At 33.7% G+C, this 72,089-nt stretch overlaps 3 protein-coding genes across 3 annotated transcripts; all 3 read right to left on the bottom strand.

The window, feature by feature from the left end:
* Positions 1-3,258: 3,258 nt before the first annotated feature.
* LOC129966501 (astacin-like metalloprotease toxin 5) lies at positions 3,259-27,663 on the bottom strand. The gene is made up of 6 exons (XM_056080934.1): positions 27,506-27,663; positions 25,324-25,379; positions 12,435-12,510; positions 11,249-11,363; positions 8,623-8,798; positions 3,259-3,538 (listed from the first exon to the last, which is right to left on the bottom strand). Exons 1-6 carry the CDS (start codon positions 27,573-27,575, stop codon positions 3,285-3,287), a joined length of 747 nt encoding a protein of 248 aa, XP_055936909.1. The 5' UTR covers positions 27,576-27,663; the 3' UTR covers positions 3,259-3,284.
* An 11,517-nt stretch (positions 27,664-39,180) lies between these two features.
* LOC129975907 (astacin-like metalloprotease toxin 5) lies at positions 39,181-53,375 on the bottom strand. Its single transcript, XM_056089194.1, has 6 exons — positions 53,278-53,375; positions 51,440-51,495; positions 45,108-45,183; positions 43,906-44,020; positions 42,883-43,058; positions 39,181-39,782 (listed from the first exon to the last, which is right to left on the bottom strand). The coding sequence occupies exons 1-6, from the start codon at positions 53,342-53,344 to the stop codon at positions 39,529-39,531; spliced, it is 744 nt and encodes a 247-aa protein (XP_055945169.1). The 5' UTR covers positions 53,345-53,375; the 3' UTR covers positions 39,181-39,528.
* Positions 53,376-60,791: 7,416 nt separating this feature from the next.
* Positions 60,792-70,818, bottom strand: LOC129987773 (astacin-like metalloprotease toxin 5). The gene is made up of 6 exons (XM_056095732.1): positions 70,662-70,818; positions 68,093-68,163; positions 67,079-67,154; positions 63,103-63,217; positions 62,034-62,209; positions 60,792-61,127 (listed from the first exon to the last, which is right to left on the bottom strand). Exons 1-6 carry the CDS (start codon positions 70,720-70,722, stop codon positions 60,907-60,909), a joined length of 720 nt encoding a protein of 239 aa, XP_055951707.1. The 5' UTR covers positions 70,723-70,818; the 3' UTR covers positions 60,792-60,906.
* Between the last annotated feature and the right edge of the window lie 1,271 nt (positions 70,819-72,089).

The following is a 72,089-nucleotide window of genomic DNA, read 5'->3' as shown; positions in this document are numbered from 1 at the left end:
CAATTCAATGTCATTTCGTTAGTTAGAAGTAGCTGTATAGTTTCTTTAATGAAAATAACGAAATATTATAGGACTAGTCATACTTTATGTTTTCTTGAGCATACTTCTTCTCCATGACGTTGTGGAAAGTTTCTATTTCAAATTCTAAATTTGGAATATAAGGTCCTTGTTTATTTTAAATTTTAATAAATGAGATCAACATTAATATTTCTGTAGAATACAAAACTATCGAAGATCTAAATTTGAGACTCCACCGATAGCTCTGAGACGGATGGCAGTGTTGAGGTAGTGGTGTGCATTTTTAAAAATAATAAACTCATAAGAACACGTTGTTTCGAATGAGCGTCCCATCATTCCGTTTTCCAGGTTGAACTGGCTGTCATTCATTTTGAACCTGGCTGGATGTTGTGTTTAAATGAACGGTTTTACAGAGAGCCTTAGGTCCATTGACTTTTAAAGAAAAAGAAGCCCGATTCGAAATGTGTTAATGATATTAAATCAAATATGCTTAAGGCGGATGTGTTGGGTGTCTTTTCTTGGACATGCTGATATCCCAGGTAACGAGCTGGCCGACCCATATGGCAAATCTGCCATAACTGAGGGAGAATTCATTCCTATTCCAACCAATTCTTCTCACTTAAAAACAAAAATGAAATATTTTTTTTATCAGTGGCAGCGATATTAGATAGCTCAGACAAAGGCGTAAGAATCTGAGGATGATTTAAACCTATGAAAGAAAATAAATATTTATTATTTTTGCACCTGGACAGGGTCTTTTTCCGTTTCATTTACACAGGTTTTATATTATAAATAATTCGGCTTCTTATCAGTTCTTATAGCCTCTTGCGAATCCAAACCTTTCCATTTCCGTAGCGAGGAGATTTCGTTGAGGAAAAATTTATGAATCCTCCAGAGATATTTGCGATGGAATTCAGAAATCTGTCATTTTTGGTTTTTCTTTGCTTGCTGTTTTATTTGTCTTAGTCCCGAATCCTGGTGGCATGTTTGTTAAAATCGTTTGCATATTTCTGCACATTCTTCATTTACTTTTCCAGCAGTTTTTTTCCCCTTCCTATTTGAAATCTAAAATGAATTGTCCATTTTCTTTCTGTTCACTTTGGATGAATGGATTATATTTTAAATACTAATTCATTATTGTTTGATATGGCTGCACAGCATGCCGTATCTTTCCTCCTTTGGATATAGTGATTTAATTTTTATGTATTTTTACTACCCTTTTATCATGTTATACCTCTTGATTGCAGAGGAGGTATGTTAATTAATAAGTTAAATATTTCCTATGGGTCAAATAAATTATAATGCATCCTCTTAATATTCTAGTGATGATTGTAAGCCTTTCGATACCTAATGAACGGCCTGATGGTCTCACGCCCATTCGGGTGGGCTGTTCATAGGAAGACGAAATCGCGCTTGCTTTCAGTCGTGAGAGGAGAAAACGATTTCCAGAATGAATTTGGCCAGAAAACAACATGCTGAACAGTGAGAGTAGAAACCGCGTATATGGATGCTGATCGAATCTAAAGTTTTTTAAATAATTTTTTTCAGGTGATACGAGTTCAACATATGGATCACGCGATAGTATCTTTGAGTACTGGATGAATGGGAATTATTATGTAAAAGGGCAGCTAAAAATGAACTAACCAAGTATGCTTTCTAATTTTTATCTTGGCAATTTTATTCACTGTAAATATGGCACCAAATTGAAAAATCGGGAAATCGATGACCGTGAAATTTTGTTCGTGTCAATTGTCTATCGAGCCTTACTTATATATCTATATATTTAAAATAATAAGGAAGGAAAAAAAACCCCGAATAACTTGTCTCACAACCCTAATCACCGGTCTGATTTCCCCCTCATCTTCATTCTGTAAGTATCGAGAGATATTTCAAAAGATTGACCAAATCCCCCAACTTCTACAAATGAACAAGTTTTCATCAATCCCTCGCGCCAGTTTGAAGTACAATGAATCAGAATGCTGCATCATTATTGAGAAAGTGCAATTTAAAATAATACTTTCATTTATTTTCCTAGTAAAATGTGTGTGTCTTTTTAATCTTATTAACACCCGCCATCTTCGACGATAATATTATTGTCATTAGCATTGCCAAATCGATAAACTTTGATGAAATATGTCTTATCAAAACAAAAGTAACTATTTTAAACTCTCACTGTGGAATAATGATAGAATTTTCTGATTTGCTTGTTATTGAAACTAATTGGCGATATCGGCCTAGTTATTGAGGTGAAGGCTCCACCTTTTATTTTGCAATAACTTAGAAATCGGAGGCAGGGAGAAGGCATTTGATAAAATATCTAGATTTCATGAGTTTACATAAGGAGAAAAATGGCGAAACGGATGGAATAGTTTTCATGGTACTCGAAAATAGTTCCTGTAAAGCTTATCTGTATATCTTAGTTTAAGAGATGCTTAACAACCCTGACGAAATGTCCTAATTTTCCCAACTTTTTGAGAAATTCGTCACTTTCTAATCATAGAAACGTAGCTTAAAAAGGAATTGATATTGAGCTCAAACTTCATAAAATTTATTCTAGTTTAGATTAGTGACCAATTTTTCATGCAATATTTTTAAAACTATAAAGCATTTTGATGTCTTTTCAATACTTGAAACGCCTGTTCGCCAAGGTTAGATTTTAAAATATAAGTCCAACACTAACAAGTTATCAAAAAGTAAAAACTCTCTGAGCTTTTGCAAAGCTTTTTCTTTCTGATGGTTTTTCTATTACAAATTTAATGAGGAACTATTTTAATCAGAAAAAGTGAATATCATTAAGTTCAAATTTCATTTATTCACATCTTTTAACAGTCAAAATTATAATAAAAAAAGTCTGATAACGAATTATTTGAAACCTAGCAATTTCAAATTAAATAAATTGAATATTTGATTTAAAAAAAATTCCTATAAATTTAACTCCCAATGTAAGAAGAAGAAAATATGATATACATTTTGCCGTTATTTCATGATAGCATCTTGAATGTCAACATTAATTTTGTTGATGAAGTTTAAGCGTTTTAAACCACTTTTTGTTTATAAATTTATTATTGTATAAGTAAGTAAGCTTCCTTTTTTTTGGAAAATAAAGGAATTAAAAATAATATTTGAACTTTCGAGAGAGAGTTCAAATATCCTTTGTTTTTAGAAAACATAACTATATATTTGGTAAGTAAAAATTAATTTCTAAGATTAAAAATAAATTTTTCAAAAGGAAACAAAAAATCGGGGAACATGATACATTTTATTTTCTAGTTTTCCTTTTGCTTCTTCATCCACTCCTCGTCGCACCAGTACATCTTCCTCACTCTCTTGACGTCGCTGGCGCTGAGGCCGGGCTTGTCGTACGTCTCGTAAAGGCGGACACCGGTCTTTGCCACCATCGTGTTCGACTTATTGTCTTTGGAGAAGGCCGTGTTGCCGTACAACATCACAGAATTGTAATCGAAAGTGTCCAATAGAATGTTTCTATGAGGTTCGAGTTTCGCGAACTGATCCTCCAAACCTGTATAAAACAAAAAGGAACAAAAAGGGTTATAAAAAACGCTTTGTTAGCCTAATAAAAACTTAATAAAAAAGGAAAGCAAAATCATTCAAACAGTAGCAACTATTATAATATTCTGAGAAATTGAAATATCAGTTACATTTATTTTTTAATGAATATTCAAGAATTTTCATTTAAAATATATTCAACACGGCTTGCTATCTCTATAGTCCTGCTTTTGGCACTTCTCCGTATTTTAACAAAAACAACAGCTTTTAATTTCTTTATTACACTAATGAAAGCGCGTTTTAAAAGCCATTAAGAGCGTATTATGACTGGCGTCTCGTCATTTCAGAAATAAACCCAACTGGGAAAACAACAACAACAACAGAAAAAAAAAACACACCTCACAACAGAATGCAAAAACTATTTCAAGATTTAATTTTGAAGCTAGTTTCTGCATTTCAAAAATATTAAATAATTATTTTCTCTGTCTCTGTCTCTCTCTCTCTCTTTCACACACACATATATATATAACAGAAAAAACTTACGTGACACGATAATGGTTTTTTTCCTTATTATCAAATGGCAACAATTAAACGTAAACAAATCGCTATACGAAAGTTTCGGACTCCATTGAAAGTTTTTGCAGCTGCATTGAATCTAGCACTTTGAGTAGAGTTGTAAAATATGATTAAAAATGTTTTAAAGAAGGTTCGTCGTATCACTGAAAAGTCTATTCAGTCTGGGGGGGGGAATCAAGAAAGAGGCTTCAAATAGCAGATTTAATCTGGCGCAAAACGTCACCAGATGAGTAATCATCATAATTTGTCTATGAAAAGTGATGCTCCTATTCTTCAAAGCAATTATCTTGTGAAAATGGCCTTTATATAATCTGAAGTTTCAAAAATTGCTTTCCTAATGATACCAATTCCATTTCATGCAGTTTTTCTGTTAATTCAAATAATAATTTTACTTTTGCTTGGTACACTATCTATAACGATGTTTTAAAGTATTTTGGTGGGACTCAAACGCATCCATTAAAACCTTTAGTCGCGTGCTTTTGTAAATCATCAATTCTGTAATAGGATTTTCACTTATTTCATAACCTGCGCAATTTAATAAACAAATTCTGTTGAATTTAGATTTTCTTAGTCGTATTAAATAACAAGATAAATTTAAACAAGTAATATATTTCAAAAAAAAATTAAGTCGATTCCTACTTAGATCAACAAAAAAAAAAAAAAAACTTATATTACTAACTTTTTATTAAATAATTACAATTAATATAAATATGTATATGCATATGACAGAATTACAATATTAAGTGGCAAAATAGAAATTGAATTGAAAAAACTGTATTAACATCAAGTGTCATTCACTACAAATTTTATGTATTATTTTTATATTACTTTTTGAAATTTTTAGCTTGACGACAAACTTGGCGATCATTTGGCGACGGATTTGATAACCAAATAGAAATTACTAGACAAATTTAATTAATTAATTAATGTTTGAAAAAAAACTGTGTTAACATCAAGTGACATCCACTACAAGTTTAAAAAAAATGTATTTGAGCTTGAGTGGATGAATAAAAAGTATTTTATTAACGATTGAAAATTTCAACAAGATACATATATACACAGGGTGTTGCCGAATTCGACTGACAAATTCAGAGGGGTGATAGTAGGCATCAAGAGGATAAAGGATCACCATACAACATGGGGTCCAACGACGTTTAGGGGCTGAAAATTGCAAAAATATAGGGAGTCGGAGAACTGTTGGAAACTGTAAAAAATTACAAATGGTGTTTTAACTATGAATTTTTTTTAATGAAAGCACTTTCTTAAAGGCTATTTTTTATGGAAGTAACATGCCGATTTGATAAACCAGGAGGTCGTAAATTATTGAAAACGAAAAATTAGTTTAGAACTCTTATCTGCAAAAATATTAAAACTTTAAGAAACATAAGTTTGAAAATATAAGGCATTTTATACTCTTTAATTTGATATAAGTTTGTACTGTGAAAACTAAGCAGGTTTTAAGATATTCAAGAAAAACTAAAATGTTTGCCTGGAAATTCTACCAAAAAATTCTGAGGAGTATAGTAGGCATTAAGGCGATACGAATTTCCAAAGAAATATAAAGTCGCAAACGATGGTGAAAATTTATTTGGTGGAATACAGATATAGCATACATTTACAGCACAAACATTTTAACATAAGAAAGGAGACATTGAGAAACTTTTATAAAAATTGCTCAATGTTGCGGCAGTGAAAGTCATTACACAACCGACACCGACGTTTAAAGGACCGCCGGATGCACTCAAACATACCAGGTGTACTTGCGATTTCTCCAGCAGCAACGACGATCCGTGCTACGAGATCATCCACTGTATCCAAAGATGCCTGATAAACACGAGATTTCATGTGGGCCCAGAAGAAGAAATCCAAGGGATTGAGGTCCAGGGAATGTGGAGACCAATCAACAGGTCCGCCGTGTCCAATCCACCTCCTAGGATATGTTTCATCTAGGTAGTTACGCACAGATTTCGAAAAATGCGCTGGTGCACCATCATGCATTAACTACATGTTCTGGCGTGCAATGGCCGGTATTTCCTGCAGTAAATCCGGATGTACGTGCTGCACGAAAACAAGGTACTTTGCTCCACTGAGGCGTTCGGGCATAAGCGACGGTCCCAACAGATGATCTCCGAGAATTCCTGCCCAGATGTTAATACTAAATTTGTGTCTTGGATATTGCTCTTGGCATATTTTTTGTGCTAGACATCCATTACCATCCGGTCGGCCGTAAATTAAATGCGTATCCGCATATTGGTCATTCGTGAAATCTGACATGTTGTTTGCGAATGAAACTTATCGACTATCAATTCCGCACTGCTCTATAATGAATACAAGCTGCTTTTATACTCCACGAACGCATGGAAAATTTACATACGAGAAAGCTTCTTCTTCTTGACTAAAATCTTGTTCTAAATCCTCGCATTTATAGGGCCATTCTCTTCGCCAGGCTAATTGTCTCTTCGATGTTTGTTTTTGCGATTTTCACAGAATAAACGTCTCCTGCGACCCTATGTTCCATATAATTTTTCATCTCTTTAATGCCTACTATCACTTCTCTAAATTTACCTTTCGAATTTTTCAATGCCTTCTGTAAACATCGGTGCCAATGTTGCTGCGATGTTTCCCGGCAAACATTTTAGTTTTTCTTGAATATCTTAAAACCTCCTCAGTTTTCACACTACACACATATCAAATTAAAGAGTATAAAATTCCTTATATTTTCAGGTTTTTATTTTTATTAAAGTTTTAATATTTTTGCATACAAGAGTTCTAAACTACTTTTTCGTTTTGAATAATTTACGAACCCCCTGGTTCATCATATCTGCATGTTACTTGCATGAAAAATAGCCTTTAAGAATGTGCTTTGACTTAAAAAAAATCATAGTTTAAACACCATTTGTTTTTTTTAAATTAATTTTTTACAGTTTCCAACAGTTCGCCGATTCCCTATATTTTAGCGCTTTTCACCCCCTAAACATCGTTTGGGATCCCATGTTGTATGGTGATTCTTGATGCCTACTATCATCCCTCTCAATTTGTCGGGATCCCATGTTGTATGGTGATTCTTGATGCCTACTATCATCCCTCTCAATTTGTCGGGATCCCATGTTGTATGGTGATTCTTGATGCCTACTATCATCTCTCTCAATTTGTCTGTCAAATTCGGCAACACCCTGTATATATAGGGAGAGTGTGAACTAATGGTAGGGAATGAAAAATATGCGGCCAAAATCAATATTTTAACAGCCTTCAATACTCTGAAGAAACAAACTGGTGGTCTAAGGATAATATAAATTCTTTATAATTTTTTCGATAAGAAATTATGTGAATATTGAAGCTCAGCTCACTTAAATAGATTCCTCTTTGATCACTTCCTTTGTCGGCCGGTCAGCTTCGTTTAAAAAGGAATGTCAAATAAAATGAATTTTACAAATAGCAATATTCATTGTTCTCTGCATGCAATAACTAATAATATTTGATCTCGCCTTATAATTTTTTAAAAAATTGAGTGACAGCTCAGAAAATTGTCTAGGCCCTTTATTTTCGAAAAATAACGTCTAACATAAGAAAATGAATATAAAATAAAACAGATGTGTTTCTGTTATTATACTTATAAGCGGAACCGAAATCTACATACAATAAAAAAAGAAAGTAAGGAAGTAAGTAAACAAAAGTAAGAGAAAGCACCCTCTTAGATGGAATTGATATTTTTATAATATTTCGAATTCGCGATATTTTTATAATATTTCGAATTAAATCTTCTTTTAAAAACATTCGGTGTTTAGGAATTTTCAAATATATTTCAATAAAAATACAAATTGTATTGGTTTAACTGATTCCGACCATCGCATTCCGTAATATTCATTCCATTATTCATAAATTGTAGTTAATTAAAACTTATTTTGGGGCTCTAAACAATTTATTTTATAGGAATACCAAGTTATAATAAATAGCATTTTTGTCCCTTTAAAGTGCAGTTTCAGAGAAGTAGCGAATAGTGTTATTTGACTTCATTGAAAAGCAAAATATTTTAAAGAAAGTCATCACATGATAGTTGGGTTGCCGAATGATATGGATGGGAGCCATCCATTCAATCCATGTCAATCATATTGGGCCACTCTTAAACACCGAATCTCTATATTTGAATTAAAATTACTATTTAAGCAAGAAAATTTCATTTCTTTTCAGAAATGTACCGTATAGCATAGTGCAAAAAGAAATAAAGGCACTTGATAAGCAGAACAAAAATGATATTGTTAACTTTTGACATCTGCCAATATAATGTAAAATTTCAGTAGCAATCAAATGCATATTACCTATGGGTCCCTATTGGTAATTTCTTTCTTTTTTTATGACACTTTCAGTTCTTTTAGTATTGAAGGATAACAGGTCAGTACCATTCTTTCAACTTCAAATGATACACATTCACACAAAGTGTGAAAAGCCAATTCATAAGACTTTCTCCCCAGAGGATTTGGACAAATGAAGTTCGACGTGAAGCATGCAATGAATAAAATTTACCTGGTCTGATGTTCTCCCAGTAGATGGTGAGGTAGTCGTCTCTATCCGATCTGTTCTGCTCATGGTAAAATCCTAAAGCATGGGCCAACTCGTGGACGATGGTTCCTTTGAAGATGCAGCCAGGTCCCAAGGAAACGAGCTGCTGACCACCCACCATGCCAACGTGAGAGTAACACCTTATCCAAAATATTAATCGAATCAATAATGGTTATATATTTCACAATAAATACATCTAATATATAAAATTCTCGTGTCACAGTTTTCGTTGCCATACTCCTCCGAAACGGCTTGATCGATTTTGATGAAATTTTTTGTGCATATCCGGTATCTATGAGAATCGGCCAACATCTATTTTTCATCCCCCTAAATGTTAGGGGTAGTCAATTATTAATTAAAAACTAACTTTCCCGCCAAAAAAATCTTCCATTTTTCCCAACGCCAACTTTTCCGCCAAAAAAATCTTCCATTTTCCCCATCGCCAAATAAGTAAGGCATCAGTTGTTTTTTTCTCCCAACAGTAATTAGGCTAGGGTTAACATTTTTCGACGGATTATTTCAAACGATTCTGTTTATTTTCTTAATGTTTTATGCATTTAAAATTAAACATTGTTAATTAATCCATGTTTCACATTCATTCTGAAGTACTTTTGAATTAAAATAACACAGAATAAAGGAAATTAAAAATGTCTAATCTGCATAGCGTTACCCCAACTGGCGTAGAAAAATTTACGCATTTGCGTTGACGTAACTGGCGAAAAAAATCCACGCATGCGCATTGTTCTGATTGTTGGCATGACAACCAACGGACGATTTAAATTATTTTTAGGTTAGTTGCATGCTTTTGTAAGTAAAATGTATTTATGTTAGTTATATATTTTTTGTATATGCTTATAGTTTTAAGTACATCGTTTTTTAAGTAGATTTTTTTAAACCTGTTTTCGACCGATTATTTTAAACGATTCATTTTATTTTCTTAGTGTTTGATGCATTTAAAATTAAACATTGTTAATGAATCGATCTGTTCATGATGAATCTGAGAAATTTTTGTTGACAAATTCTTGAGATATTACATAAATTAAGAAAGATATTCTTTAGTGACCATAAAGTTTAAACGCTCAGTGACTCTATTATCAGTAATCATATTATTAAAAAAAATGCTTTGTTTCAGTAAAAAATATTATATTAATTGCAGATTAATCATTTACACTGTAATTTAAAGCATAATTTCTACGAAGGGTAACAGAAAATTAGAGAGATATATATCACGCTATAACTGAAGGCCTTTATAATATTATGAGTGAATTATATGACTATCAAAATTTGAAGTTTTAAAATATTTTGCTGAAGAATCTATTAAAGTTGGAATTGCGTAAAATGTTTAATGGTACGACCGGAGTTTTATCCCCTGCTTGGCGAAATTTTTAAAAATCGCAAACAACGGCCTTGCGAAATGTTCAAAAGCAAAGAAGCAGATGTTCAATTATAGTGCATAATAAAGATTGCCAGCTTTGGTGCGTTATCGCAACTTGGCGAAGAAGGGGGTTAAACTCCGGTTAAACCTATTTAATTATTAAAATTTAAACGAACATTAAGATTGGCGAACCGGCTGGTCGCCAAAGGCGGCTAGTAATATATAAAATTATACGTATTTTCTTAAATTATCATACACTTTTTTTGGTTAGAGAAATAAGATTTAGAATTTTATTGCCTAAATTACTTCATCTTTTACCGAACCAACTCTCCATGACCTGGTGAAAGAGTCTAAACATTGTGTTGGGAGAATCATTAGTTCGACACTACCAAAAATCACGAGAGCATATGTCACCAGGCTCATAAAGACTTGCCGCTGTAAGATAAAAGTATTGATGTTTGTGCAGCATCTGATTAGGGATTTGGCAGACTTCGTGCATTTTCGAAACGGGGAAGTATTCTGATAAATTAATCTAATTTTTTTAAATTTTTTTTTCTTAAATCTTTAAAAGTACATGTTGATAATAATGGCTTCATCACACTGTTTGATGTGGCGATGAAGTGATCAGGTCTCGGAGCCTCATGGTTCTCGGTTCGAAACCAGATTTCACTTACGATCTGCTAAGATTCGTGCTATCTTAGTGCAGGGCATGTCTAATGTCGTGGGTCAATTGGCAAAATGAGCGAGTCAGGGGCTCGTCCAAAGTAGCCTTAGCATTGTTTCCAAATGAGGCCATAATTAAAAAAAAAATCTAAAGCTGTTTTATATGAGAAGAGAGTAAACAAAAATTAAAATAAAATTTTCATTGCAAATAATTTTTGTGCATAATACTAAAATAATTGTAACTAGAATTTTTTAAAACTAATCTGGTAAGAATCTAATAAGTGTTTGAAATTTAAAGAGCATCAGCAGAAAAGGATATCAATCATTATAATGAAATAACATCTGTTTTCATTCAAATTTGAAGAAAAAAATGGATGATTAGAATTAAGGAACGAAATTTATAAACTATAGTCAAATTCTAATAAATGAAAACTTGGTGAACTTTCTATTAATAATCATTGTCGGCTACTTTGATAGAAGTTACACTTTTTTTTTATTTTGCAAGAATTATAAAACAATTTAAAGTTAGAAGCTTCGAAAAGAATATATCACCCTTGTCCAGAAAACAATCGAATGTAATCTCTCTCGTAGGTTCTTTTTTTAAAAGTGACGCATGTCTTCTCTGCATAATGTTGCATGGCTTCCAAGATTTTCGCTTCATGCTTTTCTGAAAAAAATGAGAAAGATGAAAGGGCAGAAATACAACTATCCGATTGTTTATGCGGAATAAAATCAATTGTTTAGTTATCAATACAAGCAAATGCCTTTTTTAATATATATATATATATATATATATATATATATATATATATATATATATATATATATACATAATCTTTGATTTGTTTCGTACCTGCATCAAGAATTTTTCGTTGAATAATAAAATGCATTTTGGACCAGACATTTTTTATAGTTTTAAATTGAGTTGTTTAAAGAAAAAAATGAAGTCAAAATGGAAATCAAAAATTTGCTTCAGAAACGCCACATATTGAGAATATTTGTTTTTTCTTTATGGCCTCCACTGATCATCAGATTCTAACCACCGCAATTATTTATTAAGTGCCAAGTTTGTTTCAACGTCCTTTTCGTCTAGCTAGGACGTTGTGGATCGCAGTAAGATTGCATGCACGAAGGTGCATTATTTTGTGACCTTCATATTAAAATGTGTATGCTCACGTCATTCATACGGCAAGGCGGTGCGACGAAACCGGGATTTACCCTTAAAAAACCAAATGGAAGGACATACGCCCTCAACAGACCAAACTTAACTATTCATTATATCTGCGTTAATGAAACTCTAATACGTTTTCTTGTTTTATTCGAGCTATTCTAAACTTGAAAACATGTCGCAGTCGACAATTTACTTATTTCTTATTTTGTATCAACTGCTAACTATAACTGTCGCAATCGCAAAAACTTCAGCAACATTTATCATTTTAAATTGAATATAGAAACATTTGTCAGTTATGAGATGCGAAGTATCCTCACAAATTGAAATCAAGAGAGGGTTTTGAAGCAATTTCTGAAATAACAGAAAAAAAAATGTATTACACCGCAGAAACTGAGGCTACATTTTTAGTAAAAGAAAAATTCCGAAATTTGATTCTGTGTGCACCCGTATTTCATGAAAAAAAAGAGATTAGCATAGTTCCTCCAATGTCTGCACTGTTTTTAATTGCGTTCTCTCTATTTAAACGTAACCATGCTGTGATGAAGAATAAAAACAACATTCTCTTACCTAAGGAAGCGTCGATGTCGTATGGCACGACCGCTCCCGGCCATCGAAGCTGGTGCCCCGGAATGGCGTTTTTGTCCTGTGAATAAAGAGACAACAGTTCATGAATCTTTCTTTCGATGGAAAATGCGCCTTCCGAGCAGACGCCTTTTTATTCACGATCCATAAGATAAACTCTGTGAAGCATAGCCACAGATACTGATGTGCATTCGGTCCCAAGATGTATATAACTATTACTTTTTGCCCTCATTTTATTATGTTTCAGCAGTGGGAAGTTTATGTTTCGCATATTGTGCTTCAGCTAGTGGCAAAATTTCATTTAGGTAGACGAGGCAACTGCCTAGAAGCTGAGATAGATTAAGAAAATGCTGTTAAACTAGTTAGCAAATAAATTAATCTGTAAAAAATGCTAATTCTCTAATTTGCTGCTCAAATTTGATAGAAATCTGCAAATTAGGTACAAAAATCATATTGCCGCATTGAAGACAGGCAGTCGACTCTCCATGGTCGAATGGTCATAGCACTGATCTCATAATCAAGAAATCGTAAGTTCGAATCCCGCTAGAGATTTTGTGATTCACAGTTTGTGTAAATATTGAATTCCGTGATTTTATGTTTTCCTTTATTTCATGTTCCAGAAGATTTTGGACCTTTCTTTAGTTTACCATATAAGTGTTCTGGAACTTTCCTTGCAGAAGACCTGTCAGTCGCTGTGTTCTGAGTTGAGTTAATAATGGTTTAGCTCTACTTCTTGTGTGTGTGTGTGTGTGTGTGTGTGTGTGTGTGTGTGTGTGTGTGTGTGTGTCATTGAGTTCCACACTAGAGTACCTACATGACATTCTTTGGTGGAGGCAACGGGTACGATTCCAGTCAGCGTGGAAACGGATTTACGAAGAAGCCATCGCCTTAAAGGCTTTGACCCAGAATTTGGACTTTATAATCCACCACCAGAGAGATAAGAAAAATGGCTGTAGAACCAGAAACTACACCGCTCATCCTGACTCTGTAACATCCACAATACGGGAATCTATCTGTATTTAAAGGAGACTTGGGATAAGACCAAAGCAAATGACTGAAGGAATATGACAGAGTATCAAAATTCAACAGATGGGATGACATGACTTGTCTCGCAAATGCGTTCTTCTTCCTGGACGGTACAAAGCAATGGTTCGAAAATAATGAAGATAAATTGACTTTCTGGGATGTTTTTAAATCAAAGTTAAAAGTGGCATTTGGGGAAACACAGCACAATGTAAAGAAGGCAGAAGATGAGCTAAAGTATAGAGCTAAAAAATGTGGCGAAAGCACGCAGTCATACATCCAAAGCGTGTTGGGATTATGTCATCAAGTCAAACCCGATATGTCAGAAGAAGAGAAAGTGTCTCATTTGATGAAAGGAGTAAAGGAAAGATGTTTACCAGGCACTACTGACAAAAGAAATAACCACTACAGAAGACTTCATTAAATGGTGTAGAAAAATCGAAGTGATGCAGAAAAAGAGGATACTGGGTAGGAAATTTGAAAGGCTCCCATGTGTCATACCAATGGCTGCAATTGACCAACAACTGGATCTGGTATCACTAGTACATCAAATAGTGCATGAAGAGGTCCAGCGCCTCATATTTCCGGTAGTCGATCCCGAGTTCCAAGACCAAGGCATTGAAGCCATTGTTCGAGAGGAAGTGGAAAATGCTTTGGCTCCTTTGTGGACAACACCAGAGTGGACAAAGGTCAAACAAGACGCCAACCTTCCTATGACGCCGTTACTAGACGACTTACGTTCGTAGCATAACAACCACAGAGGAAGACAGATGTCTGGCACACCCCTGATAGAAGACCCGCCTCTTTCCATTGTGGCCGCCCTGGCCATGTAGTTCGATGCTGCCGAGATCGCAAAGCTATTTTTGAGGCATAGCGGGCTAATAGGAGAGATTCCAGCCATCCGCCGTCGAATGAGGGACGCTATGCCGACGAATGCAGCCGAACAGCAGCCTGAAGTTAGTCGCCCAGCCCATCACGAGGACGATCGCCGACACGCCGCTTTAGATCTCCGTCGCCATATAGGAGATCCTATCAATCTCCTAGCCGAAGAAATGAGGAAAACTAGGTGGTGCGACCTTTATTGGGGGTGAGGCCGCTAGTGACAAAAATCCTCCGATTGCCGCAAAGATGTCCAGAAACAACATTGAAGTAATCGTCGACAATGAGCCATTACCTGCCTTTGTGGACCCTGGAGCCTCATTTTCTGTTATCTCGGAGCTTTTAAAAGTCGCCGATGGAAATTACGTGAGACCAGTGGGAAAATATACGCTTCGTCTCGAAATTAATGGCCGACCTCAAGCTTTTGAATTTATTTTTTTGCGGCAATGCAGTCACGATATCATCCTTGGTTGAGACTTTTTGGACGTTTCTCAAGCTGTTATAGATTGTGGCCGTTTGGAGCTCTTGTTTCAAGACATCACTCGAGAATCCCAAACTCCAGACTCCAGCCGTTTATTCACGTTGGAAGACTATACAGTACCTGCTTGTTCTATAAGAAAGATTACTGTCTTAGGCCGTAAGAACCATCGAAATATCGACATAATAGTAGAGGGAAATAGGATGCTCCTTATAAACAAGAACGTTGCCATTCCGTCTACTATAGTTACGCTCCTTAATGATGAAGCCGAACTATGGGCTGCCAACGGACAAGGAGAACCTCAGATCATCCCTAAAGGCATGTGCATCGGGTATGCCGAACTCTTACGCGAAGAATGCGTAAATACCATAGACGAAGGATCGCTTTATTCCACGACCACTTGAAAGGCAAAGTTGGGTGTCATCGACTATACCACGATTATAGCTCTGGATCTGAGGATCGACGAAAAAGAAAGAATGTTCCATCTATTTCAGAAGTTTTCAGAAATTTTCGATCAAGAAAGGGTGTATCAAGAAAGGAAGTCTACTTAATGTTAAACACCGAATAAATACAGACGACCACTTACCTAACAGTCAGAGAGCTTACAGAGTGTCTCCATCTGAACGCCGCATTATCAGTGAGGAGGTAACCAAAATGTTAGAAAGAGACATCATTCAACCATTAGAAAGTCCATGGTCATCTCCAGTCGTCTTGGTCAGGAAAAAAGATGGAAGCTGGCGTTTTTGCGTTGATTATCGCCGACTCAACAAAATTACCAAAAAAGACTTGCATCTATTGCCGCGTATTTGCGACACCTTGCATTGCCTGAAGGGGGCAAAATATTTTTCGTCTATGGATCTCTACTCTGGTTACTGGCAAATAGAAGTTGATGAAGCCGATCGTGAGAAAACAGCTTTTATAACACCTGAGGGATTATACGAGTTTAAAGTGATGCCATTCGGCTTATGCAACGCTCCTGCAACTTTTGAAAGGATGATGGATAATCTTCTGCGACATTTAAAATGGACAATGTGCCTTTGCTATTTAGATGACATTGTGGTGTTCTCAGAAACATTCGATGAACATCTTCAGAGGTTGAATACCGTCCTTCAGTGTATACAGAACGCAGGCCTTATCCTTAATTCTAAAAAATGTCGCTTTGTAGCACAAGAGATAAAGATCTTGGAACACCTAATATCCAGTGATGGCGTACGACCGGACCCAGAAAAAGTAAAGGCCGTGAGTGACTTTCTCATGCCTAGGAATATCCATGACATAAGAAGCTTTCTGGGACTTTGCTCTTACTATCGCCGATTTATAAAGAACTTTTGCCATAAAGCCGAACCTCTACTGTTGTTTCTGACGGGGGGCACAAACTTCTGTTGGGGACCTGAACAATTGGAAGCTTTTAGTAACTTAAAGAAAGATCTTACCTCCGATCCTGTCTTAGGCCTTTATGACGAAAATGCACCAACGGAACTTCACACTGACGCGAGTGGATACGGAATCGGCGCAGTATTAGTTCAAAATCCAAGATGGGAAGGAAAAAGTAATTGTTTATGTCTCGCGTATTCTGACGAAGGCTGAGAGAAACTATTCCAGAACTGAAAGAGAATGCCTTGCGGCCATATGGGCTATAACTAAGTTTCGGCCATTTCTCTTTTGAAAGACTTTCAAGATCGTCACTGACCATCATTCCCTGTGTTGGCTGACAGGACTGAAGGATCCCTCTGGAAGACTCGCTAGATGGGCGCTGCGACTCCAAGAATGCGACGTATCAGTGGTGTACAAAAGTGGAAGAAAACACATAGATGGTGATAGTCTATCCGGAAACCCATTAAAAGTCAATGCTTCATGGTCTGGGCCTCCATAGGTGCCACTTTATTCACTAATCTCTCAGAAGAACAGATGAAAGATCCGGAATTGGCAAAAATAATAAGAGACCAACAAAGTACCGAATCAAGCAGGCTGGGAAACTTTGAAATAGCCGAAGGAGTCCTCTACAAGAAGAATTTTGATCCGTCCGGAACGAAATTTCTATCAGTGTTCCCGAAGCATTTACGGCTCAGTATTCTAGAATCTATCTATGAGACCCTACATCCGAACATCTAGAATTACCAAGACGTATGATAGAATAAGAAAGCGATTTCAGAAATGTCCGAAGATATGTGATGCACTGCCGAGAATGTCAAAGGAAAAAATCTATTCCTCAGAAGCCACCAGGTCACCTCGTGCCTGTTCCACCAGCTGCCGCTTCTTTCCATCATATCTGAATCGACCTGCTAGGACGATTTGCAAAATCTGACGACGGCAACAAATGGATTGTAGAATGCACCGATTATTTGACGCGGTACGTTGTCACCAGAGCTTTGCCGACGGCGGAAGCTACACAAATCGCCAAATTCCTACTAGAGTACATAATCCTGAAGCAGAGCTCCACGAGTTATCATTACAGACCGTGGGCAAGTTTTCCAGTCCAAGCTGGTGTCCGATATTAATCGACTGTGCAATATCACGCATCGAATGACAACAGCCTATCATCCGCAAACAAATGGCCTTACAGAACGATTCAACAAAACGTTAGCAGATATGCTTTCTATGTATGTTCATGTCAAACAGAAGAACTGGGACCATATACTGCCGTTTGTCACATTCGTCTACAACACTGCCAAGCACAACACGACAGGTTTTACGCCCTTCTACCAACTGCAGGGGCGAGAGGCTGAAACACCGTTGAATACGATGTTTCCTTTCTGCCCCCAACGAGTTCAGCTAAGAAGACGATTACGTTAGTCACATGATCAATAAGGGGCAATTAGCTCGTGCAAGAACTCTTGAGGCTCAGCAGAAAGATCTCCGGCGTTATGACTCCAAACATCGGATTGTGGCATACGAACTAGGGGATTTGGTGTGAATTTTTATTCTAGTTCGTAAAATAGGGCTTTCCGAGAAGCTCCTGAAGAGGTACTTTGGCCCTTATCAAGTTTTGAGGCGGTTGTCCGACGTCAGCTATGAAGTAGCCGATTTTATCCTAGTTCTAGAAGGCGGAAACCGAAGGAAGTTGTCCACATCTTACGCATGAAGCCATACCATGACCCAGAAGAACAAGACGGCCAACATTCTTATGAAAGTATGGAGGTTCCGGAAAGAGACATTTCACAAGAGACTACTCCCCGTGAAGACGCGATGACTTATACTGGCCCTGTGACTCGATCAAGAACTAGAGACACAAAATTAAATGTCATAACAGCGAGACGCTGTTCTTCTAAGAAGGGAGCAATGCCGCATTGAAAAAGTGCAGACGACTCTCCATGACCGAATGGTCATAGCACTGATCTCGTAATCAAGAGATCGTAACTTCGAATCCCGATAGAGACAATGCGATTCACAGTTTGTGTAAATATTTAATTCATTGATTTTATGTTTTCCTTTATTTCATGTTCCAGAAGATTTTGGACCTTTCTTTAGTTTACCAGATAAGTGTTCTGGAACTTTCCCTGCTAGTATAAAAGCAGAAGATCTGTCAGTCACTGTGTTCTGAGTTCAGAGTTGAGTTAAATTGGTGTAGCTCTACTTCTTGTGTGTGTCATTGAGTTCCCCACTGGAGTACATACGTGACAATATGCCAAATTTCATCCGTCTAGCTCAAAGCGTTTCTGAGTTATCTTTGTCACAGACAAACAAGCAAACATTTTCCAAAAATGTGTTTTTCGACGCTTCTAAGACGTGGAGATGCGTTAAAACCTCGAGTTTGAATTTTTTGAAGATCTCTATACTTTGAATATGAGAAAAAAAAACTGTGTTGAAAATATAAAGTTGAATTAATTAACTTATTTAAACAAGAGTATCATAATCTATACTTTTAGGGCCGCAAAATGTCCTCTTCTGTTTATAGTTTCCTATAGGTGCAACGGCGAAGAACGGGAGGTATATGTATGGAAATTGTTTCTCATAGAAACGAAATGTGCTACAGGATGGATGTTGCTCCGTTGGAGAAAAGAAGTCTATACATATGAAACTTATTCATATCATTGTGTTTTATGAAATCAATGCAGCTATTTCTAATAATCTTATAAATTTTTTAAAATTAAAATTACTCTTATATTGCCGGCTGAATCACAACTCACGGGCAGGATGATAGAGTATGCACTATTTTTTTTGTGTGAAACAAACTTCATGCAACAAAACAGTTTGCCGTATTTTATTGTTTGTAACATTGCACAAATCGGTGTGATAAAAACTTAAAGAATACATGAAACTGATAATTAATTAAATTATTTTTATCAGTCTCGCAAATAAGCGTTAATGAATAGAATAAAAAGTAATCGCTTCGCAAACTTGTTAAATGCATTTAGGCATGCGAATTACAAAAATAAGGTTACAATATGTGATATTTGTTTTATTTATTTGCATGTAAATATACTAGCCGCCTTTGGTTCACCAATCTTAATGCTCGTTAAAATTTCAATTAAATATTTTATATAACTTGTTTTTTAATAATTTCTTAATCAAAAAAATTTTTAGCTTTAAATTTTGATAGTCATATAATTCTCGCATAATATTATAAAGGCTTAATCTATAACGTATTTCTCTAATTTTTTGTCAGGTCCTCAGAAAATTTCAGCTTTAAATTAAAGTAGAAATGATTAAACTGCAATTAATATAATATTTTTTACTGAAACCGAGTTTTTTTAATTTTTTATTATGAGTATCGAAAACAGAGTCGTTCAGCATTTTAATATTATGTGCACTACAGAATAATTTTCATAAATTCTGTAATATCTCTAGAATTATTCAACAAAAATTTCTCAGATTTATCATAAAATTCAATTTTTAGTTTTACTTTCAAAAGGATATAACAATATTATATTTTGTTTTGGTTTACAAATATACTTCAAAAATTATAAAGTCTAAATTTCATATAGTCCTTTGGTCCCAAGGAATCATATTCCGCGAAGTATTCTTCACTTCCTCTTTTAAATAAGGAAATGAACGTTTCTATCTTCTACTATCAAATCTGTTCGATTTATGAAGTTTTGAATACAATAGTTTAAAACAATCAACATTTCCATCATTTTAGGCCAATCAGTCAAAAATCACCCGTTTTTATTGCATAGTAATATATAATCACAAATCGGTCCGTTTTTATTCTGCCAAATATGATCCACAGCGCCAAGGTTTTAGATAAAAGCTAAACATTCGTAATTTATTAGAGTATTTATTTACACAGGCTACATAAAATATAATTATTTACTTCATTGAGACCATTTTAATGCATATATTTCTATCATTAAAGATTTACAAATGTTTGCCTTAAATAAAGTTCATTTATTGACACGTGCTGAAGATTACACTTTGAAGTAATATTTAACTTATTTTTTACTTTCAGCTTTTGTCGATGGAATGACATCTTGTTGATAAAAGCTAATTTTCCCCCTGCACGCGTAATGTGCTCGTGCAGGTTAAATTTGATCTGGGGGCACGGCAGTGCCCCCGCCAAGTCGAGCAAAAACAAGCGGCACGGCCGTACCATCCTTTTCTCGAAGCAGTTCAGGCCATTTTCGACCCCCTATAACTTTGTTATGGATAAAACTAGAACTCTTAATTTTCAGTAACAGAGCAGGTATTATATAAATACGGTATATTTCAAATTTCATTAAATTTGAACCAGTAGTTTAAGAATTATAACTAGTCAAAGTTTGTGAATTTTGTCACTGACTGACTGATTGACTGACTGACTGACTGACCGATCATCAAAATTCTAAGGCACTTCTAGCAGACATAGAAGCTTCAAATTTAGAATACAATTAGAGTTTAGTGTATAAATCAAGGAAAAACTAAAATATCCGTGTAATAATGGACGGATCGATAAATTTTTCGAAGTTTCGAGCATTATCCATTTTGTCGGCATATTCGTCGCCAAATGGTCGCCAAGTTTGTCACCAAGCTCTGGGATCACTGGCTGCGCATCCGACAGCATCCAATACAGATTATTGTAAAACGGTCTTTCTTATGATGACACTATTTGCTCTGGGAAGCAAAATTACAGGTTTGTAACAATATCTAATTTGAAATAGTTCAATTTGAAGCTGTGGAAGCTGCAAACGCAATGGGTGACTTTCAGAGAATCAATCTGGAAGAAGAAGAGCAAACTGATCTTCAAAGTATGATCGTAAAACTTAATGCCGATCAAAAAAGAGTCTTCAATATGACCACAAATAAAATGGACACTACTGATAATAACGCTGACGTTTTACGCTGTTTTGTGAGTGGAACTGGTGGCACTGGAACGAGCTTTTTAATAAAAACTCTGAAAGTTTGTGTTATTAAGACGTATTTAAACAAAAAAGTGGCAGTTAGTGCTCCAACAGGAATAGCTGCATTCAATGTGAATGGATTGACTATACATAGACTATTGCAGCTGCCTGTAGAACACAAGCAAACACCGAAGTGCAAGCCACTTTCTGATGAAGTACTCCCAGTTCTGAGATCAGATTTGAAAGAAGTAGTGTTGTTTATCATAGACAAAGTGTCGATGATATCAATGTTACTTTAACATATATTCATTTATGCTTACCTGAAAGATTCGACACAAGCGATGATCAGAATGGGTGATTTGGAAAAAAATATCTTGTAGTTTTCGGAGATCTCTTACAGCTTCCACCGGTAAGAGAAAAGTCACCTTTTGAAAACTACCAACTGCTGAAACTAATAAGTTGTTAGGTTACCGAATCTGTGGATCTCAGGATACCGGATCTGTGGATTGAACTGTTCATATACGATGAACTTACAATTAACATGCGACAGCTCAATGATTCTGACTTTGTTGAAATGCTAAATAGAATAAGATTAGATGTGAATACACAAAAGGACAGCGACTTACTCTCTACTAGATTAATAACTCTAAAATCCAATTCAAATGAAAAAAGATTAATTGAAAGAATTAAACACCTCTCGAAACTTCCTGATGATACCGTTTGCTTATTACCTACAAAAAACATGTGTCAACAATTAAATACTGCAATGCTTAAATCTCTTCCACATCCCGAAATAAAACTTACAGCTGTAGATAGCATAGATTGCCCCAGATACCACACAAAAAGAGCTTGTGAATGCATAAAAAAATATGAAGACGATGCTTCTACGACTGTAGGCCTGGAAGAGAACATAATTATAAAAATAGGAGCAAAAGTCATGTTAAGGCGAAATATTGACGTGAGTCTTGGTTTAGTTCAGGGTTCTATCGGTATAGTGCAAAGAGTAAATGTTGATTCGGAAAATACAAAAATAATTAAGAAAATATACGTTACATTTAATAAAGAACATGTTTACGAGCTTAGTCCGGTCAAAATTAAATTTGAAATTATTAATAGAACTTATGTTCATCGCGAACAGTTTCCCATATGTATAGCCTATGCTATAATTATACACAAAAGTCAGAGCCTAAATCTAAATAATGCACTGATGAATATCGGTCCTGTAGTATTCACATCCGGTCAAGCTTACGTTGCAATTTCGAGAGTTATAAGTCTGGACGGCTTACATATAATAAATGTCGACTTTGGAAGTATTAAATCGCAGGAATCCCCAATTTGTGAATACAACAGACTAAGAAGCATTTACCATTTAGAATTGTTAAAAATTGTAACATCAAAGCTTACGAGAAAAACTCATAGAGACAGGGAGTGGGCTATGAGAAAAACTGTAGCTGAAGCTCAAGAAGTAGCACCGGAAAAGAAAGTGGAAAAGTACATACAAAAATAAGAAAAGGACTATCTACAAAAAGAAATGAGATGCCATCAAAAACATAACTTGTAAAAAACAACCAAGTATCGCAACTCAGTTCTTCTATGGTAAAATTTGTGAGATCCATGTAATACCAAGTTGGTCAATTTATTCAGTCCCTACTTAAGGGTCCTTCTGTCTTAAGTCATTACGTAATTAGCTAACCTAACAACATCTTATAGTGACCATATCAATATTAAAAATCTTTTATGGTTTAAATAAATAGATTGACTTAGCAATGGCACTAAACAATCTAATTTAATATAATATGTTAATGTAATCTAATTTAATGTAAAGATGCATTGTGTTTTCATGCGATGGCCAAGTCAATCTATTTATTTAAACCATAAAAGATTTTTAATATTGATATGGTCACTATAAGATGTTGTTAGGTTAGCTAATTACATAATGACTTAAGACAGAAGGACCCTTAAGTAGAGACTGAATAAATTGACCGACTTGGTATTACATGGATTTCAGAACTTTTTACGATAGAAGAACTGAGTTGCGAGACTTGGTTTTTTTACACGTTATGTTTTTGATGGCATTTTTATTTTGTGTGAAATAAATTGTTGAAAAATATGGTTAAAATATTTTTTTTAAAATCTTTGAAAATAGAGGCTTGATTTATAAGTTAAGGTATCATTAAATAGCTAATTATTTGACCTCCATATGATGTAAAAATCAGTTTTGTGCTGTAATATTTTGAAAAGTTGTAGAGGAAAAACGTCAAAATTTCGCTTAATTTTAAAATTCTAATTAAAAAAATGCTCAGAGGTGCACATTCTCGGCCTGCATGTGTCAAATCTAGTGGCTGTACAGCTGTAGAACGCCAACATACACAAATATACATGTTCAGCTTTATTATATAGAAGATATAGATAAAAATTAAATTTATGTGCATTTATTAAACAAGAGTTACAGTATCGAGGGTGTGTAATAAATTTAATACTTTATAATTTATCAGAACATTTTATGATACATATATAATTATTTATTTCAGTTAGAGCATTTTTTTACTAGATATATATGTCTATTACTAATGATTTAGGAAGGAATCTGTTGGGCCATGATGAGAGCGAATGTCCTATGTATAAAGAATGTTTGCCTTCAATACAGCAGATTTATCGAATTAATAAAATAGATATTTTAGAAAGTCAAAGAAAACTTTTCTCACATTTAGTTTTCTAGAAAATATCACATTGCTTTTCTTTTATTTCATATAAACATACGCTAAAAATGAAACTTTTCGGTTTGCAGTGAGAGTCCAAACGGGTGGCAACACGTTGATGATAACTCATTTCGTTCATCCACGTGTGCAAGTTCAATTTTAGTTTTATTTTGTACGAAATAAAATGTTATAAAATGTGTTTAGATTTTTAAAAAATGCATTAAAATTAGAAAAATACGTATTTCAACAAATTGGTATAATTGAAAGGATAATATTTTGAACTTCAAGATGTAAAAATAATAATTTTTGTGCTGTCATATTTTTGAAAACTCCAAATTTTAAAAAATTTCTAATTAAGGAAAATTTAAACGAAAAAAAAAAATATCTCCGAAATGCGCATTCTCAACCTTTGCAGGATATATGTGCCAAGTTTTGTGGCTCCGGGACGGACGGTCTGACCTTCAAAGCGCCGACACACTCTTCTTTATTATGACCAGAGATGTGCGCTAATGATTTAAGACTGCAAACACTAAGAACAAGTTATATAGATTGTTTTTTTAGTTTCACATCGACGGGTCTTTTTCATAGTTTAATATTTTTTTTTATTCAAGCTTTTATTTTCAAAGAAAGAATGTTTTGAAAATATATAAGAGAATACAGGTATTTTTAGGAATTTATTCGTTTCCTTCATTTTAGGAATTCGTTTGTTTTAACTGATTGACGTAGAGGCTCAGTAATGTTCCTTAAAGTGCAATCATTTGGAAATAACTTGTGAGTTGCTTTTCACTGACAACATTTTCCCCAAAACCAATACATTTCTAAAATTACTTATATTCATTAAAACACAACTTTAGAATATATTTTTTTGATTATGATATAACTCCTTTTTTGTCAATTCTATTTCACGTTAAATATGACACTCTAATTAAAGGATCCACAGATGAAGGGCAACGTACCCGAACATCGAAAATTCCTCACCGGTTCAATTTTAAAATTCGCATTCAGAGAGGACAATGTGACATCAGCAGTGAATGCTGATCAGCATTAAATGTCTGCCTTGCTTTACTTCTCGCTATCGGGTGTGTGAAGGGCTGGACTGACAGTGCCTGGAACATTTGTTCAGTTCATTTACATAAAATAGAAAGGAATATTTTTCAGCAATGTAGTCATGTGATGGCTTTTTAATAACATTTCCGTTATGATGCGGTTCCGAAACAGCTTGTTAAAGAAATTATTTTGGAGAAGATCAAATAAGATTTTTTTGAGTTGACTGTGGAATGAAGATTTCGCTTCTCGTTGATTTTGAATGCACAAGACGAAACAGTTCCCCGACAACAGATTTTCAATCAGAGCAAAATTTCTCACGATATTTATTGAGTCTTGTGTAAGAAAAGAAAAGAGGCTTTAAAATGAATCATCTCGTTGACAACAAAATCATCATTGATATAAAATGTTCGTTATGCTGAATACCAATTTGATACATAAACACTGCCGTTTTACGAATAAAATATTCAAAGATGACGGATAAAAGTACTTACATTAGGTTCGACGCCCAGCATATCACCACCAAATAAGTCGGGGTTTTGCATAGGATCTTAAAAAAAGGCAATTCATTTATTTTAAAAGAAATTTTGCATTTTTAAATAGTGCGAAAAATTTTACAGTCAAACATTTTCTATTGTTAATCCGATTCTGTTTTGAGGATGTCAGGTTCTCAGTCTTGTTTCCTGCCTTTGTGTTTGTCATCACCACTCTGGTGTCATATAGAAGATTAGATGTTGCGAAAACGAAATGTGGCCGGATTAAAAAGAGTCCGTTTTGATTAAGGCTTGCAGAAGATTTTGCAATTTATAATGAAAAAGAATGTGTTACTTCTGCATGGACAAAGTGATACATATGTGTGTTAATGATAAAATAATATATTCATTTTTTTTTTAATTCTGGTGAAATTTCGTACATCTGTTTCAATTAGATATTTTTTTCTTTATTTTAACTCTGGCAAAATTTCATACTTCAGTTTCAATGAATCATTTTTCTTGAATTTTAGAATGAAACCGACATTCTGCCATTTCTAAAAACGTTTACTAAATTCTCCTTTCCTGTGAAAATATTCCGAAATCGAAAATTATTGCTCTGTTTTCACACACCGTCTGTTATGTTCTCTCCGATGCATGTGATGAAAGCATTGTTGAATGTTTTTGATTACAGCCGCGTGAAAATTTATGACTTCACCCCTCTGAGAAATTTTCGACTGCTTGTGTAAAGTCAATTTAAATAAAAAAAGAAAGAAAAAACAAGAAGTAAATTTCTTTATATAATTACTTCACCAGCATTGGCAAAGATGCTAAAAATAAAAATTCCAATTTCTGGGTAAAAATTCCAAGTCGTGGGGTGACTAGCAAAAAAAAAAAAAAAAAAAAAAAAAAACTTGCGATGATAAGACGAAAAATCAAGGAACGAACGGAAAAAAGGAGAACTGATCATTCAGAGATGTGCAGAGGAAAGAGATATGCATGTATATATAAAAAAGGCCAACTCTCTCGTCTCGTTGTGAAGGATTGCACATCTCCTGCCACTGTCAGCCTGTGGCGGGGTGATACAGAGAATCCTCATCGGCGATTCGTCTGATGAAAAACGAACTAGTGTGCCGAGTAGGGCGGAACGGTCCTGGATTCAGTCTTTCCCGGTGTGCATTGAATAGGAAGCCGCTCCTCTTTCGGAAGAACCTCTTTGATGAGATTAAGAAAGGCAGTGAGTATTGCTTGCGTTTCTCTAATCAGTGTCTGATCTCTAATCAGTGGGAAGACAGAAAGTGATGACCAGGCTCAGAGGCAAATTTCAAATGGCTTGACCTGAGGTTAAAAAGACGGCGTTTCTCTGAAAACAGCCACCTTGCATAAAGCATAGTACCTTGACACCTACGTTTAAGAAATACCTGTGAATTTGCTAATTTTTGCACCAAGGTTAATTTTTCGGATATTATATAAACAATTAATCAATTATATAATTATCTTTAAAATAAGAAAGAGAGTTTACCTGCACGGATTTCATATTTTTATGTTTGAAAGCAGTAGCTCTTTTTAAATGTGCAATGAATTTACAATTTCTTTTCTTGCATTTACGCAACATTTGAAGAGAAGCGATCGCTTGTTATCATCATAATATTATGATCTGTGGAATCTTTTTAACTTTGTAAAGAATTTCCTAACACCAAGAGATTTTCTAAATTATATGTATAATTGTATTGTATGTCGAGTCTCTCTTTGTCACATTTCCTAAATTATATAAATTAGGAAATATATATATTTTTTATTTCCTAAATTATGTTTCTTTTGGTATTATAATATGACAATCTAATTGTAAGTAAACTTTAGTTTTCTAATCAAATTGTCCAATTGCTCGTTTGCCATTCATTACCCATCCTTACCGATTCTCTCTGGAATATTTCGTTGCTTGTTGCGGACCTGTGCATTGTTAAATGATAAAAGAAATCAGCACTAAATAATTCTGTAAAAACAACTCTATGTTACTTTACTGATTAGGGTGCATTGATTACTTGATTTGTTTAGGATTTTAAGAATGGTTAAATAAATTGATAATCACGTAATTAAATATATTTCTAGTTATTATTAAGTAATGAAATCATCACAATATTTTTTTACTGGAAATAAAAAGAGCAATTTGATTTCACTTTTTTGATTGAATACATTTCATACTCACCAACATATTCACTGAGAGGGATGCCAGCAGCAGCACCTAGAACAAACAGCCACAGGAAAGTCACCTCCATTGTACTGGCGTCAGTAGGAAAGAAACTGATAGAGCTTCTTTACGGAAACGATTAAAATCTGGTGACTGGTGAGAATTTAGCATCTGCTACTGCAGGGTTATAGTTTAGTGCTAACTGTTTCTCTTGTCAGTTGTTTAGCAGAAACCATCTGTTAACTTCCAGAATTCTCGAATCTTCATTCATTAAGTGATGCGTTAGGAGATTTACTCTAATCATCACCAATTTTATTTCATTCGAATAAGCTGGATGAAGCAGTCTCTTCTTTAGTACTCACGCAATGCGGCATTTATCTTCCTGATGGATCGCCCCGTTTCATCTGCATAAATCGCAGTCTAAATTCTATTGATCTCTGAGTTATCGCACCGTCAAACAGACGCTTCACTCTGATAACAGATTTACTCCGCCGGGCATGGATCTACAATACTCAGGTATAGAGTTTGCTCGCGAGTGAAATTAGTTAATTAGTGGACGGATTTGGTAGAAAGATTAATACAGATATAAAATTATAATTATAAATTTGCAAAATTTTGCCCATCCAGCTCTTTTCTGTTTTGCGTTCATTCACGTAAACTACGATAAATAATTAGATTTCCTACTTTCTTTTAAAATTTGATGTCAGGTCAGCATACCGAAATTCATCTTTCTCGTTATGTTTTTGAATTATCCTATTCATAGATCAACAGATAAATAAACATAATTTCTACAGTAAATCTTTTCTTACTTGGAGAGATAAAAAACATGACAATTCATTAAATTTTCGAGATCAAAATTTTTAACTATTGCATTACTTTCTCTAAGTGTAGGGGAAAGATAGAAATGTAGTTAAGGGTCCTTTTAAAACGTGTGCACATCAGTGTATATGAGATAATCTTCATTTCTAGTGCTGCTTCAGAATTTTGTCAGTGAAAGATACACAGGCTATTTGCAATTAACTGAAGTTGATATTACAAAAAAAAAAAAAAAAAATAAAAAAAAATGATAATCTGTGTTGATTTCGCGGAACTTTTTCTGTTGCCCTCAACAACTCTACTCGGTGGCGTTCAGAAAGACAACTCTCAGCTTGAATTTGAATTCATTTCAATTCTGCTGACAAACGCTTGAGAAAAAATGTTCAAAAATAAAATTTTGTGAGTGCTTTATTCATAACCGCGGAAACTAGGAAAAATTGCAACAGAGAGGAATAAATCAAGGAAAAGAAAGCAGATTTTCCAATATTTTAATCTCCTTTCATTAAAAATTAAGATTTTCGCAAATGGATTGCAAGAAATTTTAAATCCATCTTTAATGGAAATCTTTAAAAATTCAAAGTTGTGTTGGAAGGAAATAATAACTGTATTTGCACATAGTTCATTAGGGATAAAAATCTTCGGATAATCATTAGGATAAAAATGCATATCGACTTCTATTTAATTGGACATTTGTAACGGGCATTGCAGGAATAGTGAGCATTTTTAAAATAATCATCCGATATATCAGGGATGGACAAACTTTTCTAGGGTAGGGCTTCTGATTTTTTCAAGCTGTTGAGGTCTACCCAGCGGCTCTACCCAATTTAAAAAAAAAAAGGTCTAAGATATTTATTAAAGCTTAATAATTAATACAGAATATGTATTTATTTACATAACTACAGACATAATAATCATATCAAATGACGCATTTAACATCAAAATGCATTTAAAAAATAAATCATTTTCATATAAATTCTCTTGTTTATAGTTAGCAGATTCTGTGCGCTGTCTAATTACTAATTTTTATTACTAATCTGTGCTAATTACTAACTGCTGATTTTGCATTGAATTCCAAATAGGTCGTCTGTGAGACGGGAACGATGTGTTGTCTTAACTACTTTCATCGTTGGAAATGCAGATTCACACAGGTAGGTAGAGCCAAAGAACGATGTTAAAAGGTATGCGACATTTTTCAACTGGGGAGATATTAGCTTTAAGCTGTTTTTGAAAGTATTAACATATACCATGAATTCTACTATTGTTTGGTTATTTTGCTTGCAGTTGTACAATTCGTCAAGATTCGTTAAGATGTCTTGTTACAATAAACAAGAAAAGCTAAATCAATCTGCCAAACGTCATCACTAAATTCGATGGATTCTAAAAAATCTTGTCCCTGAATCTTTGTAAAAATATACCCCGATTTAACCAACGGCACTATTACCCGTAATCAGATTTGTTCTCTTCCAGATGGGCCCGTCTTCATTCGTTTTCGTTCGTTCTTCTCCTTCCTCGAAATGAGTTCACAATTTTTATGCAGATTCTCATAAATGACTCATATTTAGAATTTTACTGCAAAGAATGAATAATGAAATAATAAGAAAGGAAATGCGGTAAGTTATCGTCTGGTGTACCCATCGCCAAATATCCATTGGCTGTGCTGGTCATTGACGAGGCTCCCTCAGTTGACATCAATACAACTTCAACTTCAACCATCAATCAATACAACAATACCCCCCCCCCCCTCCTCCTCTATATTTTTTTAATGCGCAGTAAACACCTTTAGCTCGTGTATTCTTCTTCTATTGTTAATAATTCTTTTTTAAAACTCATATTCTTAAAATTCATTCTTATAAAAATGCAAAGTTGTGAAATATCAATCTTGTCCGTATATTCGTCAAACTGTAAGGAAAAGCAAATACAGGTAGTAATATCTTCGAACAGTTGATCAGCCAGATAAGAATCCATAATTTCGATACGGCACAATTATACAATTATGTGTGAAAGTTCTAAGTCTTTAATTGCGGAAATAACTTCATTTCCGTTCTTCAATACATCAAATAATGAATCGCTGGCTTCTAGAAATGCCCTTTTTTAAAAAATAATTTTCTATCTGGGAAAGGTATCTTATATTTTGCAAACACACGACTCACATGAAAAGATGCAACTTTGCAGCCTTATTTATAGTATTGGGTTTAATAAAATGATTTGTTGTCCAATTAACTGCGATTTAAATTCTTTTTTGCTTATAGAAAACAGTTCGTAAACAGTTCGTTTTTTAACGGAAAATTTGTATTAGAACTTCTACACATGCTTTTGAAATGCCTTTCAACGTTTCCCTTTTTTGGAAGAGCCACACTTGCATGACACATACACTTTGCATTCACCATTATAAAAAAAAACCGTTCTTACCATTCTGTATTAAAATTGTATGTTTTTCTTTTCTTAGCACTTGTTTTCGATATTGTACTCCCTTTTTTTGAAGTATGACAGATTACGATTTTTACTAAAAAAGCACAAGCAATGCAAAATGATCAAGTTGAATGCTTGAAAAACTATGAGCGATTGCCAGACCGTGGACATATGCAATGCAACGAGTAGCGTACATACGTGGATCGATGAATTTGTAACGATGTATCTACTTAAGCGTCATCGTACGCTTATATTGAAAGCACATGCGTCGTCTATGCATTCATCGAATCATTTGCTTAAGTAAACATGAAGTGGATATTTTATGTTAATTTTTTACCCGTAATAAACTTTTAACTCTTTAAATGAACAAAATGAGATGACACGATGACTTAAGAAAAACAATACAACTCGTTTATTTTTATCAAAACAATAATCTCCGTTGTTGCTGGGCAACCAAAACCAATGTCATGTTGCCATCTTACAAAGATTAAAACGTACAGAAATTAAAAATAAGTTGAAGAGGAAACATAGAGGACACTACACACACCATTTCCAGTGAAAACGATTAGGAGACATAGTCTTTTAAATGGGGTGAAAACGTGACGGTCCTTCCACTGCGTGTGGTATGGTTGTGATTGACCAGCGTAAAACTTTTCTCTCCCGTGGTCCGCACTGGGTGTGCAGATCTGGATAAGTCATGTACCCGTGGGTATCAAGAGGCTGCTCATCACTGTTCTTTTATGGTAAAACATGGTTTCAGTCTATTAATTGAAATTATTTTCACAGTTCCATTAATTTCAATGTTAAAATACTTTGGTGCTCGGTGTTTAACAACATAAGATACAAGATAATCTGGTTGTAAAGATGAAGTTGTCGCGTTATTGTAGACGAAAACATGCGAGCAATTCAAAAGATGTTATGAAACGAATACGGTTGTATTGCCATGGGTAGCCGTTGCAAAATGTTTCAGGCTACGTATAATACTTTGTAGCCTTTGCACGAATTCTGAGTGTGTGATTCTAGGGGTCGTGGTCACGAATTTTCCGGACAAACAGAGGAGACTTCTTTAAAGAAGCTCAGCTGAAGAGTATCTTATATCTTCTTTCAGTGCCGAGTATAATCGAAGAAGAACCAACTCAAATCTACCCAAGATTCGCGTTGTTGTAAATGACATTTCAAGTTTGCTTTTATAATCTTGTGTTGTCGTATCCTGTTCGATTGTGGATGATATGCTGCTGTTCTGGATTTTTGTAAACAGAAGCATTTGCTCAAAGATGAGATATTTTCAAACTGACCTCCTTGGTCGAACGTAATACGCTGTGGTATTCCAAAACTAGAAATCTATACTGAGATCATGCCCATTGCAACTGTTTCAGATGATTGATCCGTCATAGGAAGGGCTTTAACCCATCTTGAAAAATAATCAATCATCGTTCGTGAATATCTATGATATGAAGGCAAGGGTCCAACAATTTCAATGTGAACGTGTTGAAAATGTTCAGGTGGAACCTTGAAATCCGTAAGAGCTGACATTGTATGTCTTTGAACCTTAGATCGTTGGCATTCCATGCATTCCCTACACTATAACTGACAATCTTTTATTGATATTTTGCCATATGAATCTTTTCGGGATTAATTTTCTTGTGCTTCTAATCCCTGTTGGAGATGGGGTATGAATAGAAAAAAATATATGTCGGTGAAAGTTTGAGGGGATGTATGGGCGGTTACTTTTGGTGGAGACATCACAATAAATCTATTGGTCGGTGTCTGGAATGGTGAATCTGAACCATTCTCAGCCTCTGATTGTTTTTTAAAATTGTTAAATCTTCATCATCTTGAAATTCTGCAATACTTGCGTAATCAATTGGAGGCGTGGAGATGGTATTAATTCTGGAAAGAGTATCTGCAACAGCGTTTTCTTCTGTTTTGACGAAGCGAATATTCGTTGAAAATTGAGCAATACAACTCAATTTTCTTGCTTGTCTGGGAGAGGCTTTGTCTAAATTTTGTTGAAAAGCGAAGGTAATAGGTTTGTGGTCCATATAGATGTTGAAAGATATTCCCTCTAATATGTACCTAAAATGCTTTATTGCGGTGTCGATGGACAAGAGCTCTCGGTCTTATGCGCTGTACTTTCTCTGTGTGTCAGTTAAGGCGCGTGAGAAGAAACTTAATGGACGCGTCTCTCCTTGGTCAATTTGATGAATGACGGCCCTATAGCTGCATCTGAAGCATTGCATCTGAAAGATATAGTAGCGTCAATTGAGGGGTGAACCAGCATAGTAGCTTGAGAAAGTGCATTTTCGAAGTTTTTGAATGCATTGCGTGAATATTCGGTCCATGTCAGCAGTATTTTACTATTTTTGCATCTTCCACTGAGTACTGAGGTTAAAGTTGTTGAAGCTTGGCGCACTTTGAGATGAAGCGGTGATAAAAATTAATCATCCCTAAGAAACTACTCAAGCTGGTGGATGATGTGGGTTTGGGTATGTTTTGAATGACATCAACTTTCGCCGAAAGAGGTCTTATACCTCCAGTTGTGATTTCGTACCCTAGATAATTGTTTAGAAGTGCCAAAAATATATTTTGCAACATTCAACCGTAATCGTTTAACCTTTGAAAAACTGTGTATAAATGCTTACGGTAGGACTATTCGTCTGGAGAAGCGATTAGTATGTCATCTAAATAGCATAATGTAAAGTCTTATCCTGATAGTACCGTATTCATGAATCGTTGAAATGTCTGTGCCGCGTCGCGTAAACCAAATGTCATGAATGGGAATTCAAGCAGCCCAAAAGGAGTTATATTAGCCATTTTTGAGATGTCACTTTCGTGCACTGGAATTTGTCAATAGATGAAAAAAAATTTCTTTTCATGTAGCATATAGCCACAGTCGGTCAGGAAAACGGTAGAGGATATCGATCAGGAATGGTGATATTATTAAGTTCCCTGAAATCTCCGAATGATGTCCAATCACCTCATTTCTTTAGGGCGAGATATAGAGGACTGGCCCAACAACTTTTTGAAGATCTGCAAAGACCTTGTTGTAATATAAACTCAAATTCAGCTTTTCCTGCTTTTAACTTTTTCGGCTGAGAGTCTTCTAACCTGGCCGCAACCCGGGCCCTTTAATTTCAATAAAATGGTGAATGTTCTGACTTTTGATTTTATTATTGACGAGTGTTGCCCGCAAAAGAATTAGAAATTGTTTGAGGATTACTTCGTACTAACTATGTAATGCATGAAGCATTGGCAGAACGACACCGTAAGAGAGGTAACCAATAGAGGACAATCAAGTGATGCTAGCAATTCATTTATGATTCTTGCTTTTAACCAAAAGGTGAAAGTGAGATAAAAATTCGATACCTATTATTGATTTATTGACATCAAAAGGCCAATCAAATGTTCTTTTCAGTCCTAAATCCAATTTTAGAAACTTTTGCCCATAAGTCTTAATTTTGGTTGCATTGCAGTGAAGAGTTCCAGCTTCGCGACAGCTCTTTTTTCTTCCGATAATGGTGGAATCACGGAAATTTCGGCTCCAGTATCGATAAAAAATTGGATGGCGCTCTCATTATCACGAATAAAAAGGCAACACATCTCGACCCCTTGGTCCTCTGTCGTCTGCGAGAGTCGGAGAATTAGTTTGAGCGTTGAATGAGGATCGAGTGAACGTTGGTTTTGTTAGGCCAGTTGCAAGGATTATTGCATTTGAAAGCCTTATCGCCAAACTTTGAGTGATAATAACATATACTTTCATTTCCGCTACTATTGCTTTTAATAGAATTACTTCTAGAACAGGATCTGTACTCTTGACGTCTAGAAAAATGTATTTTATTCAGTTCGCTAACTTGTCGGGATAACTCTGAAATCTGCTTTTGTAGTTTAACAAAAACATTGCCGTCTCTAGAGCAAGTTTCAGCAGCTTTCTGATGTTACGTGGATTTTATTTCCCATATTTTATCGGCAATTGTCGCCAATTTGGCTACATCGTCGCCAGTGATGGATAAAATGCTAAAGATTGCCATGAGTAATCTTTGAGAGTTTTAAGAAAAGATTCACCTACCTTATCTGAAGCTAAATTCTTCATTTTACATAACAGCTGTGACGGTTTTTCATCACCTAATTCCACCTCAGTTAATTTACTTTTAACTTCTGGATATTTTGCGTTTTGGTTTCAGCGATGGAAATTAGTCTGCCTTTAACAGCCACGCACCCGTCGTCCATTCGGAGATTGGACAGAATGTCTGACACTTGTGATAATATTTCAGCCTCAATGGAACTCACGACATAATCGTATTTCGTTTGATCCTCATAATTGCAGCATTTCGAAATGGAGCTTCCAATTGGAGAAACCCTATCTTTGGGTCCGGTTTTTAAAACGCTAGGGCTTTAATGCTAACTCTAGCTATCGATGTCGCTTTTGTTTTCGTCTTTGTCTACCATTTTCGTTTCTTGAGTAACTTTTTCTATGTTCGGGTAGAAGTTTCTATGTTAAACTTTTACCCGTAATTAACTTTTAACTCTTTAAATGAACAAAATTAGATGACACGCTGATTTTAAAAAAGAACACAATTCGTTTATTATATCAAAACAATAATCTTCATTGTTGCCGGACACCAAAACCTATGTTGCCATCTTACAAAAATTAAAAATTAGACGAAAAGGAAACATAAAGGACGCTACAAACACAGTCGCGTCGATTGGGAAGTGTCGATTCTCCAGTCTGGTTGGCGTCAGAGTTCCAGAAATATGTTTCTTTTAGTATGCGCATCTTAGGTGCTAATAAGGGCGTTCCCCCCAAAATGTCTTGGCGGTCGACCGGTCGATCGCGATCGACTTAATGCCCATCCTTGAGAGGAATGATATTTGGTTGAGTTTGTTGATGTCGCGAAAGACATCGCTTGCTTTTGAAATTTACGAATTTAACTCTTAAAGTGAATTTAAGACGATGTTGGCCGTCTTTTCACCGATTGAGCACAAATGCACCAGTAATTCTCATGGCAAATGTGTAAAAAAGGCGGTATAATTTTTGTGGCATCTCGCGTTTATTCTTATCTGTAATGATTAAAAATCAAATGCGAACTCAAAATAAAATTTTTGTCTTAAAAATTGCAAGACATTTTTGCTTAAGACTGTTTATATATTTAATGCAACGAAGAAAATATTGCTGTGACCAAAAAAATTATTGAGAATGGTGAGATAGAACGAAAGGTTGCCAACTCATTGATCAGAATTTATTGCTTCACTTTCAAATTAATCTTCCTATACTCACTTCGCTTCTTCCAAAATTTTATAATAACATCATCAACATATCTTAGAGTCGTTTTTGAGAATCTCATTCAGAATTTGGGGGGGGGGGATTTTTTTTTTATAGAATTGATAGAGGCGAAAAAGTGACCACGAAAAGACAATTTCAACCGCAAGAAAATATCACACGGTGTCATATCAGGTGAATATAGAGCTTGTGGAGCCGTATTCGGTGAATGTTTAGTTAAAAGTTCCCGAATAATAATTGCATTAAGAGGAAACACATTATCGTTGTCAAGTGAATGGCCAATTCTAAAAGATTTTTCAAAAGATTTCAGGGTGGATATATATATATATATATATTGACGAATATGTATATATAATAAAGTGTCTCGAGTCACTTGCGCGAAAATTTATAATGCACCACAATCAAAGAAAGCAGTCAACATTATTCTGATTTTGGAAAGACTTTGGTCTTTTCGCTCTTCTTCACCTTTTAAGTGCCTTTTATTTGACTGTTGAGCAGATTCTGTATCGTAAACATAAATCGTAGTTTCATCCCGAATAAGAATGCGTTTAGAAAAGGAAACATCTTTCTGACCACGTGAGTATGTTGTCGTTTTTGGAACAAATGCAAAGTTCTTGAATAAACACCAGAAATGACGCGTTGCAACATTAAATGATTTTTTTAAAATTGCTTGACATAAAAAATGATGTAGGAACTTATTCAAAAATTTCTTTTATTGCCAACCAAACACCGATTCTCTGAGCTTTTCGATGTCTTGATCATTAATCGAAACGGATGATCTATCAGGTGCCGGATCATATGCATAGGTTTCACTGCCATCTTTAAATTTTTATACTAATTAATTATTACTCTTTTTGCTAAACACTCATTTAAAAGTTTTTTGCAGTATTTCAATATATGTTAAAGATCTATTTAAGATTAACCCTTCCCCACCCTCAAGACGGTGTATTATTTTGACGATTTTTTTTAAAATTTATTTTTCAAATTTGATTGTTAAAATACCTACAGAATGGTAAAATGATGTAAATTAATTTTTTAGAGAAATTAAAGCATTTATATATATATATTTATTTTTCGGAACAATAAACAAGCCGTTGTATTAGGTGAATAATTAAGCATCGGCTTACTTTCCAGGGTACAAGGGTTAATCATTCTGGATAATAATAGACTGAATCAAATATCGAAACTTGTTTCGTTTTCTAATTTATCGTCATTGTGACTACTTTTAAATTGACACCAGAAAGCTAGCCACTTCTTAATTTTACCGTTAAATCTAACGATTTCTAATTTTGGAAGCTTCAGGTTTCATTTAACTTGCGGAGAAGCCGGAAACCAACATTACTCCTTTCTGATTCAGCAAATGGATTCAAAATCGCTGCAACTTTCGTCTCAGTTATTTTTGTGTTGTATTCCTCGATTGTTACATATTTTGATTTATATTTTAAGGCGTCTAAATTTTCTAAAAGAAAGCTATTAATTTCATTATCTAATTCAGCCAAGTTTGAATGAATTTTTTTCCAAATTGGCGAAAAGGGATTTTATTTCTTTTTTCCGAGACTTATCAGCATTTAATTTTACAATCAAAATATTAGATAATCCCGTGAAGTTCTCGTAGGACTTTGTTTCTTAAACACATCCATTTTTTTTGTTTCGTTTCTGAAAGAAATCAATAAAATTGCACGTAACTTATATTTATTTATCTAACGACTATCTTATATTTATTTATCTATCTTTGTGGTTTCATAAGAAAAATAAGAAGTTTGTTAATATGACTCCCTTTATTTTTGTACTAAAGATTAATATTTACAATACTATTTACATAGATGTTGCCATTCTCAAAAAAAGAAATTTCATTTCGAGTAACAGAAAACTTAATTTAGGCTTAACACCAGCGGCGCTCGTGATATTATCGTCATACTCAAGGAAGTATTCAAATTTCATCAACTTATTAGATGAGTATTAACAACTTAAAATCGATGTTTAGCTATAACATGAGAGTCGATATCAGAAGAAAAAAAAGAATCAAAATTAAGCTCGAAAATAAGAAAGAGAGTTGAAATTCAACTCATTCGATGCATACACGTTCAAAGTTTGTCAGATGAAAAGTCACTATCCAACCTGTACTTATTTAAATATGAAAATAATATATATATATATATATATATATATATATATATATATATATATATATATATATATATATATATATATATATATATATCATGTGAAAATTTGGGCTTCTGAATGTGGATGCTCCTAATTTTCTAACGCTAATCTTATTGCCAAATAATTACATTTAAAACAAACAGGATATTATTTCTGAATACAATGTGAGAAAGTGTTGGAAATACTATTGAAAACTGCTAAATTAAAGACTCAATCTTGTACGTTAATAAGTTCAATCCAACATGTGTTTCCTCTGAAAATGATTTGAAAAAGTCCAACTGACATTTCATTCCGATTCCACCAATAGGAATCAGACACAAGTGTTTGGATTCGGCTGTGACACAAAGAAACCTAAACATCCTACCGATTTTTTTTTTTTGAGAAAACTATCCAGCTATTCAAAAAAAAGGAGGTCTCTTTCTTCACTCAGCATGTTCTGCAAGCTTTCTAGTTCTGTCATTTTCTGTTAAGAATTTCAACGTTATGAGACCCATAATGTTGAATTTTTATCTCTCTTATGCCTGATCTTTAGCATATATTTATCAAGGCCATAAGGCATCGGATAAATGTCAGCGCTTGCAATAGTGTTTTTTTAGCTAACTCGTCGCTACATGTATGCGCCTGACAGAGATGGCATCTCCACAAGTGGAGAGATCTAGAACTAAAGAAACCAAGACACATTTGAAAGTTCTTTTTTTCTCTTTGGGAACAAGGCTTTTTTTTAAAAAAAAATATAAAGGAAACCTGAATGGATTTCTGATATGCTTAAATTTAAAACTGAAATAAATTTCATTGAAATAATTCAAAAATTATATAGTGTTTTTTTTTACAAATAATAAATAAAAGGAGCACTATAATTCTAAATAAATTTTGCATTTCTTAATTAAATATTAGCTATTTCAACATCCTTTTAAATGTGCTAATGCAGAAAATATTTATTTTGAATTTCAAATAAAATCAGGAAATCTATAATAAAATTTTAAAAAGTTCAGAACTATAAAATAATATCAAATAATAAAAAAAATTAATGAAATTCACAAATTTTATTACTAAAATGTATTTACAACAAAATCAAATAAATAAAATGCTGGCTCTTTTTAAATAAAATGCATTTAATGGCTCAGAAAATTAATTATGAAGTGCAGAATACTCATTTTTATCGACTAGGCAATTTTCCTTTTTATTAATATAACATATTTGAAAGGTGCATAAATTACAAAGCATGGCAATGGGTTTCACTGTTTACACACCATAATATTTTCTTTAAGAAGAATAAAAGATGAAAGTTAAGCTCTTAGTTTTGAGAAAACATACGCATTTCTGAGCCTTTAGACACTTGTCTGCAAATAAGAGTCATATTATTATATTTAACCTAATTTTTCTTTTGCTTCTTCATCCACTCCTCGTCGCACCAGTACATCTTCCTTACTCTCTTGACGTCGCTGGCGCTGAGGCCGGGCTTGTCGTACGTCTCGTAAAGGCGGACACCGGTCTTTGCCACCATCGTGTTCGACTTATTGTCTTTAGAGAAGGCCGTGTTGCCATACAACATCACAGAATTGTAATCGAAGGTATCGAGTAGAGTGTTCTGGTATCTTTCCAGTTTTGTGAACTGATTTTCAAGACCTGTTGAAGGGATGGCAACAGTTCAAATGTGATGCATTGGTAGGGAATAATAAAGAAAGCGATTTCGCAAAGTTTTCTGCTGAAAAACGGTTATTCGCGCCAAAAGCCGTCGTCAGCAACACAAGGCCCCGTTTTCTAAGGAGAGAAACCTCATGGGAGATAAATCAAGTGTTCATGTTTGATGCCGGGGACAGAGAAGAATTTTTCATATAAATAATTAGTTTGCCATTTTCCCAGCATATTTGATGCATGTTAAGTAACTAATTAATGAAACGATTTAAGTAACTACTGGGAAATAAACTAGTGGAATGATTGCCGACTGCACTTACATGCGAACAGAACTTGATCGTTTGTTTGCCAAATCTTATTCTTTAGTTATTTCCCATCGAATTTGAAAGATCAAATATGAATCATTCCGAATAAGTCAGGTTTATTATTTAAGCATCAAAACCAGTTTTCTTTTATAACAAATTTTGAAGAATATAAAATAACTACATTTTTAAAGGGTCAATAAAAAATATCTCAAGTACCCTTCATTTAACTTTAACTACATGATTTGTTGATCATTTGTGTAATTTTTATTCTAAAATATATAATCAATTTTATTTTAACATCTACAAAGATTAAATATTATTCTACCAGAACCGAACTTTATTCTAACATTATTCAACAATTTATTAATTTTTTAACCACTTTTATTTTTTCTAACCTTACGGAAATGGACCTTCTTATTTTTTGAAATGAATGTATCTTGAACAAAAAAACTATTTGCTATATAAAGTAAATTACCGTTAAGAGAATGGCCATATAAATTAGGGAAAGAGATTTAATATTTTGAAGGGAAAATCGAGTCATTTAACGAAGTAATGGCGGGTTTAAGCATTTTGAGGCTGTGACAGTGCTTATTATGGGTTTCCTTTTTTATAAGCTGGTTAATTTAGTTTCACATTACAACATTATTCTTAATCAGTCAACACGTCTATGATTTCATTTAGACTCATTTTTGATTTTAGCAATTTTTTAAGAATCTATGTTTATTGTTTTATTTGTTGTGACGCATGAATGCGCTCAATCCATTTATATACAATTATATGTAAACAAATACTTGGCATTTGTAAATACTGGAAGAACTTAATGAATTCAATGAAACAAATAAGAATCTGACAAATTATACTTAAGATTACTAATATTATTCCCACAATTTAAAATTTATACAATTAATATTTTTTGCACTTTCATTTAGCAAGCAGGAAATAATATTTCTTTCAAAATCGACTTGTCGGCCATCCATTTCAACTCATCCACAACAGCCTGGTTGGAAATCTGCCTCTAACTAGATGCACGTTCCAATAATTTAGACATTAAATACTAAGTTACGATTAGAATGGACATCCCGTATTATTTTTGATCAGATTTTTATAACCAGGAAATATCTGCCGAAATTCTGCGAAATGACGTGGAGGCTGTGTATGAAATTTTTAATTTCATGAATATTGCAATTTTACTTTTAATCAATTAATTTGATTATAAATAAATGAAATCCTTAAACATCTAAAAATGATGATCGCCTTTTAAAAAGGCTTGAAATCATGTTTTTTTACTTCAATAATTTATACTTTATGGTTTTGATTTTTACAATATTAAGAATAAATATTAATGAATTAAATCGCAATGCGTTAAAATAAAGTAAAAATAAGCTCATTTCAGCAAACAGCAAAAAAAAATCATTTTAGGCTCAAATTTCCAGTTTTATAATATATCTCAAGAATTCAAACTGCTGAAATCTGTCTCTGCAAGTCTGAAACATAATTTTAAAAATGATTCTAAAAAAAAAAAAATTTTTTTTTTCGACCCATGTTCCATACAATGATAATCACACATGATTACAAGATAAATAGTTACAAGATGCGATTAAACCTGCCCGAATGTATAAATAAAGTAAATGAGTTTATATACACATTAATATACAATTGCAAGAGAAATTTATCAGCTTTTGAAAAAGTGAAATTAAAAATGTCATTGAAATTTTTTTCTAAGCTTAAATATTCAATAAGAAAGCATAACACAGATAATTAGTTTGTATTCAAGAGAATAACAGATATGTAACATAGCTTGCGCTGTAAAAAAAACGTGATGAAGCGATTGATTGCAAATTAAAGTATTAGCTAAAAAATGGTTATAGTAAATAATTTTTTTAATACTTGAAATGAATTTGCTTTAACTAAAAATTTGCTCCAAATTACTTTTTTTTTGGTTAAAATTCAAAACCACAGCTGTTCAACGAATTATTCTTGAATCATTGTTGCTGTGACAATGATAGTAAAGCTGAAAAAGCAAATCATATATTTCAAGAAAGGGCTAAAACTTTATGGAATGGAAGTCAGTTGTAATGAGTGGAAGCCGAAGCCATTCATTGCAGTGATGAGGAGTCTGATATAACGTCACATAAAAAGAAAAAAATGCGCATTGAAATATGAGCAGGTAAAAAAAAAAAACTCAAAAAAAATTATCTTAAGAAATTTACTGTGTGGCTGATTCTATTATTGAAATAGAAGTCCCGGAAAGATCCCGGGTTGAAGCTTGGGAAAAGACAGGTTGCTGAAATGATGAGAGTAAAAAACGAAAAGTTAAGTGTCATTTTCTAAATAACAGTACTAGCAAGCGTGTCTCGCATTGCCTTCAAAATTGAGTTTTTAAGTATAAAAATGCAGAACCAGAATTTTCTATGCATTGAATTTATTTTAAACAAAATTATGTCAATTCAAGTCGTTTTAGAGAGATAAATCTCCTCGATTTTAATATCATAACTATGCTCCCTGATAATAATACATATACATATGGAAGAGAAATAAAAAAATAAAGGAACTAACTGATATTTCTTACGATTCATTTCAAAGTTATGGACGTGGTAATAAAGATTTATTCGGCCAAAATCACGAGTTGTATTCTCTCCAGTTTCAAGAACTTCCAATATTTCTGGCTCTATGACTAGGTAGCAATATTATGTGGATAAAAGATCCTCTTTTCGTTCAAGCAGATTGTAGTTAACTTTATCATCAGAACTTTGTTAGGATACGCGTTAAGCACATTTTTTTATTACCTGGTCTAATATTTTCCCAATAAATGATGAGAAAATCATCTCTATCTGATCTGTTCTGCTCGTGGTAGAAACCTAAGGCATGACCCAGCTCGTGAACTATGGTTCCCTTGAAGATACATCCAGGTCCCAAGGAAACAGGTTGCTGACCACCCACTTTACCCACGTGAGAGTAACACCTGTAATGCAATATTGATGCATTTAATAGATCTGAGAAATCAGCACATTTATCAGCTGCATCTGTAGACAGAGTTTTTAAATTCATAACAAGAGTGCGCTTATTTGGTACGCACTTGGCCATGCTTGAAGTTGGCGGGTAAAGATTGCTACAATGGGAATGGGCAAATTACATAAGGGTGTTATACGGAACATTTAAATAAATTTATTTGAATTTCCTTTTAACTCACAAATATTTGAATTCATCAGCAAATCCAATCCATTTTTTTCACATAAAAGAGAGACAATTCCATGACTATGACTAGGGTTTATTGTCAAGATTATTTTAGAAATGACTACTGGGTTTTTAAAAATTCGAATTGTTTTCTGAGCATATGAAAAAGAACCGATCAAATCATTTTTTGTATTAAATGCCGCATACGATTATTTGATAATGGCTTGCTGGTATGGTCTCGTCTTATGGATCGCCACTCACTCCAAATGCGTTGATCCTTTCAGCCGGCTCATTCTTCTTTCTTTTCTTTCGGGAAGGAAATAAAAAATTAAGAATGTTTAAGAATATAATAAACTGAATATTATCCACAGAATGTGCTGATTTCAACAACCAAAAAGTTTTTATTTCTCAGTTTTAAATTTTTTTTTCTTATTATATATTAAAATAGCAAACAGTGCGGAGGTTGTCGTTTCTACTTTAGTTTCTCTGAAAAATGAGTTTTCATAGGCTGCTAACATTTTGAAAAGTCTTTTCGTTAAATTTCATTATTATTATTTTATCTGTTTATTTGTGACATTACTCCCAAATTTAAAATTCTTCAGAATTCGGATTTAAATCATATAGAAAATGTTTACCCTTGTCCTGAAAACAATCGGATGTAATCTCTTTCCAAAGTTCTCTTTTTAAAAGTGACGCATGTTTTGTCTTCATAATCCTTCATGGCGTCCATAATGCTGGCTCGGTACTTTTCTGGAAAAGAATAATCTTCAAATTGAAGTCTTGATACGGAAGGAAATAAATCTGCTTTGACAGTCACGTTTATTTTATATTGAGATTATCATTCGAGGGTTAAAATAAATGTTTGTTGCTAACACTAATATAAAATTTTATTTAAAATGACATTGGAATGATACAATGAAAAAAAAATCGGGCGAACGATGTGATGGATAAGTTTTAGAATTTCCGATACCGCATCAAGAACTATATTCAGATTCAGTGTATATTGGTAAATGAAACCATTTCCAATGGAATCCCTTTCTCTTCAAGACATTCTCCCCCGTGTGAGCCCTAGGAAAGGTCGCGAAGGACATTGAACGATGACGATAAAACATAGATTTGAATCCCGCATTTTTGTTCAATCTATTGTGAAAATGTGTATTTTGGATGCCTTTTAGCCGACTTTTTAATATCAAAATTCGACACGAAAAATCAAGTGGTCAAATCCTTTCACATACATAATTTCATTTATTTATGTTATCGCGTTTATTAGTTTTTGCGTTTACGGGCATGCGGATGTCCAGAGCGGCAGATGGTCAACTCTCCGACAGATTTGGTTCAATAACCCAAACGATAATATTTTACTTTTAAGAATATTTATAAATTATTTGCAAATAAATATAATTGCGTTACTTTCAACAGCTTAGTAGAGAAGAATTCCCGTTTGCTTTTTTATTGTATAATAGACTTTAAATTCTATGCACCTCCCTGAATGTAATCACACAAATCCTTTCATGACCAGATAAATCAGAGGTTGCAATGAATGATCGACCAGATACAAACGCAATGAATGATCGACTCTATAATGTGCAAAGTACTTGCATCTCAGATATTACTCCGAACACATGTGAGACAGCCGGCACCCCTCTTTTTTTCGAAAGTGACAACATACAGCATTTAAAGAATTGAATGACTCTATGAAAGGAGAAATATTTTATTGGGAAATATATTTTTCATGAAAAGGACTATTCATATGTTTAAAGAAAAAGAGAAAACTAAAACTAAAAAAAATTGCAAAACTGTCTAAAAATTCATAAAATAACTCTAAAACTCGCCTTACCTAGAGAAGGGTCTATTTCATACGCCACCATCGCCCCGGGCCAGCGGAGTTGAAAACCAGGAATGGCATTCCTGTCCTGACGAGATGAAAGGAAGAGGACATTTTTAATCGAATGATTTCAAAATGGCGAAAATTGCAGCGCAATGCGGAGTGACAATAAACGCGCGGAAATGAAGAAAAAAGGAGAATCAAATCGTTACCGTTCTGTATATCAAATGGCTGAAAATATGAAAAGGTGAAATAATTGTGTGTGAGGTACTCACAAAGTTTCTTAGAATTTCAAAAAATAAAAAAATGCAGCTGCTGAAATATCAAAGTCAAATTGTTCTCCTAAACCCGGCCAATATTGAGGTTTGGGATCATTGAGCACGTTTAGGCTTCCAATGATAAAAAAAGATCCACTTCAGCAAAAGAATAAAACGATTTTAGTTAAATTTGTATGTGGATATTCTTTTCTTGTAATATGTCTTTAAAAACAAAAATGATTTTATGGAGGTGATTATAATACATCGAATTTCAGGAATAATCGTATTTTATCTTTGCCAGTTTGCATGATTTTCATTATTTCTGCAGTCACGTAATGCTTTTTAGGAATTGTATCCATATTTTGATAAATCATTTAAAACTTTTCAAAAGTTTCACTTTAGGATAGTCCAATCATTTTTATTCACTTCAAGATAAAATTTATAATAGTTCTTAACTGTCATTTATGTGAATACAGATGAATAGTAGTGTGAAGCCACGCTCAGCTGCCGCAACTCGCAAGGAGAAGCACTTTTTAAGCGAAATATCCTTAGAGATCGATGTAAAGCAATGCGCTCCATTTTGTCAATGTAATTTATTATTTATAATGCATGGTTTTTAAAAAAGAAAGCCATGGGATATTTGCCCATTTCTTCCTCTTCTAACCAAATCTCTCGCTTCATAAATTCTTCGGTAGTTCTTCCAGCGGCCTACGATGCCTTTCTTTGATTATGACTCCACAGGATTTTCCAAGCCCCACAGAATTGCGTTCGACAGTGGTATCCGGCTAAACTTCTTCAATGTTGGTTCAACAAGCGCTCAACACAGACTGATACAACCCATTCTGTATATGACGTCACGATGTCTCCTCGGCACTCATTCTGGGGAACGTGGCTCGGTAAACGAATCACGGCCTTTTTTTCCCCCTTTGCTAAGCGAGGTGCTTATTAATTGGGGTTTGACTGCACTCCGACCTCATCGCAAACAATTCTGTTAATAAACAAAATAATTGTTTCAAAAATAATGATAAAGATGAACGCTTCACATTAAAATCATTCAACCCCTTCTACTGGATGGGAAGCAATTTGAAAGAAAAAAAAATACATAATATACTCATAGTTATTTAAACGTTGCTTACTGTTTAATTTATCGAGGAAGCCACGTAAAGGAAAACACATACATAGGCAATAAATAATTGCATATAAAATCAGAAAATAACACATTTTTAATATTACAATATTTAAAGTACCGTCTCATCATTAAAACAAGTATCTGCATAATAAGCATTAAATTTCCTTTTTCAGCAAAAATCTGGTACAATGCAACATTTTAAAAAATTCCATTCGAAAATTGTCAAAGCTTTCATTCTGGAAATCCGAACCTTCCTAATGACATCTGTTTAATATTGAGTTCAAATACTTCAGTCGTAACAACTTTCAATGTTTAAAGTTTTTAACTCCACTTATCTGTTAGAATTGAAGCGTTTATATAATCGATGAACTAACAATAAAATTTATTTTATGCAGCTTAGAATTATTTATTTTAAACTATGTTTTGTATTTATAGGATCCATACGACTTTATTTTGGTTTTGAATTTTTCTCGTTTATTTCTTTACCATTTTTCTTCTTCGCATCTGCCTTTGGTACGATATATCTTCCTAAAAATGCTGAAAATGACTAATTTATACAGTTTGTCGAAAAAACTAATTTACAAACTTGAATAGTAAATCAGACATACAGAAATAAATTATTTCAGCTACAGAAAGTGCCAGATGACGACTTCTTCAACAAGTGTTTTTGAAGTTGAATTCAATAGAAGAAAAATATACACCTTATAAATATGCAGTGCAAATTGAATAGATTAATTAAAGCAGGGCACTTCATTTACATGAATAAAAGTATGTAAAGCGGTCCTTTGAAATGCGCCTCAAGTATTTCAATTATTTGTTGGCAACACTTCCCGTTTCCATTACACTGCGCATGACGCAGTTTCGGGTCAAAGAAACTGGCGCCAATCTTCTCTGTCCGATGGGAAATTCTGAAAAAAGGCGCAATGCCTGTCTCAATGCAATATATATGCAGATTATATTGAGACAACTGTTATTTATGGAGCTGAGCTGTTGTGCTACTTACCTCTTCACCTAATTCAATAACCTAAAGCTTTATGTAGCAGACTCAACTGAAGCTTTTTAAACAATGCTTCGGGACACACTGTATGAAAACGTACATGCACAAAATCACAGATTGTTCAAATATGAAAATAAGGAATTTTCATTTAACTGTTTGCTTCATAATTTTAGGGGGCAGAATTTTGCTTTGAAATCATATTTTTTAAAATCTCATTTCTCTGCAGATTCAAAGTGGTTGTGGGTTTGCGCTTGAAAAATAGATGGCGGTTCATCCATTGAGGTTGAAACTGCCCTTTCTTTCTCATGAATTTCAACAAATTCACATTAAATCTTTCAATGGTCATATTCTGTAACCTCAGATACGATGTGAAAACTAGAATATCTCAGTGCCGTGGAGAATTATTGAGCCACTTTAGTGGAGACGTGTTGCAAAACAGGATGAAATTAAAAGAATGTGCTGTCGCATTCTCAACTCGGAATTCCTTTTATCTTTGCATCACATAGGGCCGCTTTAATTAGAGGAGGTGGTGAAAAACATAGCGCTTCTCTCGGACCTCTAATTAGAAAGAAAATCCTTCATTGGAGACGAAGAGTTCATTTTCTCCTTTTATCCAATCTTTCATTTCATTTTAATTTCTTTTTCCTTGATTTTTTTTATTTCGCTTTAATATTCAGAGCGAAAGGGATCTGTTCCATTTTATATGCCTTTGCCTTGAAATTTTTTTCTTTATAAGCAATGCAATCATTCGATTAAAATTGTTTATGCAAGATAGAAAAAAGAAAAAAAACAATTCTTTCGGAAAGATTTATTTATTTTGAAAATGAAAATAATATTTTATACTTGCTTTTGAAATTGTCCTTAAGTTACCTTTTTAAATTCAACAAAACTGAAAAAAAAAAACATTTCTATTAAAATGTAAAAAAAATTCACCATCATAATCTACTTTTTTTTATAGTTCGTCTTTAATATTAATTATCATTCTCCTGTGCCTTACTATTATAAATCAGAAACTCTTAAAATTAAATGGATAGAACGATTTCTAAACCGTAATGTGCATTTCCAGCATATTTTGACCAAATTTCATCGAAAGAAGGTCTGCCAGCCGTCTTGAATGTGGTCACCCTAACATAAAAACGCAGAGATTCCGATATGGCCTAATTTTAGATAATTAGAGGTGGAAACTATAATTTTAGACTTCATTAAAACTTTGGATTAATTATTCCAAAGTGTTGACAGTCCATATGTGAACATCTCGTCATATTAATGAGTCAATAGAAGAAAAGTCCCGAATTTCTAAAACAAATGCATGTCATATTATGAAGCATGCGATAAACATCCGCGCCTTTTTTGGATAGAGAATGTGTTTCAACTTTGAGAAATATCTTTTGCCGGATTTTGAGTCGATGAGTCACTATTTTAATATTTTGATCCATTCGTGATAATAAATAAGTGAGCAGGGTAACAAAACAATCCTTTTGTTTACAGCCTTAAATATGTAAAAAAAAGATAAATGTTAGATAAAGAATAAAAAAATTGAAATCTGCTATCACAAATTTCAAGTTATCATGTGAGAACATTTTTTTCGATAAATTGCTTGCAGCTAGAAAGCAATATTGAAACTCAGAATCGAAACTAAGACGTTTTGCGTTGAGCGTTGACTGTTGTGATTCAGAATCCAAAAGGACACGTTCTGTGTTTGAAGTTGAGTGTTGCGATTGACAATCTGCAACACACTGCATACGTTTACGCTTTCTTCGTTTTCGTTGTAAAGCTGTTTTATGTTCAGGTTTCATTCAATCAGCATCTAATTTTAAATTTTCATCATTCGTTTCTGTTGATTGAAAGTTTTGTTTCGGCCTCTGTTTGCTCTTTCGTTCCCTTTCTTTTTTCTTTGCAAGGCTTCATCGGGAGAAAGGTTAGAAAGCCCCATTTATGATTTATTCATTGCCTACGCGATTTCGAGTTTCCCCCCCCCCCAATCAAAACAACATCATGTTCTTTTTCCGTTTTCATTTCCATTTCTCGGCTCAAAATAAGTAAGCGACGTAAATATGGTATCGTTCGATAGAGGACTTCGAGTGAAGTGTATCGATGCCAGTCGCAAAGAGAGTTTTTGCAAAAATAAGGTCGAAAACCTCGCTCGAAAATTCAAATGTTTACAACTTTGAGATCCCCAAACTCACAAATCACTCGGAGAAACAACGTGAAACTCGTAACATCACGTGAATTTCGGCGAGTACTATTCAACGATATGAGCAAATGCAATGTAACTCGAATTTGTAAATTTCGAAACCCGATCTCGGATCCTATCGAGACCAGAGTTTCGGTAAAAATGTCATTCGACTCTATTCATTGAAACGAGTGTTTAGACTGGTCGCACTCCTCTCTATGTTGCATTCAATCCGAGATATAACAACTTCCTCTCTGACCGGAAGTTGACGTCATCGACATCCCGAGACCCATAGGAACTCTATGGTATCGACATTGATTTGACCAATATTAAGCAAAATCCGTACTGCTCATGCGCAATGGATCCAAACTTTGAGGGGGGGGGGCTTAGAGGACCCTCGGGGGTACTTCTAAGTGAAAACCCCATGTCTCTAACATATGTAGTTTACTAATTATAACGAAAATCATCTGGGCATGTGAAGTAGATGAATCTAAAGCGGGGGGGGATCTTCTATAACTTTGTAGGATTACTATGGTGAAAAACCCATTGTCTCTAACATATGTAGTTTGCGAGATATAACGAAAACCATCTGCGCATGCATAGTAGAGGACACCATGGGGGGGGGTTTCTATAGCCCTTTAGGATTATTATGGTGAAAACTCCATGTCTCTAACAGCAGGTCAACCTTTTAAAAAACACATCTGCTTTCAAAGAAGCGTACATTATAATAATGCAATACTGGTAAAAAAAAACCAAAAAAAAAAAACCCTTGTTCTGATTTTGGTTAATATTATTTACAAATATCAGTTCATTCACGGAATAGTTCTTCTATCAAATCGGAGAAAAAGTCAACAAAAATCCGCTGACAGGCGGTTAGCTCTAAACTGCTGTTTCAGGGCCGTTCCAGAGACCCACTGACGTTTTTCGCTGGACCCTAACACAGAAGCCCAAGTCGCACGGAGTTCTCAAAAGTCAGGAACAAATTCTCCGAACACCGGCATCTCTCCGAATTCCATTTCGAAGTCTTTCCGACTATAAACAAACAAAAATGCCGCCTTTTATTTCCGTCAGATATCCGCCTCCGATTTTCCCATTTTTGAACTTGAGTTCTTTATCACCCAATAGTTGCTCAGCAATGCTTCCTCAATGGTCTCCCTTCTATCGTGGGTGTCTCTGTTAAGGATCCATCTTTGTAGTTGACCCCTCTCGAACACATGTGAATTATAATTAATTCACAGCTAACGCCGGCTGAAGTCCACCTGTGTTCGACATCTAATGATGGTGATTGATCTTTAATTGATGATCTGAGGAATCTCCTCATAAGGGAAAAAGTTTAGCTTCTGGATGTCTTGACTTTCTTCTCCCTTGAAGACATGATGGATTTATTTGAAACGTCGAGGCACAACATCTGTGTCCCCTCACCTGGATATAACAAAAGATCAGATACAATGACTTTGCTATTGAAAATAATCACATTTGAAGGTCCGTATACATTTAACAATGTGTGGGAAAACGGGTGACGTTAACATCTGGCAGGAATGCCAACTACCATGTGAGAAAACAGGGGAAACGTTGTACGATCTCTAATAATAAGCGAAATGCTCTGACATCGGAAGGTACAAAGTGTGGAGCCCGTAGTGGCTCAGATGTCGATCTCGTCATGTGATCATGGTTTGAAATTACTTTGCTAAACTGATGTCACGCATCTTTGAAATCGAAGATTAATCTACCGAACTATAATATATTAAGAAATAAAGAAAGAAATGGATGAAATTAATTGATACTTACATGAGGATTCACTCCTAACATGTCCCCTCCGAATAAGTCCGAGTTCTGCATGGGATCTAAAAAAATCATGATGAATATTTTTTAAATGTTATTACAAAAATTCAACTCTCTTCAAGAATGAATATTTAATTAAAGTTTAATTTTTAATTTTATAAGAAATGTCATTAGTAACTTTGATTTCATGAAGGCGCTAACATATTAAAATCTCGAATGTAAGGAGCTATTTACAAACAAAAAAAAGAAGAAAAGTTTTGATTTTGTGATGTGCATAGTTTTATTCTTTACACCTCAAATTTGAATTTAACCAGATACAATCATCTTTAGTTACATTTTTAATGTTAAATAATTAATAATTTAATAATTTTATTTAAATTATTTTATAATGTCATTTTGTGCACATGAAATTCAGATAAGTGAAATCCTATATCATTTTACTTTTTATAATTTTGTTTTTGCTCTTTTTCGAATTTAAAAATAAAAGGAACAAAATAATTATTTTTGTGAGTTGTGTTTTTAATTTTTTCATCCCCAACCCATCAGTTGTCATATTTCTTCTTCTTCTCCAAATCGCTTTTTAATTATAACTTGTCATTTCAATGTGAATACAATATCAAAATATTACGTGAACGCCTTGATTCAACATTTTAATAAAATAACAGTTTTAGCTGAATAGCAGTTTAACATATAAGCTGAAATTTTTCCATGATTCATTGAAAAAGAAACATGTCTGGTTTCTTTTATTTCTATGATTGAAATGGCAGCAAAATAAAATTTTTTACGCGAGTGTCTTAAAAATTTCCTTGCGAAATCTTTTGCTCCACTTTTTTATTTGTTTGACTCACGAAATCTCTTTATAAATATTCTACCTCATAACAAAGCCCAAATGAGTTATTTGAAATCTGAAAGAATTTCTTCAGTGATTTGTCATCTTTATTTAAAGAAGTCATTCCTGATGGTAGACTCAGAGTTTCGGAATTTCAATGAAGATGTGCACACACTGGATGGATCGCTTCACTTCTTCGTGCTGGTATGGAGAGCGGGGCCTGTTCCTTATGGCATGACTAGGATTCAACCCTTTATTTGCACCGGAAACTTACCTTCGCCTTAAAAATGAGAGCATTGATCATTAGCTCTTTCCAGAAGTGTTTTGCATTATTTCAAACTTCCATTGAATACCGACGCATCAGCAGGCAAAAGAAAAAATGTATCTCGTGTACAACAGTTTCATTCATCAAAATGATAGCCATTTATTCATAATATCATCTTCTTTTTTATACATTTTTGTTTAACTGGATTTGTTTCACATGCATATGAGCAATGATTTCTAATGAAATGACGTTCTAAAAATAATTTTCCAATTTTTCAAACTTCGTTATTGCAATGACTTTAACTTCGATTATTCTTTTTCGAGCTATTCTTCTTCATATGGAAAAAAAAGGGTGAGGGCGTTCTTTTCTAAAACTATATAAGCTTCAATTATCTTCTTCCAGCCTGTCTCCTTCCTGTTCGGTTCACTGCTTCGCGATCTCGCCATGACTTCGACAAATAATCTTAACAACATTTAAAATTTAACTTTTCCTTGAAAATATGAAAAATAAAAAGTGTTAAAGAACTCAGCGATTGTTTTATGAAAATGAACATTTATTTCCCCTTCACGCCACGGTCATGGGCGGGCATTTGACCCAAAATTCGCTTAAAGTACACCAGAGTCGCTTGCATAGCGGCTCTTTGTTGGGTTTCGAAGCTGTAATCCTTGCAGAGACCGTATCAGAGCGGCCCTATCTCCTGTCCCAGAATTCATGCTTCATATGTTGCAAATCAGGCTGTAATGGACTTACCAACATTGTTATTTACAGGAATACCAACCACTGAGCCAACTACCAACGCAATCAGCAAGAGTGTCATTTTACAATTGCCAGGAATCGAAATTCGATCATTCCTTTTATATTTCACTTTCTATTCCACTTTTCTAGCGTGAGAGAATGACATATGGTTGCTCCATATGTTTTTTTTCTTCAGCAGTTTTCTTCCTAACTGACCTTCAGTTCTATCTGAAAATATTATCTCTGATTTCAAAACGCTTGTTTCGTTCGACGATTTTCCATTCAATAACAGTTTTAAAATATCCTTTTCGACGGCAAAACTGGAATTTTTTAAAAGTGACTAAAAATAATAAAATGTAAAGAATTAAATGAATTTGCTGAAAAGTTTTTCATTCTTCCATTGCGGTTTCTAAAGAAAATAAAGATAAAAAAAAACCAACAGATTTCTGGACTCTCCACTTCACGTTTTCAACTTATAACAATCTTCTCTTAACAAAGGTGAATGCGTTCGACACGCACACTCATCTGATTTCCGAATGTCCAGCATCAGTAATACTGACAGTTTAGAAGCATGGAATAAAGTAAAATGTGCCATTCTATGCAGTTTGTGTCAATAAATGTTCTGGAAGATAATTAATTCTATACTGGATCACGCTCCTATGTATCATATTCAGAAAAAGTTTCTGGAGACACTAACATTTTAAATAAAAAGACAAGTGCATTCGATTGCGACTACAGTTGAATGAATTGTGAAAATTTAAATATTATTATCATATAAAAATGCAAGACCACCTTATTCATGCTGGAGAGGAGGATATCATGTAAATCAGCTCCATTTTTTTCGTCGTTTCATTCTTTTCAGCTGCGCAGCTACATGAAAAGCATTTTTTGATATATTTTTTCAGACCATCTTAGTACCGATTTGACTATTCAATCCCTTCTCTTCGATTCTTCCTGCTTAGAGGGTGCGATGACATAAATACTTAATTATGAGGGGAGGGGGCATAAAATTCTATCCATTTGCATGAAATGTTTTTGGTGACTCATTGGTTCCATGTTCATTGGGCAAAGTGGCACCTTCGTAAGAACAAATGATATACTGAAAATTCAAATAATGAAGGTCAAAGTAATAAACAAAGAAAACGTCATTATTTGTTCTAGATCCTGTTATTTTTTTAATATTTAATGTTAAGAGCATGATTAATAAAAAAAATATTTTCAGTGTTGCCAATATACCTCCATTTTAGATTACATATCTATTTTAACCCTTAATTGGGGACGTGAGGTCTGTGAGATCACTAGCAATGGATTTTCGGTCACCCCTATTCTATTTTTAGCTCAATGGAATGGATTGATCCTGTAGATTCTTGTTTTGTGATCTTCAATACACGTGCACTTTTTTAACCGATTTCAGCGGATGCTTTTTTAAATAATTCAGTTATTTCTTTGAGAGCGGTCTCTAAGACCGCACCTCCCTGTCAGTGTCCCAGTGGCTTACAGATGTGTACAAGGCTTAGCAGATGGCACTAAAATTTGGGCCCCGAAATATCATCCAATTTACTGATCCTATTATGAAGCAGTGCTCCAGACGCTTTTAAATGAAGCAGAAAGTGATTTTAGTGATAAGGATAATTGTACAGAAGAGTTTTTCGATGAAAGTTCGCATTCAACTGATTCTGATGTGTATGTTCAAACATAATTAATTTTTCAAGTGATAATGCATTTTGAAAAATTTATAAAATATATTAATACATCAAGAGATATATATAAAGTATTTATAGGTTGATTTTTGTACTAGTTCTTAACCTGTATGTTCCAAATGCCCTAGAAAACCATGTTATAAAAGTAACACAAGTCGATTAAAAAAAGGGTCAATTTTACCCATTGTCAATTTTTTTTTTTCATATAATTGTCTAATTTTACATTATATTGTCTTCTATATACCTTCATATACTGTAAAAATAAATATGATTTAAAAAGTAAAAAGTAATATGTGTTTTTCAAGGATATTATTAATTGTAACATGTCATTTGAGCAGAAAATGTATGTTCCAATGCATTTACTTTTTTCAATGATAATATATTTTAAAAATTTCTAAAACATATCTATATATCAAGAAAAATATTTGCAAAATATATTGGCAGTTTTTCATACTAATTCATTCATTAGAAAATTTAATTTCAGTGTAAATGAAATGCGGTCTCGTAGACCGCACCTCCCCAGTTAAGTCCTAAAATTTCACATCCCCATTTAAGGGTTAACAATGGAACTTTTTGAAAACGAAAATGGATCAGCTTATCTTCGATGTTGTTGTTTACTTTGTTGCCAAATTTGAAGAGCCGAAATTAAGATAAAATTTTATAAAACTGCAAAATTTTTCAGAATCGCAACAGGAGAATTGCCGTGGATATAGTGGTTACTCCTCATAGTGGAAAAAACCATTTTTACTTTCTGATACACGAAGTAAACGCCAAAAAAAAAAAAAAAATCCAGAGTTTGGTAAGTCTCCTTATTTTAAACCTCCCTGAGAAAAACACATTCGAATGTTCGAAAAACATATTTTTGGAAAATGTTTGTGGCAAAAGTAACTGCCATAGACATCTGTTTAAATATAAGTTAACTGGATGATTACAAAACGAAGAGAGCTAGATAGATGAAATTATGTGCACAGTTGTAACATCTATGGTGTAGACGCCTATCGTATTTTAAGCCAAATCCAACCAGAGGTTGAACATCTGTCAGTCTGTACTTTCTGAAACATGTAAACGCGAGACGCAATGCTTTGAATATATCAAATTTGGTGCGTGGCTGCAGTTCCGTGTTGAACTTTGATTTCGGTCGCTTGGGTCCAAAACACAATTTCATCTTTATTACAGAATATAAGAGAAAGTCATTGGTTTCACTTGGTTTTATCGCATATCCGTCACTATAAGATTCATTTTAACGTAAACTTATTAGTTAATAGAAAATCATTCTATTTTTTTAGATATGCAGTAACCTCTGTTTAATTTTTACGCACTTATTTGCCGATATCGAGGAACTCCATATCAGCAGGAACTATATAAATGATACTCAGATTCTTGATTTCTCCAACAGGTATAATTCTGAAACGTTTATGCTTATTACGTGATAAATCTTGTGGTTTTCTATTGAATCATACAACTGACTGGAAACAGTTTCATTCTCGTTCAGGCGTCCGGAACAAAAATCGCAAATATGCACGCGGTTTCACGCAAAATATTTTTTTCTAAAGGAATCATAACTAGCCATATTTCTCTCCCACCATTTATATATTCCAAATAATTAGTAAAACCAAAGTGTCATTTCTTCACCCATAAACGTTGGACCGATCGCACCAATTTTTATGTATTTCATATCAATGGTGCCTTTCTCGTAAGCGCTATCAAAGGGCCGCTGTGGTCGGGTGGTAAGGTCTCGGCTTTGGAACCGGAGAGTTTCAGGTTCGAGACATGATTCCACCGCAGAAACGTCGTGTAAACTGGTCTGGTGCACACCAAATCTATTGGGGCCAAACACTCTCCCGCTTGTGTGGTATTTAAATTTGGAAAGGCAGTATAAGCTTTAGTGTCGTCCTCGTCATCTAACCGTGGTTCAATATTACGAGGCGCATCCCAAAATAGCCCTAGTATGGCTTTTAAAACGGTACGTTAACCCAACTTAACTAAACGTAAGCACAATCCAATTCAGTGAGAGATTTCAAAAGCATTTCATCACTACGCATTCTTTGAGGGGAAAGACCTTGTTAGTTTTAACGTATCGATTTTACTAACATTTATTTTGCGTGAAAGTTCACGACCCCCTAGATACGCCATCAAGGTCGAACACCCTCCACCTCAGATATATTGTAAGCTAAAACTTAAATAGGTTCCATTAACATCAAGATCTGCATTGATTTCGCCTATTCCCGTTCCAATTAATTTTGGAATTTCGCAAACATAGAAATATAGAGGACAGAAAAAAAATTAGAACATTATGATTTCATAATAAGGTTCGAATGTTTTCTATCATTATTAGGTAATCATTTTATATAATGCATTTACTTAGCTTTTATATAATGCATTTACTTAGCTTTTATATAATGCATTTACTTAGCTTTTATATAATGCATTTACTTAGCTTAGTAAGTGTCCTGGCCTAGGAGTAACGCATATTCCTCATGATCTGGGCGTCCCGGGTTAAAGTCCTGGTTCGGACATGGTTGTTCTTCACCCTATGTTCTATCTGTGAGGTGTGTGAAAGAACCCTTCTGTAAAAAGGGGTTGTACAAGCGAGTGTGTGAGTATCATCTTCATATGAGCTAGAAGTCAGACTTTTGCCCTCAGATGCTTAAGGGTCTTTACCTACAGAAGCTACTGCAACCCTCTTTCCACGATCTCTTGGATTTGGTGTGAATTAGTGTTCAAACCAAGGAGCAGCAACAATAGCAACTCTGTTTGATAAAATGTATTTCATTAAAATTTGTTGAGAAGACTATTTTTATGTCCTCAATATGGTCACTAAAGACGCCAATATAACAAGAATAATTTAGTCATGCCAGGCGGTCTTGATTGACTACACATACAACAGAAAAAGTATAACAAAATATTAGCTACAGCACTATAAGTAAAAGCTGAACAATAATAATAGAGCGTTCTTTCATTTCAAAGTGGCGAAATTATCAAGCAGGAGACAAAAATTAGGGATATCATTCCAGGTATACTGATTAAAGGTTGTTTCAAAATTTTAATTTCCAATATTTCTCAAAATATACAGGAAAGAGATAGACGACCAATCATGACATGCAAAGAGATCAAAAGTATTCGTATAAAGCAAACTTTTTCGAAATCCTTACAATAGTTGCATCCAGGAACAATGCCGATATTTTTCTTCTCAGAGACTGTACAGAGTAATGTATTTTCGATTTCTCATGAAAACGGGCAATAGTGGTGCATAGGACATGCTTCATATTGTATTCAGAATGGAAGAGGTTCCATACGATATAAAACTCTTTGAGCGTGGATCAGAAATTGAGCCTGACAAGCTTCGTCACTGGATGTCCCCTTACATATATATATATATATATATATATATATATATATATATATATATATATATATATATATATATATATATATATATATATATATATCAAACTTATATATCCATAACTTATCTATCCAGCTTCGTGTTTATGACTATGGAATTTGTAATAAATTTATTATTAAAATGCTATTTGATGGAGCATATTTTAAAATTAAAACACATTTCACTTTAAATTAGGTTTACTTGTACATACGAAATATTTTTATAGTCGAAATGTGATGACGAATGGAAAAAGTTTAAGAATTCTGGATTCAGTTGAACCGTTCAATTTTATAATCTTTTTGTAGTCTATACGATTTTCCTGTTATGCAAAGCCATTCTCTCGAATCATCGTGTACATCCAGCGGATTAGTTCCTCCGTTTTCGTTTCCTTTATCCAGAGGGGTAATAAAATAAAATTTGGGCATTGATTGAAACCAAAGAAAATTATTTTAATTAATGTGTCTGCACATATTATGTAGCCTTTTAAGTAGTCTTGTATTTTATTGAATTACGAAAAATGAGTTAATTAAGTAGCTTGATCTATATAATCGTCTGGATATGCAGCCGGTTCATCCTTTTTAACTACCTTTATAGACTTTCGAGGAGTGAGGACTAACTATTTTTTTCCATTAGATAATTACGGTCACAGGCTGCTAGAAATGATAACACAAATTATTCATATATCTAAGCCAAAATTCACTATTCTCTTTACCATTTTATTTTTTATAAACTGTCTTTACCGACTAGTTGCTTCTCCGCGATTAAAAATACAAAAAATTTCAATTTTGTTTGATTACGAGCTTAAACTGTAATTGTAAGCACAACAAAATTTCAAAAATTGTATTAAAAATATTGATGCATGGAAAAGTGATCCTGATCCTCAGCAATGGATGAGAAGCCGTGAATGCATATTCGTATGAATGGAAAATATTTGAATTTCACTTCAACAATGAAATATGTTTTTGTAAAATATGTTTAAAAAAGTTTTTGAAATTTGAATGAAAATAAAAAAAAGTATATGTTAAAAAAAAATTATGTCTCAGAAACGATGCATTTTTTTAAATTTTACGATGATGTAAAAATAATTTTTATGCTTCAGTATTTTTTCAATTTATAATAGGAAAAAGGCCTATTTTCACTTAATTTTAATATTAAATAAAACACTAGTTAAATTTTTTTTAAAAATAAATAGCTTTGAAGTACACATCTCCAAAATATGAATGTATCAAATTTGGTAGCTCTAGGTGCAACAGTTTCTTCCGTAGCGCCCCCAGCACATGCATGTTTCTATTATTGGCCATCTTCAGAAAGCAGCCGGTTCATCTGGAATGCGGTTTGAATCATTACCAATTGAATCTCTTGCGCTTCATTTAATGCCCGCGATTACTCCGAGAAAGCATTTTTAAGTATCAGATTGTGTCGGACATCAAAGCAGTTTTATTTAAATATCACTATATCTGGTCTGTCCCTTCATTATATGAACTCTCCTAACAAAGTCAAGTTTTCCATGATAAGATAATGCTATTAAAGTAAAGATATTGCAAGGTAATTCATTGTTTAATTTTCATGGTATTGTAACTTCACTTTCATATAAATAACTCAGATATTAAACAGAATCCTTCTTTTCTAGTTCAAAATAGTAGAAGAAAATAACGCCATTCAATATTTGATGAAATAATGAAAAAAGTTACTGATTTCAATGAAAAATTAAACATATAATTTCAAAATATTTCCTAATTTTAAAAAATTGTCAAAATTTAGAAAAAAAAATGATACGACAAATAAATCGGTATCAATCAAAAGTTATTTTTAAAAAAATTTAATGGCACACAAATTAGTTTTGTGCAATTGCATTTTCAAGACTTATCGCGGGGAAACGCCAAAACTTATTTCATTTTTAATTCATAAAAACTTAAAAAACTACTACGAGTTGTACATTTTACTAAATTTCGAAGATAGGGACAAACGGTCTGCTTGTAGAGCCCCAACACACACACACGCGCGCGCGCGCATACAGACACATATATAGCACATTATTTAACATTATCAGAGATTTACATATATTAGGCTGTATATTGTAGTAATAGTTTGATAAAAATTTGGTTGACCACAATGAGGGAATTTCCTTTAGAAACCAGAAATGACGCTATAAAATCTTATCGAATAGAGTTCATTTCTTCTAGTCTCGCTACAGAAATAATGCGATTTTCAGGATGAAAAAGATTTGAGAAAACTCTGAGGAATAATTTTTCAAATAACAAATAAAATAATACATTTAAAAAATAAAATAACATGTCTGAATTATTTAGGAGTGATAAAGAAATCGAAGATCAAGACATTAAAGAGGAAGAAAAGAGTTCACTAACCAAGAGATCATATTGAAAGCGTACAAGAGCAGCTCCGAAAGAATTTTTTGAATAAATCCTGCCGAATGACCACACATATTTGCCTAAAATGCAACTTTATTGCAAAAAAGAAAAAAATTCAACAGGGTGCCAGAGCAAATGAATGTTTGATACTGGAATTCGTCAGGTAAAAGAAAACATAAATCTTTCTGCTTTAGCAGTTGTACATCTTCCTGACTCTGATGACGTCACTGGAGCTGAGTCCTTGCTTGTCGTAGGTCTCGAGCAGGGGGACCCCGGTCCTGGCCTTCATGGTAAAGGATCGGCCATCCCGGGAAAAGGCGGTGTTGCCGTACAACATGATGGAGTTGTAGTCGAATCTGTCCAGAAGCAAGTTTTCATGAGGCTTCAGCAGGAAGAACTGAGTGTCCATACCTGTTGGAAGAAAGATGTGTCAAAGTGCTATTTTTATTCATCACTGTCAAGATGAAAATTTTACTTCCAGTGTGGTGAAAGTTCCCGACTTGAATAACCCCGTGCACAGAGACATATTGTAAGTCGATTTTAATAAACAGAAATCTATGGCCGGAATAGTATATAGACCAAATAGGGATACACATGGTGGAATAGACTTTTTGAATTCAGACTCCAAATACCTCACGTTATATTATGGCTCATTTGTACATTATGGCAGGAAATGGATGAATGTCTACTCTTTTTGTCTCGATACTTGACTCATTAAAAGTAAAAACCAGAAAAGTTAATACAAGGGCATCTTATTTTACGACTAGAAATAATTTAAAAAAACCCAACAACAATAAAAACTATTTAACTAAATTTCAAAATGTATTGAGTTTCGATCTATCCAATGAAAGGTCAATTTTTAAAGAAGCATGAAAATGCTCCAGTTGAATACAAAGTTCGTTTAAATGCAAATGAATTTTATATATAATGAATAGATCCTGCCACGTAAATGATAAATCTTTAAAGATTCCAACGACTCATCCGTTATTGAAAAGGATGTATTTCTTATTTCGTTCAGGATTTGACAACGATTCCATCTTATATGAATGACTCAATCGAATAATTAAAAGAATTCGATATTAAATGTAATTGCTTGAAAGCTGTAGTTTTTATATACCAAAATGTTATGTTTTAGTGCTCGGTCGTCTACTGATCAGTCCCCTGCAACATTTTTATAATTCCGAACTTCTTCCCTGCGCCGGCTTTCTTCTCGAAACTGCTGGCAGGCGACATTTTAATGTTCATGAACAGCGTGGCAAATATCAGTTCGTTCATGGTTTCGTGTATCATAAATATTTGTGAAGGGAGAGGTCTCACCTTGTTGAATGTTTTCCCAGTAGATAATCAGGTACTGGTCTCTGTCTGATCTGTTCTGTTCGTGGAAGAAACCGATAGCGTGGCCCAACTCGTGCACGATGGTTCCTCTAAACATGCATCCTTGACCTAATGACACTGGTTGCTGACCGCCTATCATACCGACATTAGAGTAACATCTGGAGAAAAAATCAGACGTTTTTATTATTATAATTTTTTTTTATTTTTTTAAATGAAGATTAATGTAATCGCAAGAAATTTCATACCGCTCAGTAATGAGTTTTTAACTTTCGAACTTAGGCAAGTGTTGCTCTAACTGGTTATTTCTTAATGATTCAAAAGCTTTAGAAAAGTACGCAATCGAGGGCGTGATAAATTATGAACACATGATAAATTATGAAACAATCTGAATAAATGCTCTAAATCTAGTTAAAAGAAAATTCTTGTCATTTGAAAGCTTCCTGCCAAACGGATGATTTGGCAAAGAATCGCTGAATTAAATCCATTCTTCAGTGACATTTAATTATATTTTCATAATAAATCATTTCAAACTACACTTATTATTCAAAACTGATTTAAAAAATGGCTGTTTAAATGGAGTTAATAATAAAATGAATGAATTTAAAAGCGGTATTTAATATCCCCTATGTGATTAAAAAAATATATATTTAGTAAGAATGCAGCTTCAAGTAAATTCCAAATAAATAATTTTTATATTCAGTTCTTTTTGCAATAAAATCTTTGATGTTCAGAATTTCTGTCTGTCAAATAAGCTGAATTTTGATAAGATTTTTTTTCTGAATCACATGTGGTTTTTAAAATTCTTGCATTATTACGAAGTTACGAAGCTTAGTTCTCAGTTTTGAAAAATAATAAATATTATTAATTAACAATTATTTAAATTAATAATTATTTAAGAATGGAAAGACTTTAATAGAAAGTAATGCGTGAACGGAGAGAATGCAAAAATGTATCATAATAGTTACTTTAATACTAGAAGTTCATTTTTTAAGCTGTTATCGAAGCGAAAAAGATATGTTACTGAAGAAAATCACATTGCATACATACGTACCCTTGTCCAGGGAAGATCCTGATGTAGTTAGTTTCGAATGTCCTTGGGACGAATCGGACGCAGGTCTTTGTGTGGTAATCGTTCATGGCGGAGAGGATAAGGCCATTGTACCCAGCTGAAAACCAGAAGATTTCAATAAATGATAAAGATTCCAATATATTCCTGTTCATCATTCCAAAAATAATCCTCTGAAATGTTGAAGCAATTCACAAACTGAAAGGAATGACACCTCAAAGCCATTCAAGAAGGTGACCAGAGTCATTTTGGAAAACGTGAAACACTGTTTTTACTTTCTTTCATACGAAGTGCAGTGAAAGTATTGTAACCATTCGAATTCGAGTTTTCGACGTTTCGAATCTCTCTGATTTCGAAAGACACATTTTTGGCCTGATTTCTGCCTGTGAGAAAACTCAAAACTGCTTTGAGCTAGATGGACGACATTTGTAGGTTTCTGTCCACTTTTGAGCCAAATCTATTCAAAGAAAGTCGATTGCATACAAAACGAAGAAAGCCTGAATGGGTGAAATTCGGAACTCGTCTAGAGTGTGAACATTTCTCCAATTTTGAGCCAAATCCAATGAGGGTTTCAGAAGCACGCCAATGTGATAACTCAAAAACGCAATGAGTGGAATACATCGAATTGGATATGAGATTTTGGGTCTGCAGTGGTGTCAAATTTTACTTTCAATCGGATTGGAAAAACGCGTTTAAAGCATAAATACGATTTTCGGATACTATTAAGCGCTTACCAGGTATTCGTCCCAAAAACACTCGCCAAAAAACATACGATATATTTATCAAAAATGCTAACTACCTGTCGACAAACATTCATATTTCTTATCTATTGTACACCACTGGGATGCAAGCCGTTCTCTGCCTTATCCGAAATTTTTTGAGGGCGATAGAATCGTTTTTAAAAAGCATGCGAGAAAGAAAAAAAAGCCTGAATATTTTGAGTATTTACAAAATACTTGAGTATTTTGTGGATCCATTTCCACTGATCAACACAAATGATTCATATTTTGATTATGTTCAGAGAACATACAACAGTGCAGCGTTTCTCAACCTTTCAGTATTCTTGGCCCAGTTTTTAATCATAATTTTCATCGGCCCCCCCGCCGCTTACAATAAAATGTATACAACAATAATGTAAATTGAGTATTTTGGATTCTGTTTTTAATTATTTTTAACTAACTGCCAAAACAAGAGTAAAAGTGAGCCGCTAACGTTGGCGAGAAATCACATCTTGCAATTTGGACAAGCGGGCGGTTAACAGATGAAGCGAATGAAAGTGGAGAAAATTTAAATATTATATTTGAAATGAACTCCAAACAGGGAGATAACGTTAAAAAAATATGAAAGTAGAAAAATTCGTTTTTGAAAGTTAACCTAGACGGGGTGAGCTAGGAATACATTTTTTTGAATAATTAAAGAAATAAAATTTACTAAATGACTAAACAAAAGAGAAAAAAATAAGTAATGTTTGTGGAAGGGAATCCACACGACCGATGTCGTCTCGAGCATGCGCGGAGCAAATGTTTTCTCATAGGAAGAAAGAAAATGTTCGATAATGCAAGTTTCAATTCCAGTCAGTATCATTCGAGTCGATCCTTCTATCGTTATCGAATCTATCTTGAATGTGTATGTTACATATGGATTCGTGTTAATTGCAATTCACCATATTAAATATTCACTGCAGCAGATTTATGCAGACTCATGAATACATTTTTAAGCGGAAGTAAGCAAGCATTAGACGATAGTCAAGCATCAACAAGTCCGCAGACGAGCGTGATTCCGAAAATAAAATCAAGGAAATATTCTCAAGAATACTTAAATTTTGAATTTACCAGTATTGAAGTAAATGAAGAAGAAAGGCCCCTGAGTATCATTTGCTTAAAAATGTTGGCCTAAGACAGCACAGTTGGCCTAATACCTAATAAACTTAAACGCTTCATAGTGAGTACGTCAACAAACCCAGAGAATTCTTCGAATTAAAATTAAAATCATATATAAAGCAAAAATCATTTTTTAAAGAAACTTTGTCTGTGAATAAAAAAAGCTTTAATTGCATCTTACAAAGTTCATATAAAATAGCCAGATGTAAAAAGCCTCACACCATTGGTGTAGAGCTTATTTTGCCAGCAGCAATTGAGATTGTAGAAACTATGTTTGGAGATAATTTTTCAAAATAATTGTAGTACATACCTCTTTTAAATGATACTGTTGCTTGTCGAATTGTCGAAGCTGAAGATGTACAGTGTCAGCTTTTCTCGAAGTTGCGTGACAAATTGTTTTTCCATACAGCTTGATGAAGCAACAGATAGTAATAAAGATGCTCATTTAATTGCCTATGTTCGAATTTGTGATATGTCAGTAGTAGAAGAACTACTTTTCTGCAAGCCAATAGAACTCAAAACATCCACGCTCGCATTATTTGCTATTTTAAATGATTTTATGAACGAGGCAAACATAGAAGGGAAAAATTGCTTCGGAATATGCACCGATGGTACTCGTTAAATGTCCGGAAGATTCCAAGGTACACTAGCACTTGTAAAACAAAAATCGCCTCAGTGCACACATTTTTTGCGATGGTTTATTTCTGAGGAAATTGAGGTACTTGGTCGACATATTCGAGAAATTAAATAACTTGAATCTTCAACTCCAAGAAGAAAATACACATATGTTGGATACGAATTATAAAGTTAATGCTTTTTGTAGAAAATTGTAATTGTGGAACAAAAATTTAAAGCAAAAAACCTAATAATGTTTGCAAATGTGAATGATTGTACTAAAACTTATAAGGCTGAAGAAGAACATGTAAAAGTTGTTTTTGTACCCATTGAAAATCCTTTAGCCATGCTGGCAAAGAATTTTAAAAAAGTATTTTCATGCTGACGACAAACTGATAGCAAGTTACGAGTGGATTAGGGATCTATTTCATAAGACCCGAAGGACTCTCAACTGAGGAGGAAGAAAAATTCATAGATTTCACGACAAGAGGCGAAACTAAAAGACAATTTAGTAATAAATCACTATTTGAATTTTGGGCAGGAGTAAGGATGATTTTTCTGCACTAAAAACAAGGACATTTCACATTCTATTACCATTCAACATCCTACCTTTGTGAAACTGGATTTTCTGCTGTGGCGTCTTTGAAGACAAAACACAGAAACAGAATTGAGAGTGGCTATTTCCAATATTAAGCCTTCCTTCGAAAAACTTTGCTCTGCAAGAAGGGCCCAAGAAAGTCACTAATAATTATTCAATTTGTTTTTAATTTAGTATGTTTTGATTAAGTAAGTTTTGATTTAGTAAGTTGTTTTACTTTAATAATTTCTTAAATATGCCGAAATGTATTTTGCTTTCTATGTGTATGTGTGCTTTCCTTTCAGTCAGTTAATCAATTTTTTAAAATATTTTTTCTTCAATAATCTCGCACCCCCCTTCTAGTGTGCTCATGCCCCCCTAGGGGGGTGCGCCCCACAGGTTGAGAATCGCTGCAACAATGTATTGATGGCGAAGTTCAACCCATTCAGTCACGAGATTTCCACCATCTACGAAATGCTATTTGTCTTCAAATAGTTTCGCAACCACTCGCGCACAATCACGAATGGCTGCAGATTTTGTGCTATTCAATTGTCCACAAACTAGCCAAGTTTAAAGCATCGTCAAATGTTTTTTAGAAACAGTCCCGCATCTTTTAATGTTATCTTATGTGATTTTGTCTTGTTCTTGGTGCTTTCTTTACGTAACAGTTTGCACCCTAAACTTTGAATGCATTGTAATAGAAATAAAAGCTAATGAAGTTTTATGAATTCTTCAAAATGATCAGAAAGTTTCAAACACTTTCTGCAAATGATAATATTTTTTAAACGTTCGGATCTGTTGGGAAAATGTTTTCTTATAATGCCAGGGAAAGGCATAAAATGAGAATGGTTAGAGCACCACATATGAAGTAGAGATAATCAATGCTTACCGATCGACGGATCGACGACGTAAGGAACTTTCTTTCCGGTCCACCTCAAGTGCGGATGAGGGATGACATTCCTGTCCTGCAGGGGAGGAATTCACATTATACTATTGCAACCTAACACTGCCATTTTGAATTGAAATCCAAAGACTGATTTGATATTCTCTCCTTAAATAATTATTAAATGGCTGATTATGTGAGGGACATTCCTCAAGGAACCATCTGGCGTCTCGACTCCTTTATCCCATAAGTCATAAGGACATTGAACTATCACTTTTGAAACGAAACCACTCAAAGATACCAGAAATCTATAGCATCCTTCAAGTATTTTGTAGATTCACCCCAGAATGAGTGAGATTACACAATCCTGGAGCGCATCTAACAAAATAATAAGAAATAGAATAAGGAGTTAAATAGCAAATGACAGAATTCTGACATGCATTATTGTAATTACGTCAGCTAAATAAAATATATTTGCCTAAAAAACTCTCATTTTTGTCAGGAAGCATCTTTCATTTGAATTGTTTTTATATCCAAGTGTTGATTCATACGTTTATTCTTAAACCATACTTATTATCCATAGTTATACATATCAGATAATAGAAAGTTATTGTATCGACATCTAGAATTCCTAAATATGCAAAATTTAAAATGAATTCTAAGGCTTTAAAGACTGGAAAATCATTCATAAAATTCATCTAGACAAACATGAAGAATCATTTAAGCTAAATGAATATCTTTTGAAATTCTTATATTTCTAATGTTTTTATTTCCCGCTCAAATGTCAGTGATAATCTGAATGTTGACTTCGTTTTATCTTAATAAATATTGCAAATCTTTTAGAAGGAAAGAAAAGAAAAGAATGATATATAAAAACTGATGTCATAAATTCTGTTGGACACTGACCTTTACTGCTTTTTTTTAAAAAATTTAGCTAAGAATTGACAGTATTTAATAAAAATACTTTTATACGATAAAAAAGTTTTAAATTAAATTTCGTACACCAGAGAAAATACTCACAGAGACATCTACACCTAGCATGTCACCTCCGAACAAATCAGGGTTCTGTAGAGGAAGGTTTCCTAGATTCACTGAAAAAAATGCACAACAAGATTTTTACTTCATGGAAAAAAATATAATGAGCAAAGAAAAAAAGTTTATATTCAAGAAGTTTCGATTCCGGCTTGCACTATTCCTGATGCCAAAACAATTCAGTTAAAACAATTTTTTTTATGTTATTACTGAGGATAGCTATTTTCGAAATAAAAAATTCAAAATGCTAGTAAGAGCTCAAAATGAAAGAGTATATATTCACACTGTTATTAATTTGAGTGATTATAGAGGAATCCTAATGTTAGCGAGTATGAGCTGTGACCATTGGGTGGAAGTGCGGTGCTGTTTCGCCTGTAAAAATATAAAGCAATTAAAGGCTAATAAAAAACAAAACAAAAAAAGGCATAGTGAGAAGTAAATTTTCCGAAATGCTAAACTGTGCAGCAGTTTAGCATTTCGGAAAATTTACTTCCCACTTTCAGGAATGGCAATGGAACCATAAACTGAAGAATGGCTTGTGCAGGCGTTTAAGACAGTTAAGGATACATGATATATAAATATTATTTCAAAATATCATTCCCTATAGAATATACTCATTTTGGTACTAATAGTTGTCTCAAAGTATATTAAACTTTGAGAATTTTATTTATTTGACCCATTTCAGATGAGTCGGAAAACATTTTATATCATTCATTAATACGTCATTTTTCTTCAAGCATGGTAATTTGAGCAAAATTCTTTATTCCTTTCAATAAGTTTTTGAGTAAAACGTTTAAATATAATACATTGCAGGGGAAACACAAGGCAAGTTAAAGAATAAGTTAGTTTGCTTTCATTTTATTGAAACTTCTCCACTTTCCGTCGCTTTTAGCGTTCCACATAAATGGACGGTGAAACCCTTTCTCCATTTTCAGATGATGTTCATGCGTCTGAAGTGATGCAATTTTCAGGATCTTGAGTATAATCAGTCATTGATTAGCGAGGGAAATATTTATTCTTCGCTCCGGATGGCGCCTTTGAAAATACTTCTTCACCATTGCCATTTATGTGCATTTCGTCTCTGTTAATCCTGCCAAAACAATCAGACCCTTTAGTTTGATTAAGGTAAGTTGACGATCTCGTCATAAAAAGCGCCAAAGTGCTTACTCAGTTGGCGTATGTAAGCCTGTTTTTTTTTTATTATTTTTGTACGTTTTGTGTGATCTACAGGATTCACACACCGTTCCATATATGCTATAAAACGCATAGACCCATAAACAATATTTTAACATTCTCTACTTGGAAGATAGCATAGCTGAGAAGGGAGCGTCACATAAGTCGCAACAAGATTATTTAGAGGCAAAAGGCTTAGAATGCAAAAAAAAAAAAAAACTATAAGAAACTGATATTTGATATTTGTAAAAGGGAAACAAAGCTAAGAAACCCAATACTAATGACATTAGCAGAAACTCTTAAGAAAGTGAGATACTAAAGAAAGTTAGTGTAGTGAGATTTATTTTGATCCTTCATTAGGAAACTAGGATATGATATTACAAAAGCTTAATAATGTGTTGCACGAGAAATCTCAAATTTAGAAGAGGGGGCATTAAATTTTTGATAATAAAAATAACTGATTTTGAGTTATATTAATTTACTAGGAGATTCAAGTAAAATGGCGGGCAAAGTTTTCGTTATTTATGTAAAAACACTTAACGATGTTTATTTAATTAATATACTGTTTTCTATCTTCATAAAATAAAAATGTATTTTATATTTATCAAGATTGTCTTCTGGATTCAAGGTCAAAATCATTTTGTCCCAATCAAAGCGCGGTGATATGCTATGATACTATCACATTATATTTTTAAAATAGCAAAAAATTACTGATAATATTAAAATTAAAGTTTATCCAACTAGATACATACAGTAAAAGGCTATTCCAATTAGAAATAAAAAAAAACAGTTTATCAGAAAAGCTGATTTTTTGAAAATTTATTATTTATAATATTATGAATTCGCACCGCTCTCTCCAACTCTTAATGGTTAAAAGAAATTAAAATTCCAGTAACTCAGCACTAGATATTTATTCATCTTAATTTTAGCGCACTGAAAAAATTCGAAAGAATCGCTATTAAAGTTATCGTTATAATAGAAAGTATCAATGATGTTCTTTTAAGAATATTTTGATTTTAGAAACAAATAATTCCACATAAATATATGATTCGAATTATTTGCGATTGCAATTTCTTAAATAAATTTGAAGGTAGTTTTTAAAACCAGTTTCATTAGTGTACTAAAAAGGGACATTACTTCCAACTATTTTTTTCTTCTTAGTTACTGATTCATAATCTATTTTTTAAATATTGTGGAAACTTTAGATGAATTTGTTGTTAAATCCTCCACCAGATGGTGCCCCTAGTATGAAATCGAAATTTAAATAATTATGCTAATTGAACGATTTAAATTTTGAGTATGTTAAATTAGCACATTGCCTTCTAATGCAACACAACATTTCAAAAGTAGATCATCTTCACAAATGTCAAAACAGCCATTTTACCATCTAGGTCCTTGGTGGCCGAAGCCAAGACGACCAACCCTGCCAGTGCCACGAAAAACATCCTCTATCTTGAAAGCTCAACGCAACTCTGCTTTAAGAATATCCTCCTTTATAAACTTATCGATTTGCACGTCTTTCCACAAGAAAATTTCCATCTGTTGAAACCATCAGAGATAAGAAACATTAATAGGTATAGGAGTTGTATTTATGCAAATTATCTGCGTTCTGGCGTCAGAACTTTTATCTAGTCTCTTCTAGAACTTTGTCGGATGTCTCGCTTCAAACCTGGAGTGTTCCCAGGATCAGTTTAAGGTATCTCGCAAGTAGAATGAATTGCACCTAAACAGCTGCGATGCATTTCAAGGGAATAACAAGATGGATTATAAAGATATGAGACATGGCATCATTAATTGACCTGCTGGTGACAGCGATAAAAATGTTTACGTGTTTTTAAGATTATATGAAATTCTATATCGTGTAAATTAATTCAAAAGCGATTTTATAAATTTACTTCGGTTTAAAATAAAAATTTATTATCTGGTGAACTTTGCAAATTTCTATTCTGCATTTGAAACGTGAATTTTTCTATTTAACTCCTCTGCAATTCATTTTAATTTAAACATTACAGGAACTGTTTTGATTTTGGCAAATAAATATAAAAAATTATCTCATTTGAATAAAATTCATTTTTCTCAAAGAAAAATTCGGTAGTGTTTTGAAAAAAGATCTTGTATTTATGATATCATGATGAATGCTATTCAAATTTCTTAAGTTTCTCGAGTCAGTTCATTATCGATTCCATTCTGAAAGATCGATTAAATTTCCATCGCCATCGGTGCATTCAACTTTAAAAAAATTTTTTTTGATTCTTTCAATTCGATATGTATTTCCAGAAAAAACTGCAGGAAAATAACTAATTGAGAATCTAAAGAAAGTAAGATGAAATTGAGGAGCCACCAGCAAGAGTAAAATAAATTTTTTACAGATAATCTATTTTTTTCCGGAGTTTTCAGAAATAAGATGAAATTTTTATATCTAGCATTTTACAAAATAATAATAATAATAACTACAAAAAGATCTATTCTGCAAAACTGCATTTTGTATTTAAAAATTTAAGAACAATTTTGAAAAAAATGTCTATACTGCCTGTCATTTATTGATTCGCTTCCGTCATACTTTTATGAAAATAACCATCGCTTTCAATTAACTTTGTGATGAAATGCACATTTATTTCGTAGTATGCGACACACTTTGATAATTTTCCTTTCAGAAATGAATAGATATCTCATGGTTTAGAGGCATTCTTTAAATTTGACCGTCAAAATGGGAGCCGTTAAATTAACTGCAAGGCTATGAGGAAAAATCTATACTCACGAGAATAAATTGAAATAAGTTAAAAAATGCCTTTCATAAAATATCCTTGATTTG

Source organism: Argiope bruennichi, chromosome 1 (genome assembly GCF_947563725.1).
Source record: "Argiope bruennichi chromosome 1, qqArgBrue1.1, whole genome shotgun sequence".
NCBI classification, from domain to species: domain Eukaryota; kingdom Metazoa; phylum Arthropoda; class Arachnida; order Araneae; family Araneidae; genus Argiope; species Argiope bruennichi.
The sequence above is the reverse complement of the archived record's forward strand: the minus strand, read 5'-3'. Positions and strand labels throughout refer to the sequence as shown.

Coding starts and splice junctions, on each gene's coding strand:
- LOC129966501 (XM_056080934.1), bottom strand. CDS start 27,575: ATGGAGGTGACTTTCCTGTGGCTGTTTGTTCTAGGTGCTGCTGCTGGC. Junction 11,364..12,434: donor CGACATCGACGCTTCCTTAG/GTAAGAGAATGT, acceptor CATTTTTTTCAG/AAAAGCATGAAGCGAAAATC. Junction 8,799..11,248: donor CGATTGTTTTCTGGACAAGG/GTGATATATTCT, acceptor ATTTTGGATAAG/GTGTTACTCTCACGTTGGCA.
- LOC129975907 (XM_056089194.1), bottom strand. CDS start 53,344: ATGACACTCTTGCTGATTGCGTTGGTAGTTGGCTCAGTGGTTGGTATT. Junction 45,184..51,439: donor TGTTAGGAGTGAATCCTCAT/GTAAGTATCAAT, acceptor TCATCTCGTCAG/GACAGGAATGCCATTCCTGG. Junction 39,783..42,882: donor TTGGGAAAATATTAGACCAG/GTAATAAAAAAA, acceptor TCCCTTCAACAG/GTCTTGAAAATCAGTTCACA.
- LOC129987773 (XM_056095732.1), bottom strand. CDS start 70,722: ATGTTTTTCGTGGCACTGGCAGGGTTGGTCGTCTTGGCTTCGGCCACC. Junction 68,164..70,661: donor GGCCACCAAGGACCTAGATG/GTAAAATGGCTG, acceptor CATTTTTTTCAG/TGAATCTAGGAAACCTTCCT. Junction 61,128..62,033: donor CTGGGAAAACATTCAACAAG/GTGAGACCTCTC, acceptor TTCTTCCAACAG/GTATGGACACTCAGTTCTTC.